Below are 72089 nucleotides of genomic sequence, written 5' to 3'. Positions count from 1 at the left end.
TCTCCTCTCGGCGGCGGTGTTGAAGGACAGCAGGAGATTCTGGGAACTTATCAAGCAGCCCCTTTTTTCGGAGGACCGCAATTCACCAATGGACTGTGTGATTACTGAGGAAAAATGGTTGTCTTTTTTCAAAAATGTATATGGGGGGGACCTAGTGGATGGGCATATTGACAGGCGCTCATCGCCCAACGGGCCTGCACATCCAATTGTTTTCAGCCCCCAAGAAGTAGAAAAGGCACTTGCAGAAACCACTAAACACAAGGCACCTGGCCCCGACGGAGTTCCGGCCGACTTTTTTATGTTTTCACCTAAAATGTGGTCGAGGGTGCTGTCCAATGTGTTTAATGCTGTCAACGATAACTCAGCTCCTGCATCATGGGCTACATCTACCATCGTCCCCATTTACAAAAATAAAGGGCAGCGGGATGATCCAGCATTCTACAGGCCTATATCCCTTTTGGACTCTACCGTAAAGATTTTGGGGAGAGTCCTCTTATCAAGACTGAGGGAGAATGTTGAGGGGTGCGGCGGTTTGTGTGATCTACAATATGGGTTCAGAGAGAGTAAAGGTACAATTGAGCAATGCATTAATCTGTATTTACTTACTTCAAAGTATACGTTGGCTAAGGAGGGCTCAGTGTACCTGGCATTCATGGACCTCTCTTCGGCCTTCGATCTTGTTAATAGGTCCAAATTATGGTCGACACTCCTGGATTTAGGTATTGATGAAGCTCTGGTTATGTTTATGGCCAAACTGCATCAGGAGCTTTTTGCATCTGTACGAGTCTCCAACAACGGTAGGCGTACCCCTTTATTTAAATCTCTGAAGGGGGTACGGCAGGGTTGCATCTTGGCACCCACGCTTTTTATCATCTATATCAACGGCCTGGGTGCTTACCTGAGAGGCTTGAGCACGGATGTCCCACGTGTAGGAGATGACCATATCCCGGCACTCCTGTACGCGGACGATGCCGTGCTGATCGCCCGCACGGGTATTGGGCTACAGGTCCTTCTTAACTCCTTTGGCTCTTTTATGGAAAATCTGGACCTTAAGGTCAATGCGTCCAAATCGCATACAATGGTCATGGGCAGAGAGCGTACGAAGAGAAGTCACAAATCTTTTCTCTGTAGTGGGATCCCGGTTTCGGAAGTAACCACATTCCCCTACCTGGGAGTTTTGTTCGACCATAAAGGCACATGGGGACCACAGATAAGTTCAAAAAGGCTGGCAGTCACTAGATCTGCTTCTGCACTCTTGGGTTTTGCCGGCAAGCTGGGTGCCAGGCCCATGGAAGCGTTGTTGAAGATCTATAAGAGCAAACCTGTTGCCATTGCCTCATATGGATCTCCTCTGTGGGGGTATGTTAATCTTGACCCCATTCAGAGGGCAGAAAATAGATTCTTAAGATCACTCCTTTCTGTGCCCCAGTCAACCCCAACCTATTCTATTCACATGGAGGTTGGCCTACCATATTTGTCGGACTTATTGAGTGTAGCACCTTTGATCATGTGGCTTAAAATGTGGTTAAATGTAGATCTTACGCTGAACCATAAAATTTTGAGGGATGTCCAATCAATGGATAACCATAGTAAAATCCCATGGTTGGCTTACATAAGTAAAACATTCAAAGACTTGGGTCGCCCAGATTTGTTCGTCTGCCCAGAGAACATTAGGGCCCAAGACATACCCTTTATAAAAAAGGCATTCAAAGAAAGGAAGGAAGCCTGCCGTGAGGTATCTGAGCTGCAGAAACCAGCAGTCAGGGCTCACTACCTACTGGTCAGCACTCCTAATTTGGCACCTTATCTTCGCTACGTATCAATCCCTTACCACAGGTTTTTATTAACTAAACTTAGGTTTAATCTTATCCATTTCCACCTAGGCTCTTTTAAGGGATGGCAGAAGCCAGAATTAGCCGCCCCGTGCAGCTGCGACAATTTCTCTGTGCAGGATACAATGCACTTCGTCATGTTTTGTAGCCTATATCACGAGCAGAGGAAAAAATATTTGCTCCCTTTATTTAAAGAAGCAGGGTTCACCCAGGTGCGCCCTGCGCTGCTCTATTTACAACTCATGACAAATCCATGCACAACGTTTAGATGAGCAAATTTTTTAGTTGCAGCCTCTAGGGCGAAAGCTGTTGGACAATCTCCGGTCTAAGAGATTTTTATCTTAATGAGTTTATGTGTATTGTTTTAAAACATAAATGTATTCTTTTAAATTGTGTAAATAGTATTTATAATGTACACTGTGTATGAAGTGTTTTAGATGTTTAGGAAACTCATCAACTATGTTTCTTATGTCATGTTTTAATTGTTTTTTGTTTCTTTGTATGACTTTGAATAAGTCGAATAAAGATATTCTGACTGACTGACAGTGAATTCTCACTTCTACATTCTCAGTCCCACCTTGAGCCCCTACACTGCCTGAACACCACTGCACTGTCCTAAAATCTGAAACAGCACTCCCAGCAAGACTCTCTTTCACTGTAGAAATCATTTTACGGAATTGCAAGGCATACTGTCATGTTTCTAAGATCACAGTGTGAGTCAGACTTCATTTCACAAAATAGTGGCAGAATTATTTGCTTAGTTGATGTGTTAAAAAATATGGCAAATCATGTAGACATGGAGTGAGTCAGGCCTTAGGACATTTAGTGCTATAAAGTCCAAAGCAGCATGGTGTCAGGCCTCTTAATTCCCAAATAGTCTCCATGCTGTGTAATAAAGATCCTGGGTGTGCTGTAGAAATTGCATACCAACTCTCTCTGTAGCATGTAGTAATCATTTCAGTGAATTCTCATTTCTACATTCTCAGTCCCACCTTGAGCCCCTACACTGCCTGAACACCCCTGCACTGTCCTAAAACCTGAAACAGCACTCCCAGCAAGACTCTCTTTCACTGTAGTAATCATTTTAGTGAATTTCATGGCATACTGTCATGTGTCTACAATCACAGTGTGAGTCAGAATTAATTTCTGAAAAATGTGGCAGAATAATTTGCTTAGTTGATTTGTTTAAAAATATGGCAATACATGTAGTCATGGAGTGAGTCAGGCCTTAGGACATTTAGTGCTATAAAGTCCTATGCAGCATGTGTGCCAGGCCTCTGAATTCCAAAATAGTCTCCATGCTGTTTAATAAAGATCCTGGGTGTGCTGTAGAAATTGCATACCAACTGTCTCTGTAGCATGTAGTAATCATTTTAGTGAATTCTCATTTCTACATTCTCAGTCTCACCTTGTCCCTCTACACTGCCTGAACACCACTGCACTGTCCTAAACCCTGAAACACCATCTGTACCAAAATCTGCTAAACTCTTTCAACACTACTGCACTGCTCTAAACCATGAAGCAACACTCCCAGCAAGACCCCCTTCCACTCTAGTAATCATTTTACTGAATTGCAATGGATACTGTCATGCATCTAAGATCACAGTGTGAGTCAGAATTCATTTCAGAAAAATGTGGCAGAATAATTTGCTTTGTTGATGTGTTTAAAAATATGGGAATACATGTACTCATGAAATTGATAAAGCTAGTTGTGTATTATCTATTAGTAAAAATAATAACATTACGTTTTTATATTTTTCTGCTAGGTACAGCAACATAATACATTTTATCAGAACAACATTGAAGTCACTTTTGAAATTTCTAACACTCTGATAGAGGACTTAAATGTACCTTTTGTGGACAGCAGCAATGAAGAACAACCTATTGGTGCAGGAGATATAACCTGTGATTTTTTGGATGAAAGTTTGGACAATGAATTCATAGAAGCATTAGATGATATTGAGTTTAATGTGACAAGTTCTGAAGTTGATGAAGATGTTAATGAAATTGATGATGACATCATGCCAGATGTTCTATTACAATATGAAATGTTACAAGAATAAATGTATGATTACAAATTAAAAATGATTTGAGAGAGTCTTCTTGTACAATTGTAATCTTTGAACTAGTAGCCAAGTTATTGTGGTATAAACTGAGTCTTACAGCATAGTTTTTATTTCCAGGTATATATTCTTTGACTTTTAGCAAAGTCTCTGTGATTGCTGATTTCCTATGGTACAGAGGTATTCAAGAGAATGTCTGTTTGTATGCACTGTGGTAAAAATGAGACTATTTGTGATCTTAGACACATGACAGTATGCCTTGCAATTCAGTAAAATGATTACTACAGTGAAAGAGAGTTATGCTGGGAGTGCTGTTTCAGGGTTTAGAAAACTACACTAGTATTCACCCAGTGTAGGTGGTATAGCAAGAGGTGTTCTTTCAGACTTTAAGACATAGCAGCAGTGCTCGGGCACTGTAGGAGATTATGCAGGTAGTGCTGTTTTAGGGTTTTAGGGTTTAGGGCAGTGCAGTGGCGTTTCAACATCATAGGGGCATTAGCTGAGGATGGTGATTCAGGATTTAAAGCAGCGCAGTAGTGTTGAAAGAGTTTAGCAGGTTTTGCTAGGGATGGTGTATCAGGGGTTAAGACAGTGCAGTGCTGTTCAGGCAGTGTAGGGGGTCAAGGTGGGACTGAGAATGTAGAAATGAAAATTCACTGAAATGATTACTACAAGCTACAGAGAGAGTTGCTATGGCATTTCTACAGTACACCCAGGATCTTTATTACATGTAGTGCTACAAAGTCCTATGCAGCATGTGTGTCAGGTCTCTTAATTCTCAAAAAGTTGTCTCCATGCTGTGTACTAAAGATCCTGGATGTGCTGTAGAAATGCCATTGCAACTCTCTCTGTAGCATGCAGTAATCATTTCAGTGAATTGCAAGGGATATTTTGATTGTCTAGAATCAGAATGTGAGTCAGTGTGTTTTTGGGAATATTGTGACAGAATCACTTGCTTGATGCATGTGTGTTCAGATATGAGAATACATGCACTCATGGAGTGAGTCAGGCTTTAGGACATGCAGTGCTTTATACTCCTAGCCTTACATGATACCATACACTGCCCAAGCACAACTGCATTGTTCTAAACTTAGAATTATCAGTCCTACCTTGAAACTCTACAGTGCTTGAACACCACTGCACTGTCCTAAACTCTGAAATACCATCCCTAGCAAAACCTGCTAATCTCTTTCAACACTACTGCACTGCTGTAAACCCTGAAACATTATTTTCAGCAAATGCCCCTATAATGTTCAGACACCACTGCACTGTCCTAAACCCTGAAACAGCACTCCCTGCATGATCTGCTACACTGCCCGTACACTGCTGCTGTGCCTTAAAATTACTTATGGAGTGAACCAGACTTTACAACATGTAGTGCTTCTAATTGCTATGCAGTATGCTAGTAGTGGTCTACAATTAATTTTAAAAAAATGTACATGTTTTTTTTTCTTCACAACAGATTGTAATTATCTACAGGAAGAAAAAACAGTATGCCGTCAAAGAGTGAGAAAAGAAAAAAATATAAACAGGCTTACTTTTCCAAGAAAAAAGAAGTACAAGATGTATCTAAACAGCAATGTGTGGAAAAAACAAAGAAAGCTCCTGGTAAGTCAACAAAGGATTTTATAAGAAAAATAACACAAAGTAAAAAAAGTGTGGAGAATCAGGAAAAAAATATCTGTAACTACAAAGAAAAACCAGACAAAAAAGAAAAATGATAGAAAAATATGTGGTAAAGATAGTGTGTATAGTAATAGACGACAAAATCAGTTTGTTGAGATTCGGAAGCGAATGTTTTATAACAGAGTTGTTTTAAATTTATTTAAAAATATAAAGAATTGTTAAAGAAAAACAGCTTTTTATAAGAAAAAAATTTGAAAGTATTGTTGAGAAGGCTTTTGAATTAAAAAAAAAATATAGATATATATTTTTTTGTCCTCATCTTTCGCCCTTGGTGATCAACTAGTAGCGTGTGGAAAATAACCTTACTGTCTCAGATAATCTGGAAGGAGCACGAGAGAGATCACCCTATTTGCTTCTAATTGCTATGCAGTATGCTAGTAGTGGTCTACAATTAATTTTAAAAAAATGTACATGTTTTTTTTTCTTCACAACAGATTGTAATTATCTACAGGAAGAAAAAACAGTATGCCGTCAAAGAGTGAGAAAAGAAAAAAATATAAACAGGCTTACTTTTCCAAGAAAAAAGAAGTACAAGATGTATCTAAACAGCAATGTGTGGAAAAAACAAAGAAAGCTCCTGGTAAGTCAACAAAGGATTTTATAAGAAAAATAACACAAAGTAAAAAAAGTGTGGAGAATCAGGAAAAAAATATCTGTAACTACAAAGAAAAACCAGACAAAAAAGAAAAATGATAGAAAAATATGTGGTAAAGATAGTGTGTATAGTAATAGACGACAAAATCAGTTTGTTGAGATTCGGAAGCGAATGTTTTATAACAGAGTTGTTTTAAATTTATTTAAAAATATAAAGAATTGTTAAAGAAAAACAGCTTTTTATAAGAAAAAAATGTGAAAGTATTGTTGAGAAGGCTTTTGAATTAAAAAAAAAATATAGATATATATTTTTTTGTCCTCATCTTTCGCCCTTGGTGATCAACTAGTAGCGTGTGGAAAATAACCTTACTGTCTCAGATAATCTGGAAGGAGCACGAGAGAGATCACCCTATTTGCCCCACAGTAAGCAATGTCACAATCCACTTAAGCCACTTTAGAACAACCGTGTGGGACATATGCTGCGTTCATATACCCGATCCTGCACCCGTTCCAACTTTGTAGGGTATAGTCACATAGAGGGTAAGATACCAAGCAGCGTAATCATTGGAACTTGGGGGAAAAAAAAAAAAAAACAAGATCAAACCAGAATGTATTACCAATTTAGTAGCCTCCAGAAGTTTCTCTTATTTTTATTTCCTGATCTTAAAAGGTCCATCTTTGATACTTGTAGCACTGATGTTTGCCAGTCCAGCAAGGTAGGAGATACGGGGTCCTTCCATCTCTTACATATTTCTCTACTTGCCAACAACATACAAAAAAAAGTAGATCTTTTGCGGGACCATGAAACTCTGGAGAAAACCAAGGAGGAAAATAGAGTTAATCGGGATCCCAAAGAAGTAGATATTAAAGTAGTAACTGAGGTCCAAAATGGTGATAGGAGTGGGCAATCAAAAAACATGTGCAAGTCCGAAGCCTCTACCAGTCCACATTTTGGACATGAAACTGGCGGACTATCCGAGAACTTCGATTAACGTTGGGGCGAGTAGTAGGCCCTGTGTAATGTAAACAAGTGGTTACGACGTAAATAAGATGGTTTTACAATACTCCACATGATCTTAAAAGAATCATACCACATATTTTCCACACTAATATCTGTCATATGTGTAGACCACAACTGCTCTGGTAGCTGGAACTCGCCCTCTACCTCATCTAGTATAAGATTATACCAGAATGAGACCTCTTTGTTAAATGGAGGCTTATCTGTTAGGAGAGACACCAGTATACTATCCCCTCCCTGCTGGAATCTGCCTTTAAGAGAAGTCTGTGAATGAGAATGTGCCCAACTTTGCATTTAAAGGTATTTAAACCTAGAGAGCCGAGACCCCACTTTTAGACTCAATACCTCCCATGGCAGTAGTGATCCCTCCAAAAAAATGTCTCCCCAAACTACCAAACCTAACTCGCGCAACGGTGCAGCGAGACTATCTAGCAGCCAGGTCGGGGAGCCAGGAGAGTTCCATAATGGAGCCTTACCTGAGTAGTAGTCTATTCTAATGGTGCCCCTCCGTTTGGCCCATGTTCTACATACGTCTCTAAGCACCTTCAGTTTTCTTTTCTTAAAAAACTTGGGGTCCCCAAACTTAAATAAAAATTCTCGATCAGCCACTTTTTCACCTCTAAGTAACGCAGCAAACATATGCCCACAACCTATATTTGTCGGAGATTTTAACAATATCCTAACATGGGACATCTGGAAGGCCCACCCGTAGAGCTGTAAATCAGGGGCCGCCAAACCTCCCTTCTCTCTATGTCGCCTGATCTACTTCCAGGCAATTCTCGGATTGCGGTTGTTCCAAATAAAAGAGCGAATATCGCTTTGAAGCTTAGCTATCATAATTGGATTGAAAAAAAGGGGAATAGTATTAAATAAAAATGTTACCTTGGGTAAGATCGTCATTTTGACTTAGTTAGATCTACCCAACGGAGATAATGGGAGTGTAGGCCATGATTTCATTAGTCTACGACATTCTTTGGCTATAAGCGAGAAATTTGCTGGAACTATCTCATCTATGTCTTTGCATATATTCAGACCCAGGTAACGGAGGACCGAGCTCATCTGGGCCCCTGCCACAGTCTCAGTGTCGTTCCAGACCATTATGTCTGTCTTGGATGCATTGACCTCGTACCCCGATATGGCTCCAAACTCTTTAGCCAACGTAATTACTGCCAGAAACGCCGACCGTAATTCTGATGTGAAAATGAGAACATCATTCGCATATAAGGCTGCCTTCCTCTCCCATCCCTCAAAGACAAAAGACTTAATGTTGTTATTATCTCTTATCTTCTGAGCAAAAGGCTCTATATAGAGATCAAATAAGAGGGGGGAAAGGGGCAGCCTTGGCGGGTACCCCGAGTGATGTTGAATGGGTCTGATAGTTCTCCGTTGACAAGTACGGATGCTGACGGGTTCATATACAGGAGTTTGACTGCATGTCTGAATTTTTTACCAAGATTAAATTTCGCTAAGACCTCCGATAGGTAAACCCAGTTCACCCTATTGAAAGCCTTGGTAGCATCCAAGGTCATTACTGCTAAAGTAAGTGATGCCATCGTTGCCATATCGATCGCGCCTATAAGGTCATAGGTCAGGTCATACAACTGGCGCCCTCTTACAAACCCTTTTTGATCTGTGTGCAAGATGTTTGTCGCTACTGCCCCCAACCTATTTGCCAGTACAGATGTGAAGATTTTGTATTCTGTGTTTAATATAGAGATTGGTCTGTAAGACCCACGGTTTGATGGTGATTTTCCTGGTTTTAAAATCAATGTAATTGATGCATTATCCCATGATTTAGGAGGGGGCATTCATTCCAGGAGAATCTTGTTGAACAACTCGGTCAAAAAAAGGAATAATAGCTAAGATCAAAACCTTATAGATTTCAGATGGCAGTCCATCGGGGCCTGATGCCCTACCTTTTTTGCTGCTGGCTATAGCTACCCTGACTTCTTCTTGTGAGATCGGATCGTCCAGCTTATTACTTTGTTCTAAAGTCAAGGAAGGAAGAGAAACGCCCGCAAGCCAATCTTTGACCTGCCTTGATTCAACGTTATTGTCCTCACAGTAAATTTCACTAAAGAAGTCGTGGAGCGTTCTCCTAATTTCGACGTCAGATGATAGTGTATTTCCTCCAGTCGTAATTGAGTTGATATTATTACGCACTAACTCAGTCTTTGTTTTCCAAGCCAGCAGTTTACTCGCTCCTTCGTCATATTCAAAATGTGCCAGTCTGCTGGCCTCCCACCTCTCTTGAACCCTGGCATTTAATACCGAGCTTAACTCTCCTTTCAAGATAGTCACCTTGTTCTGCTTCTCATGGACTATAGATGCACCAGGATCAGGGTGACTGCAAATTTCTATTTGTAGATTAGCCAATTCCGATTCTAAGGAGGTCACTGTTTCCCTGTAAATTCTGTTCTTATATATGGCCTTATTATTAATCTGACCCCTTAAAAATGCCTTAAGTGTATCCCATATAACACCTAAAGAGGCGGATCCTATATTTTCATCCAGGAAAAACTGGGTCTCTACCTTAAGGGCATCCATGATGTTAATAGATGACAATAGTGATCGATCGAATGACCAATTACTTGATCGAGTTTTTGGAAACCCATCCAGGTCTAGTAGAATTGCAGTATGATCCGAAAGATGAAATGGTAAATGGGATACTGATTTAACCAGATGGACTAAGGATTGGCTAATCAGGATAAAATCAATTCGAGACTGATGATGGAATCTATAGTTTCGAAATGTAATTCTTCTTTGTAGACCGTGCATTGTTCTCCAGATGTCGTTATATCCAAGCTGCTTCATGTTATCCTGCAGGTATGCCCTAGTTTTCGACAAAACTTTAGCTCTATTAGATGGTGATTTATCCACTAAGGGATCTAGGACTATATTAAAGTCACCCGCCAAGATAACTGGATCAGAAAATGAATATAGATGCGAGAACAGGGCCTTCAATGCAGAGGGATCGTCTTGATTAGGACCATGGTAACCTACTATGGTTATCGGGGCCCCATATATTATGGCTGACACTATTGCCCATCGCCCTCCTGGGTCTACTAATTTAGAAACTAGTCTCGCTTTGATAGATTTTCTGAATAGGATTGCCACACTTCTAATATGTGTTGTTTGTGACGTCATTATACAGGCATCGATCCATCTATTTCTCTTAACCAATATTTGCATCTCTGGCTCGGTCAAATGTGTCTCCTGGAGTACCATGATCTGCGCACTAGAGTCTCGAAGATATTGCATAATAGTATTTTTCCTAGGACTTGTTCGCAGACCATTAATATTCCAGGAGAGGATAGAGATTTTACTCATAGGAATACTGTTTTCAATTTACCCATGTAAAAATAGATTTTAACTGAGACATATTTTAACAGTAACCCCATCACACAAAAAACCAACCTAACTTGAAAGAGAGGACTCTTTTTGAGCTTTTCCCCCTGCAACCTCCCCCCCCAGTGCCCCTGTCTGACCCTCCTCCCCCCCTGGAAAACCCTTGTTTTATCTATCTGGAAAACCAAATGATTGCACTCTGTTCTGAACTCCTTTCTTGTACATTTATGGCTGGAAGACATGGACATAAAGAGAAGAAAGAAAAGATAAAGAGAGAAAAAGGCAAACTTCTTAAACTCTAGTGGGCATAAAAAAGTCAACCTATATACCTCAAGCCCCTTATCTAAATCATTTTAAGAGGGTATATGCGGTGCACTAGTTCTCTTGTGTATATTACCTGGCCTCAACCTGGCCAGGATTAAAAAAAATATTGTTTATTTTAGTAATCAATAGAATTCGAACACTAGATAAGCCAATCAATGTTATGAAGGCCAAAAGTAAGTGGAAAAGACTAATTAATAGAACTAATTTGTGTAATGTTTTTTCTGGAGAATGGAAACATAGTTCAAGTTGTGAGCCGTTTTTTAATGAAGAGAGTTACTTTCAGAGTAATGATTTGTTGCGTGCAGTTGACACCAGTGGTCAAGCTTATGAGGTTAGGAATGGATGTCCAATTGAAAAAGAGAAAATTGTTCCGAGAAATGCAGAAGAGGTGTTTTTCTGATGAAATGTTAGGGAGACGTCCTAAGGCTCCAGTGTACACTTGGAATTGTAGTAGTATTTGTAGTGCACGACCGGATTCAATTGTTTTTTATCCCAATTTCTAACCTAAGTATATTAAGAAAAGTGTTAAACAAAAGATTAAGATGTTGCAAGAATTAGACCCTTGCAGAGAGAAAGAAAAAACGGGATTACAAGGTCATTCTCTGGCTTGTCTTTCTAAAAAAATATGTCAGAGTGTTTTTCACCATTTCAGGATGTTAGCAGTGCATCATACTCAAGTGAGGAAATTAGTGAGAAGGTTGTATTATGCAAAAAGTCCAGCACTTAAGCTAAAACAGTTAAACAGTGCTCTTTTGCATGGATCTGTGTTAGATGTAATCAACATTTGTGAAGAAATTGAGGTTAGTTACTTTGGTCCTGAAGAAGACAGTGCAGAAACAGATACATTAATAGAAGGAAATGTGGATGAAAATTTACAGAATTATAGTACAGAAAATTTTGAGCAAGAAATTACAAGGTTTAAAGTCATTTCAGGTGAAAAGCCAAACTTTTCTTGTATTTGTTGTAGACAAATTCATTATAAAAATCAGACCAGGTTAGTTGATCTAAATTTAAAAAGTGTAAAGGAGAATAATAATGAATGGAAGGAATTTGCAACTTATTTGTTGGTAGAGAATTGTTTTGATTTGGGTTCTGATCAACGTATTTGTAAATATTGTTATAGTAAATTAGATGAGAATAAGATGCCTGCTAGAGCTGTACATAATAATCTTGAGTTGGTAAATATTCCTTCTGAACTGATGGATTTAAATACTTATGAGTCTATTCTTATTCAATGTGTGCATCCATTTCAGGCTACTGTTCGCATGGAGCCTAAAACAGGGAAATTGCCTCCTTCAGATTTACAGAGAGGATTAAGGGAAGAGTTGTATATTTGACTCTAAATTTAAAGAAAAATATTGAAACAATTGGTGTAGAAAATGTGGAAGAGTAACCTCTAGTTATTCTTGTTAATGGCGTTCCTACGAAGAGTAAGAAAATCTGGCAAGAATTAGTGGATGTTAGGAAAGTGAAAAAGGCAACGTTGTATTTGGTAAAAAATAATCAATACTATAAAAATAAATGTGTATGTAGGAGAAGAGGAAACAACTGTAGAAGAGGAGAGTGATTTGCCAACTGGACAAATTGAAAAAGTGGATGTGTCCAGAACTGAAGAAATGTATGAACATTATAGTGTGCATCCACTTCACTCTAAAGAAGTTATGGGAAATACTATTTAGTTATTTCAAATGAAAGAAGCAAAAGGAAGTCCCATTAGTGTATGGGAAGAAAGCTTGGAAGCGCGTTGCTTCCCTCAGTTATTTCCTACAGGCAAAGGTGGACAATATGATGAATGACCTGTGCAGATTCCTGCATCTGAATACCGGACTTCAAGATTATATGCAGAAGATCCAAGGTTTCGCCAATGTATTCCATATTTGTTTCATCTTCTGTTTGAGAGTGACTTGTCTGGACTTTCTTATGCAGTGAATCATATACTAAAAAGTGGAGTACATTTGCAAAATGTTTCGGCAAAGGACTTTATGGAGAAAGTCCAACAGAAAGATACTGTTATGGAATCTCAGCTAATTAATCTAATGGCATGTCAGCGTGGTACTAATGAGTATTGGTACCGTCGTCATGGGGAATTGAAATGTATGCTAAGAAACTTAGGAACTCCTACATGGTTCCTTACTCTAAGCTGTGCAGAGTATGCTTGAAAGGATTTACTTCAATTTCTTCGAGAGGCAAATGCTAACATAGAAAATATAGAATACAAGACACCTGGAGAACTGTGGTCTTTGGATCCAGTTAATGTATGCAGGTATTTCAATCATAGATTTGAAGCTATGGTGTGTTTTATCACAAGCAAAAAAATCCTCCTCTTGGAGAGGTTCTGGATTTCTTTTGGAGAAAGGAGAATCAAGCAAGAGGTGCTCCTCACATACATATGCTGCTATGGATCAAAGATGCCCCCAAATTTGGAACAGATTCAGATGACACAGTGACGAGTTTTATTGAATAATATTCTACATGTACTGTACCCAAAAGTACAGTAGAAAAGAATTTAAGACATCAAGTCTTACGGTTTCAAACCGATCATTGTGGAAAATACTGTAGTAGAAAGTACAAATCTAAGGATAAGTTCTACACAAAATGTCGATTTGCATTTCCACGTCCAGTATTATCAAAAGGAAGAGTGAACAATTTTATGTCATCTATGCGCCATACTGTCACAAGAAAATCACTGAGAAATACCTAAACTTAAGAAGAAATGAAGAGTCAAAATACATAAATGACTATAACTCAGTCATTTTGTCCATGTGGAATGCTAACATGGATATTCAATATGTTGCAGATAACTCCATTGCTGTGGCTCGATATGTAACGTCTTACATTACGAAGGGCCATATGTAGGTAAATTGCCAATACCGAATCCTTAATACCGATTCATACCGAATCGGTATTAAGAATGAGGTAAACGGGATGTAGGTAAAAATTTGTTAAACATTACCGAATCGTTGCAAATCGGTATTAAATACCGATTGTGAACTGATCGGTAATAAAAATACATACCGAACGGCAATTACCGAATCGGTGTTACCGAATCCACACCCAAAATCGGAATTACCGAATCTGTAATTCAAAAATAGCGTTTTGGTGAATCAGCCAATCCTGATACACCCATTTACTTCCCAAACAGGAAGTTGCCACACCCAGCCAGGTGCACAGGGCCTGGAGCTCACTGTGAGGCAGGCAGGCAGGCAGGAGAGCTGAGGAGCCAGCAGCAACACAGCCAAGAAAATAAAAAGAAAAACCACTGAACAAGCATTGAAATGGCAAGCCGGGACAAGGAGAAGGAGGCAGGTGAAAGAAAAAGAAAACTCAAGTTCAGCGACAAGGAGCTTGAGATCCTGATCGAGGATGTCACCCAAGAGTACCACAAGCTGTTTGGAGCCCAGTCCCAACAAGTGCCAGACGCACAGAAGAGGCAAATATGGAGTGGCATTCGGGACAAGATCAATGCCATAGGTGTGACCCTGCGCACCATAGAGGACATCAGAAAGAGGTGGTACGACCTCAGAAAAACAGCAAAACAGAGGATGGCAGAGAGACATAGGCTGGCAGGGAAAACTGGAGGAGGAAAAAATCGAGCCCGAGTACCAACACCACTGGAACAGATGGTAGAGTCCACCATCCAGCGGGAGAGTGTGAGTGGCATAGGAGACGCAGACAGCTCCGCCAGAGCAGCTAGAAAACAAGGTAAGAAGCATGCCCAGCATGCTGCCCTACCCCCTCCCCAACCCCAACCCCCATAGAGGTAAATGTGCTCCCACTCCACACCATGTCTTACTGCTTACCTGCAATGCATTCTGGGTGATGTAGTCAGTGTGAAATCATGATCAGGACTGTCAGGGCAGCTAACACAATAGCATGGTAATAGAATTGGATAGGTCAGGATAACCACTGTGCACTGTTGGCATGTACTTTAATGCAATGGCATTGCAGACAGAGCATTGAGAATATTTACATTTGTGTCATTTCAGGCGAGTCATCTCACAGTGCAGCTGAGGGCAGCAGAGGCAGGTCAGCCAGGCCAGAGGGGAGTGAACAGGATGAAGACAGCATGCCTGCAGGGAACACCAGCTCTGCGCCATCGCAGCCAGCCAATCCTCCACCACAGCCATCACCACAGCGCCAGGGAGGTCCGCAATCCCCTCTCACTCAGTCACCACTGCGACGTTCACCAACACCACCACCACCACCACCACCACCACCACCACTACCACAGTCAGGCAGGAGGCATGCCGTGAACACCCTCCAGCAGATGGAGGCATCGGAGGAGGAGGGCAGCCAGCGCGCACAAAGTCCTATCGTAGAGAGATCCAACAGGGAGCGGGCTGGTTCTGCATCCGAGGGTGCGAACATCTCATCACGACGCCGCAGGGCAAGGCCAGACAGTCCAGTGGCATTTGAGCAGGGTGACAGTGTGTTTGCTGGACTGGAAGGCAACATGCTGAAGGTCCAGCGCCTGCAATGGAGGGAGATGAAGTCATTACACAGGGAGGTGGCAAACATTAACAGACATATGCACAAGATGGAGAAGGGTATCAGTGCCATGGGGGAGAATATGTCTGCAGGGATGGAGAGGGTAGCAACCTCGGTGGACAACCTCTGCAGCCAGCTGGAGCAGGACCGTGTTGGCATGCGCCGGGAGAGACAGAGACTCCAGGACTGTACCAAGTCGGTGAACCGGCTGGCCACTACGACATCACTGATGTGTCGCCGGTCCATCGCCATGCAGGAGGAGATGGCGCATTGCAGCAGGGATGTGGCCAGGGGGATGGTGTCCATGACCTCAGTGCTAGAGCTCATGCAGAATGCTAAGGCCTCAAATATGGAAGGGGGGGACAGTGAGGAGGCTACCAGCCGTGGTAGCATTACACCCTCACCCACCGAGTGCAGGAGGCGTAGTGGACGTAATGTCCCAGCACAGGAACGGTCCGACTCACAAGTCTGTGTCGATGGGGAACATGCACGTGCAGCACGGGGACGCAAGAAGTGAAGGACACTGGCTGTCCACATGCATGTGATGGGTGATGTAACCCATGTCCAATTGGACAATGCTCACAATGCTGGAGGTGTGCCAAATAAACACCTCTACATGTAATTTGAAATGGCTCAGTGTCGTTACTCACTCAGAAATAGTGTGATGTAATCTCTGCCCGTCTATGTCTCCCATCATGTTCAATAGCAGCACCAGCCGCGCTGGGCTCTGGCTGAGGGTTGTCCTCGTCCTCTGACTCAGTTAGTTCCACTGCTGTTCCTTTTTTAGTGGCCAGATTGTGTAGCATTGCACACGTAGCAATGATCTTGCAACATTTGATGGGGCTGTACAGACGCGCACCTCCTGTTTTGTGGAGGCAACGGAATCTGCTTTTGAGCAAACCAAAAGTGCGCTCCACCACGTTGCGTGTGCTCCTATGTGCCACATTGTATCTCCTCTCCCTTCGGGTGGTTGGGTTCAGATATGGTGTGAGGATATACGGCCGGAGGGCATATGCGCTGTCACCTATGATGAGAAGTAAGTGGCATTGATTGGTGTGACCAACAGCTTGTGCCAGGGTGTACATCAGGGTGTGTGACATTTACTTACCAAGTATGTATCCGTCGGCAAATTCACCAGCAAGCAGACGTGTATGTATGCCACTGTTCCTGAAGATGTAAGCATCGTGGGTACTCCCGGGGTATTTTGCCACGATGTCTGTTATTATGTGTTTGGCATTGCAGATCACCTGCACATTGATTGAGTGGGTGGATTTGCGGTTCCTGTAAATGTATTCACTTGCTGCAGGTGGGCAGATGGGAATGTGGGTCCCATCGATGCAGCCGATCACGTGGGGGAAGTGGGCAAGTTGATAGAACTCCAGCTTGGTTCTCTGCAGCTCCGCCTGCGTACTGGGGAAGGATATGTAATGTTCCATTCTGTCCATCATGGCGTCTAGGAAGGTGTTGAAGAACCGGGATAGGCAGCTCTGTGATACTCCACCCACTGCTGCTATCACACCCTGGAAGCTTCCTGATGCAAGGAGGTGCAGGCAGCAGAGTACCTGGACATGGGTGGGGATTGCGTGGGCCCTTGGCGTCTGATGCTCCAGATAGGGTCTTAGGTCCCGTATTAGCTCCAGGATGGTTTGTGGGTGCCCTCTGTATCTCTCGTGTATTTCTGCGTCTGTTAACTGGAACAGAGTGATGCGTACTCTGTACACCTGCTCCTCACGTCTCCAGATCCTCATTCCTGCTGCTCTCAGGCGTAGCCGCCTTGCTATGAGATAGAGGCCTGCCATTGTGTTCACACTGATGCATTTTGGGTCTGTTTATATAGACTCCTCCTGATTACCACATGCTCCTGAAACGTGGTAATTAACGATTCGTTATTACCGATTTTGGCCAAAATCGGTATTACCGGGGTTTGCTACATAGCATATTTGGGGGTTTTACCGATTCGTTTATACCGATTCGGTATTCATTGTTTCGGTAATTCCAAGTCGGTAACTTATGGTTTTTACCGATTCGTTATTATTAACCCTGGGCGTAGTGGGGCGTAGTGGGGCTCCGCGGAGCTACGCGGAGAGGGCGAGAAGCTACGCCCACTCCCGCACTCCGCGTAGCCCCACTACGCACCTCCCTCCCGCTCTCCCCTACATACTTTATTTAAGCATTTACACGGATTAAAACAAGTTAAAAGCACTTACCTTGTCCGGGGCTCGTCCGGGTCTTCATCTTTGAATAGCGTCCTTTGCCTGGATACCAATGCGCATGCGCGGGCGGCCGCGCATGCGCATTTCTCGGGAGAAATGCGCATGCGCGGCCGCCCGCGCATGCGCATTGGTATCCAGGCAAAGGACGCTATTCAAAGATGAAGACCCGGACGAGCCCCGGACAAGGTAAGTGCTTTTAACTTGTTTTTATCCGTGCAAATGCTTAAATAAAGTATCTAGTGGAGGGCGGGAGGGAGGCGGGTGGCGGCCGACTCGGCTACGCTCCCGGAGTGGGCGTAGTGTTGCCGGCTACGCTGTCTACGCAAAATGCGTAGAAGGCAACACTACGCCTACTCCGTGGGCGTAGCCGATTCGGACGCCCACCCTTAGTTATTATCGAATCTATTCGGTATTACCTACATCTCACATGGCTAAATTTTTGTCGGTAACACCGAAAATGACCCTTTTTCGGTGTTACCGATCGGTATTTGGCCACCTACATATGGCCCTAAATCTGAAAAGACGGAACTAAAGGAAATGTGGGAAGAAATTGCTCATGAAAAGAGCCTAAGTAGGAAATTGTACAGCTACAGTTTGAAGATGTTGTCTCATCGAGAAATCGGAGCATATGAATGTTCAGATCGTTTATCATCTGCAAGTCTATACTCCAAATCTAGAACAATCATTTGGGTGAGTTTAGGTCTTGCAAGAACACGAAACCGAGTTTTGAAATCTGTACAAGAAATTGAGTATTTAGCAGAGAGAGAACCACACAGTACAGATATTTTGAGGACAAATATGTTGGATACATTCTATCCAAATAGAAGTAATCATCTTGAGAACGTTTGTCTCTATGAAGTACTGCAAAGCTATACTTTTAAGAGGAATATTACAGAAGATATCAATAAAGGAGTATATGCTGTGATTGGATCTGAAGGATGTTTAGTGAAACAAAGAAAAGGACATTTGAATAATCACCGAAACTGAGTTGCGAAACTGCTGACAAAAGGGAATTTTACTATTTAGATCTTTTGCAACTCTTTAAGCCATGGCGAACAGAACTGGAACTACTTGGAGATTTTGACAGTTATGAAGATTCATTCAACGCAACTAAAAATACTATAGAATGTCCTTCTTTGACTAATTATCTGAAAATATTGAACGACAAAATACAGCAAGAAGCTACAATTGCAGCAGAGATTGCTAGAGACAGTTCTCAAGACAGTCAAAGTTCTCCTTCGTTGAGTCGGGATCCACTAGGAGAACCAATTATTCAAAATGAAGCAGCAACGCCATGGATGAGGTGGAAACAGCAATGCAACAAGCTCAAGAGGATGTATTAAACTTAGAAGAATTGGAAAAACAACTAAATGTTGAGCAAAAACAAATATACGATCAAGTGACAGAACAGATTGAGCATGGTTTATATCATGAGAAAAAAAGAGTGTTCACGTACGTCATTTAAACCTCTCCGACTGTACGTGAGTGGAGAAGCAGGAACTGGAAAAAGTTTTCTAATTAAAGGAATTCCAACTTATCCCCCCCGCAATGCCCGGTCAGGTTGGAAACTGTTGTTTTTTAATATTTAGGCATTTTCATATCTCTAGACCCCTGGTTTCGGTATTCCAATAACTTGTTGCCTCCGCTGGTTCGGCTTAGGCGGGATGTTGACCGTTGGAAGGCGCTTCCCCTTTCCCTTCTTGGTCGGGCGGTATTGTTTAAAATGATGGCCCTCTCACGTTTTTTGTATGCGCTTCAAAACACCATGGACCCGGTTGCGCCGTCGTATTTCAAGGAGATCGAGTCTCTTCAGAGGCAGCTTCTCTGGGAGGGTAGACCACGCATAGCGTACGCTAAGTTGACATTGCCGTGGTACAACGGCGGTATTGGCTTGCCTAACCTTAGGAAATATTATTGGGCGTCACAGCTGGCGGCGATTAACCAAGGTATTTATGGGTCACCGCTTGACCACGGCTATATTATGGACCTTGGTCAGGCTCCTGGGGAGAACTCACGAGGGCTCTGTAGGCTAGGCGGGGGCGTTTTCCACTGCTGGGACCAACGGCAGTGGCTGTTGGGGTCTGGCATGAGACGGGCCACTCCCTTGGCTGGGAGGGGAAAATTACATTGGCAACTCCCCTTTGGAACTCGGAACTATTGGGCAGCCTGTGGAAATCTAAAGGATTCGACAAGTGGGACCTCATTGGGATCTCCAAGGTTGGGGATCTCTGGGGGAAGGATGGTATCCTCCCCTTCGAGACCCTGCAAGAACGATATCAGATGCACGGGAGTGAGAGGTTCCATTATTTTCAGATGCGGCATGCGCTGCTGGCTAACATTCCCCCTGGAGGGATGCCCCCGGAGGCCTCCCCGTTGGAGGATAGGGTGCTCGATGGTCACCTCCCGACGAAAGCGATTTCTTTGGTTTATAAGAAACTAGTTAATCATGCGAAGGATCCGTTGGTGGCCCTCAGAGATCAATGGATGGCCGACGGTTTGTTGCTTGACGATGAGGATTGGAGGGAGGCGGTGGCCTGTCCACGGGTTGTGGCTGTCCAGATGAGGCTTAGCCTGGTTCAACTAAAGATTCTACATTGCAGTTATGTGACGGGCCCTCGGCTAGTGCGAATGGGTTTGGCAGACAGTGGAGAGTGCAGGAGAGGGTGTGGTGAGTTGGGAACCTTTTTTCATATTTTGTGAGAGTGCGCCCACATTCAAAGGTATTGGTTGACGGTTCATGCCAAGGTGAGAGAGGTGTGGGGAGTGGGATTTGAATTGGAAGCAAGACATTGTCTTTTGAATGTTTGGGACCCGACCGACCTTAACGCTCATGGAAAGGTGTGGACAACGTTGGCTTGTAGTATAGCGAAACGCAATATAGCTCAGTTGTGGGGTGCGGCTCAGCCGCCGACGTTTGGGTAATGGATGGATGATCTGGATTGGTGCATGTTCCGTGAGCGGTGTATGTGGCAAGGGGTAGACTCAAGAAATGGGGAAAGATCTGGGGGATTTTGAATACCTATAGGGGCGACATCTGTACTCCCCCGATGTCTACGGCTGTTCCGGAAGTGTTGGAGGATCCCTGAACTCAAATGTTGTTATTATTGTTGACCATTTCATGTTTCAGGAGGATGTGCATAGATTTGTGGTGCAGTTTGGTGACTCAGTGCAAGTATTGTACGTGTAATATTTTTAAAAATAAAAAAATATTTTTTTTAAAAAGGAATAGCAACTTATCTACAGAAAAGAACTGAGTCGTCACTCTCTTGTGTTGTTACTGCTCCAACTGAGTTGGCAGCACATAACATTAAATGGATTACTTTACATCGTTTATTGATGCTGCCAGTAGAGCATGAAAATAAATTAGAATACCACAAGCTATCTGGAGAAGCTTGTTGTGAAGTTTCTAGAGTCTTGAAAAAAATGAAACTTCTCATTATTGATGAGGTAAGCATGGTATCAAATTTAATGCTTGCCTTTGTGCATTTAAGAATGCAACAAATCCTTAAAACAGAGTATGATGTGTTATTTGGAGGCAAATATGTCATGGTTTTTGGAGATCAACTACAATTAACTCCTGTGAAAGGACAGCCAGTATTTAAAACAGTTACACATGAAGACACCAGAAAGTGCCTGGGAAGCATTGGAAATGTTAATATTTGGTCATATTTCGAATATTCAGAACTCATTACAAATATGCGACAGGCAAAGGACACTGATTATAAAAGTATTCTTGAAGATATAAAAATTGGAAAGGAGAGTGAACACGGCAAAGAAGCTTTACAGGCACGATTACATACAAATTTGTTAACAAACGAAAATATTCTCCCAGAGAATATATATAGAAAAATTGCAGAAAAGAAATCAGTGATATGCTTGATGCCAACTCTGCAAGAATGTTCAATATTCAATGAAAAACTGCTAAAGTTAGAAAATCAATAAATTATGAAACTGGAAGCTATTGATAGAATAGAGCATGAAGGAGCTACTATTATTTTGTCAGAAAAGTTGAAGTCAAAATTGGATTCTTTAGAAAAATCAATATCTAAAACTGCTGGTTTAGAAAAGAATCTATATGCATGTATAAATTGTCGGATAATTTTACGTTGTAATTTACATGTGGAAAGAGGTTTAGTAAATGGAGCAATGGGTAATGTTGTTGATTTTGTGAATTACCCAAATAGAGATGACATTGAATTTTTGAAAATCAAATTTGATGAAATTGAAGAAGTTCAACAATTGAGTCGTTGTTCAGCTCGATTTTTGCTTGTAAAAGATTTATATGTCCGCCGAAAACAGTTTCCTGTTTGTTTGGCATATGCAGTGACTATTCATAAATCTCAAGGTTTAAGTGGAGATAGTGCTTTGGTGAATATTGGAAGTACTGTGTTTAAAGAGGGTACGGCATATGTTGCTTTATCTCGAGTCAGAACTTTATCTGGATTATACCTGATTGATTTTGATGACACAAAGATTAGTGCAGATATAAATTGTGTAAGAGAGTATAATAGGTTAAGAAGAGAACATGCTCCCAATTTACCTCAATATCCAGTATTTGAAAAGCGTGCGGTAAGTCGAAAAAGAAGATATGAGAAAAATTGTAGCGAGGTTGCAGAGAAAAGAAAAAAACTAGATGAACCAGTGATAGTACGCAAAAAGAAAAAGGATTCTATTGAAGAGGTTGTTGTTTTTCAGTTTGAAAACAGTTCTGGTGTCAACTGCTACGCTAATGTAGTGGTTAATGTTGTTTTTTTCTTGAAACTTTACTACAACAAATTGTTGAAAATCGGGACAAAAGATTTTGTTGTTTGTTGAATTCTGTGTTTGAGAAATGTAGTAGTGATAAAACTAAAATAGAAAGTGTTTCTGATATCCGAAATGTTTTAGACATATGTTCTGGTTTAAATCAATTTTCACAGAATATTCAGCAAGATTCTCAGGAATTTCTAATGTATATGCTTGTTGTATTGCAAGATGAAGGTATAGATATTGAAAATCTTTTTGGCCTTTCTTATGAATGGCAACATGACTGTGACAATTGTTCGTTTTCAAGTAGAACTGAAATAGACACTGAAAGATTTATATATTTGACTTTACCAGACCACAAATCAGTGTCTTTTAATAATCTAGTTAGAGAAGCAAATCAAAACATGGTCTGTACCCAATGTAACTCACAAATGTTATCAACATTATTTATACAAAGATATGGACAGTATGTTTTTTTTAATGCTGTAACGATGCAAACCTGATGGAAGAAAACTGACAACTTTAATAAAAAGAATTGTGGTTTCTCAACTATCAATATCAGGAAGAACTTTTGTAACTGTAGCAATTATTTTCCAGGATGGTCCTTCTACAACATCAGGACATTACACAGCTTATTTAAAATGTACAAAAGGCTGGACTCATTGTAATGATACTCAATTGATTTTTAAACAATGTTTGCCTTATGACTTACCAAATTCTTACCTAGTGTTTTTAAAACCCAAATTTTAGGGAAAATATTTGGCCTGGGAAAATTACTGTTGTAAGGAAAGGGTAGTCTGGTATTGAAAAGTACTTTGTGAGTGAGGGTGATCAGCTAAAAAAAAATTCTTGTAGTTGACGTAGAGGTAGTGTAAGTGTATCAGATAGTGGGAGATGTGGCTATCACAGGAGATGTTGATCATCAGTGAGGCAGAGGTGTATTACATTTTTTGTAGTTGTTGGAGATGTTGGTGATATTTTTGATTCCCTTGTAGAGGTTTCTTTTAATTGTATTCAGCTCCTTGCTAAGATAAACGATGAGCAGAGTATCATCGGCATACCAGATGATGTTAAGATTCTGATAGAATGCTAGTTGTTTAAGGTTCTAAGTACATGATAAATAGGATTGGGTGGAGGTATAACCATTATTAGATGGTACAAAAGATGTTGGTGATTTTGATTCAGAAGGTTGGGAAATGGACGCTTAAGAGTACTATTAGGTTTCTTCCAAACTAAGGATTTCAAACATACTATTTGGCCATGAGGAATGGTATTTGAAACAAAAAATGACTATTTCAGGTAAATGTTGTTAGCATATGTTTGTACATAACTTTATTTAGAGTGTATAAAAAAGAAGTAATAATGTTTTGTTATTTTGTGATTGTTGGTGATATCCCATACTTACGTAACAAATTGCTGTTCGAAAAAAACATTTGATATGTTATTTTCTATTTTTTACATTCTTAATCAAAATGTTGAATGGGTTTGATTGTCTTTTTTTTACCGCTGTTATATGATGAGTACTATTGAACTCACTGTTTTCAGTGAAATTCAATATATTCTGAGAACAGCAAAATAAATACATAATATATTATACAAATTATTTTGTATTGTGAAATATATATTATAACTCAATTTGTTCTTCTCTTCCACAGATATTATATTTATAAAAAATATTTTATTAACTTTTCATTACTTATAAGGTGAGTATGACAAACAAAAAATACTTTCTCATCACTCTCTTACTTCTCTTTCCCTTTTTCCCTTTCTTCACTCTGTCTCTTACTCCACTTCCTTTGCTCATCTTACTCCCCTTCCCTCACTCTCTTTACTCCCCTTAATTCACCTTTACACTCCTTCTCTCACCATCAGTACCCTTCCCTCACCCTCACTTACCTTCTCCTGCTCCCTCTTTCCTCTCTGTGACTCTCACTTCTCTTTTCTTTCTTCCTCTATCAGTACCCTTCTTTTGCTCTATTCCTCACTTTTTTCTCTCTGCCCCCTCACTCTCTTTCGTTCACACCATCCCTCACTCACTTTCAGTCACTCCCCTTCTCTTATTCCCCAACTTCCTTTTGCTTACTCCCCTTCCTTTATTCCCTCCCTCACTCCCCTTTTCTCCATCCGTCTCTAAGTCTCTTCCTCTGTCTCAGTCATTATAACTGCCTCAGTCCCTCACTCTTCCTCTCTTTCTCTCACTGTCTCCCTCTCTCTCCACCAATCTTTCTTTTCCTTCCTCTCTCTTTCCATAAATTCTTCTCTCTCACTCACTACTTTTTCCTCTATCTTAATATGCTTCTTTTTCCCTCACTCCCCTTCCCTTACCCTCATATTCCTTCCCTCACTCTCACTGCCCTTCACTCAATCTCACTCCTCTTCTCCTACTTCATATTCTCCTCTCTGTGCATCACTCCCATCCCCTTTCACCTGCTCCTATTCCCTCACTCCCCTCACTCTCTTTCCCTCACTCCATCCATCAGTCCCCTTCCCTTACTCCCCTTTCCTCATTCAAGTTTGCTAACTCTCATTCCTTTAGTCCCTCACTCCCCTTCACTTCATTTCTCTCTCCCTCTCTCCCTCTGTCTCACTCAGTCTAACCGCCTCACTCCCTCTCAGTCACTCGCTCTCCCTCTCCTTCTATCTCACTCTCTCTGTCTCTCCCTCACCCTTCCTGTCTTTCCCTTTCTGTTTCCTTCACTCCTACTTTATCCCTCAGTCCCCTTTCCTCTCTCTTAATCTCCTTCCCTCTCTTTCATTCCCCTTTCATCACCCTCATACCCTTTCCCTAACTGTCACTCACCATCACTCCACTTCCCCACCACACTTCCTCCTGTCTGTATCTCACACCCCTTCCCTTTTCCGCTCTCTTTCCCTCACTCCCCCTCATTCTCCTTCCCTCATTGAAATCCTGGCGCCCCTTCTCCACACTCCCCTTTCCTAACTACCTCCATCCCCTCACTCCACTTCTCTCTCCCTCACTCCCCATCTCTCACTTTCCCTTACCCCCCTTTTCTCATCCTCATACCCCTTCCCTCACTGTCACTCCACTTCTCTTACCTTCACTCCCTTTACCCTGCTCCACTTCTCCCTCTCCGTCTCTTACTTTCCTTCCCTGTTTCCGTCCCCTGCTCCCCTTTTCTCTCTCCCCCTCCCTGACTTTCCTTTCCTTACTGCCCTTCCCTTACTCTTTCACTCCCCTTACCTTACTCCCCCACTCTTAGTCCCCTTGTTTCAGTCACTCTTTCACTCCCCTTTCCTCACTCACCATACTACCTTTTCCTCACTCATTTCCTCAGTCCCTTCCTCCCCTTCACTCAGTCAGTTCAGTCATTCATTTATAAACTACACATTTATTCAAAAAAAGTATGACACAGTATATAAGAGATATAGCTCTTCTTTGATAAGTGAAGTTAGTTCTTATAAGAACTGTTTTTTTTGTCTTTTTTTGTTTTATTTTTTTTTGTTTTTTTACCAATTTTATATTTTTTGGGGTTTTTTTGTAACAAAAAAATAAACAGGTAACCAAAAACTGCTCAACAGGAACAAAAATAATTCAAGAAAAAAATTAATTGCGGGGGCATGAGTGCTGCCTAATCTTTGCCTCAATCAAGTCTACACTCTGCTCTACATAGCACAAGATCTCATTACAGAAGTTGCATCTTATGTGGACGTTCGCAAAATCCGGCCGGATGTCAAGAGCTCTTGTCGATGGAGATGCTGCTGATGTAGACGTACTGGGGACAGCAGCTCTAGGATTGTCCCTCAAATACTGAGTGGATTCCCGAGCATAGTTATTTGGGTGGACATTCTTCAAATGACGCATCATAGTGTGTATACTAAAAGAATAATGCTTCTTCGGATCACCTTTGGGCAGAACGGAGCCACAAATGTTGCACGTCACCTTTGGGGCATTCACCTTTTTTTGTCCTTCTGGAAATGAAAAAAAATTCCAAATGAAAGAGTCTTTGGTCTTCTTCTCCTTAGGTTGTTCTGGAAGATATTCGACATCAGAGTCAGAAGATTCCTGTACCTGTTGTTGTTCTTGTGGTACTGAAAATTCTGGACTCGTGTAATAAACTTTGTCGTAGCATGACGATTTTTATATCAAAAGACCGAGAATGGCTAGTACACTATGTACAAGCATTTTCGTCATATTCCAGTAACGATTTCACCTCGAAATCGTCATTTTCGTCCTCAACCCTTGGCTTCCATTTTGTGTACAGCAGCCATTTTGTGAGTTGCCCTCACATAGGCTTATAACTACAGCCAAATTCAATTCCAAAGGACACGTACACCTTAATTGACTTCTCTGTGACCTGGGCAAGCTGAAACCATTGCCCCAGGCCGAACCTGCCCGGCCAGTTCCTTTCCCAGTGGCCGAGCGAGATAGCATCAAGGCACAACATGCCATAAACCTTTTCATCGCACACACACCCTGTCTTATCTTACTCACACCTGTCTCTGCTCCCTTCTTTATGGCCTGTTTACGATGGGGATGTGCCGGGTTTTTATTATGGGTTTCTGCAGCTTGTGTAAGAAGGAATGTTGGGTTTTTGCATGTTTGCAAAAGCTAGAACTGCCCCTTTCTTTTTTGTACTGAGTCATGTAACGCTAAAAACATATAAAAGGCCTCTGTCCTCTTTGTTCCTCAGACTACCTCATCCACTTGCTACGGCTTCTGGGTGACGTGGCCTCACTATGTTAAGTTTAATAAAGATGTCTTTTCATATTTTCAGAGTCTGTGCCAAGTTCTTGTTATATTAGTAAGTATTCCCTGAGAACGAAAATTACCAAGTTCTTCATTCTGCCATTTTCACTGAAGATCCTTCTCCAAAGAAAGTAAAACAGATTATGAGGGAAGTGGGTGGGATTTTTGAAGATTTGGAAAAGAAACTACTATGAACCAATCAAAAGTGTTGCTTTCAAGTCACATGACTTTATGTGCGCACACGGTTGCGCGCACGTTGGGCGACCGTCGCATATGAATGACGTTTTACCCGATTTTCATAAATGCTTTGCAAAATGTGAAAAGGAGGCAGTGTAGAGACTCCCTGACCCCCTAGGCCTTCTCATGGGGTCCCTAAAGGACCCCGAAGGGCAAAAAACCATTTTATAAAAAAAAACAAAGTTGCACGCACCCTCGAGGCAGAATTGAGTCAAAAACAATAGTGAAGAACGTGAAAAGAGGGCAGGGTAGAGACTCCCTGACCCCCTAGGCCTTCTCAGGGGGTCCCTTAAGGGCCCCGAAGGGTAAAAAAAACATTTTAAAAAAACACGAGGTGCGCGCACGTTGCACGCACCCTCGAGGCAGAAGTGACTCAAAAACAAAAGTGGAGAACGTGAAAAGGGGGCAGGGTAGAGACTCCCTTACCCCTAGGCCTTCTCAGGGGGTCCCTGAAGGTCCTTGAAGGCCCAAAAAAAATTTGTTTTTTTTTAAATTGCGAGGTGCACGCACATTGGAAACAAATAAAAAATTAAAAAAGTTAAATAACAAATGTGAGTGTTTATATGTTGATTGAAGATGTAGACTATACTGTTCAACTTTATCCAAATCATAAAAACTAGCTGTGCCATTGCATATTACAGGATACAGTCAATGTATTACAATATACAAAGGCAGTTTGTGGGAAAATAAATATATAATAAATATAAAAATTGATACAGAAATTAGCATTTTAAAAACCTTTGAAATTCACTTAAAAAACCATAGGTTTCACACACGTTATAGTTAGGAACTAGCATTGAAAAAACCTTAGAAATTCACTGAAAAAACCATAGGTTTCACACACGTTATAGTTAGGAATTAGCATTTAAAAAAACCTTGCAAATTCACTGAAAAGACCATAGGTTTCACACATGTTATAGTTAGCTGGACATTTCACTCATACAAAACCTTTGAAATTCCCCCGTTATAGTTAGTTCAGCTAACTATAACTCGCACAACCGCAATGCACTGCTGATGACGTCACATATTATATCACTCATGACATGGTCAGTGACATCACTCATGACATCACTGATGACATCTCAAATGAGTGGCAGACCTCCTCTCACCCTAATATAACCTTTGATACACACATTCAAAAATGGAAACTACAATTTCAGAAAAATGGAGATATCAATACCAATTACAACACCCTATTAGGTAATTCCAACAGCTACATACACATCCACTCATTCACCAACAGTTCTATATAGTCACTCATACATATACTCACTCATTATATGTACTCATACACCTATATATCCTGTTACACACTAATACTCATCCATATAGTTACTCACATACATATTCACACATGCAAATAAACTATCAAAAATCCATTTACTTGATTATACTGCTATATACACACCACTACACTTACTTCTACAGAAACGTACACATATTTACTCTCTTAAACAATCAATTTTAAAAACACATACTTATTTATACAGGTACTTTTCCAAACTCTCACTCTAACATATACTCAATAATATACATCAATACTCATGTATACTATTTTAAAACATATGTAGTTACTCATGAATACACTATTGAGACAGTCATTCACTCACTAACCCACCCATACACACAGTCATCCACCCATACAGTCTTGCACACATGCTGTCTTCAAAACACATACACACAATGAGTCACTCATTCATCCATCTGTGCGCTAAGTATTATCCCCCACCGAACCATACAGACACTCATACTGATACTCAAAAAAACAACTACTAACCCATATACACACTCATGTAGCTACTCACCAACCCATGCAGCCACTTATACACAAAGGGAGACACAGATACAGATATTTAAATATTTAAACATTGCTTGCTTATTTACCCATTTATTCTTCCATCAACCTTTAGATATACATATAAAAAAATATATATTTTTCAGAAATATACACATTCACTGGATGATGTCATCAGGGATGTCATCAGTGATGTCATTTGAGATGTCATCAGTGATGTCATGAGTGATGTCACTGACCGTGTCATGAGTGATATAATACGTGACGTCATCAGCAGTGCATTGCGGTTGTGCGAGTTATAGTTAGCTGAACTAACTATAACGGGGGAATTTCAAAGATTTTGTACGAGTGAAATGTCCAGCTAACTATAAAATGTGTGAAACCTATGTTTTTTTCAGTGAATTTGCAAGGTTTTCTAAATGCTAATTCCTAACTATAACGTGTGTGAAACCTATGTTTTTTTCAGTGAATATATATATATATATATATATTCACTGAAAAAACCATAGGTTATAGACCATATATAGTTAGGAATTAGCATTTACAAAACCTTGAAAATTCACTGAAAAAACCATAGGTTATAGACCATATATAGTTAGGGATTAGCATTTACAAAACCTTATTTTACTCACACAAAACCATTGAAATTCCATATATAGTTAGATGTACTAACTATATATTGCGCACCCGCAATCCACTGCTGATCATGTCACATATTACATCATTCATGACATGGTCAGTGACATCACTGATGACATCACTGATGACATCTCAAATGACATCACTGATGACATCACTGATGACATCTCAAATGTCTTACATATTGAAGAATGAGTGGATGTATAAGTGTCTGGATGAAGGATTTAGTAGGTGTGTGACTGACTGTATGAGTGAGTGATTAAATGTGTGTCACTGAGTGCATGGGTTAGTCAGTAAACTGTCTTAATTTGTGCATCATTATGTCTGTTGTTCTGTAAACTGCTGCATGTGTTGATCAGTAAAGATATGGGTTATTGATTAGTTGCCCAAGTATTTGTATGGGAGACTGAGTGTGTGTGTGGGTGGCTGTGAGGTGTATGACTCTGTGCATAGATGTGTAAGCAGTTGATTCACTAGATATATGGATTCAAAAGTGCATGTGGAAACAGGTGTATGGGCGGTTGACTGAGTGCATTGGTTGAGTGAATGGATATCTGAGTGCTACATGTCAAAGTAAGAACATATGTAAAACACAGTACATGTGAGAGTTGACATATATAAATAACTGTGCATAAGAGTCCGTGAATGTGTGAGTGGCTGTATTGATCATTGTGAACTTGTATCAGGGATTGTAAAAGAGAGTAAATATGTGTTAGTATATGTTTGAATAAGTAAGGTATGTATAACTGTATAGTTGAGGAAATGGAGGTGTAATTGATTCTTTGCATGACTGAGTAGGTGTGTGAGTAACTCCATGGATGAGTGACAGTCTGTGAGTGTCTGTTTACACTGAGTGTATCTAAGGTTATTTTAGAGTCTGAAGAAGTTCATCGTATTATCACATGAATGATGTCATCAGTGATGTCATCAGTAATGTCAAATGAGATGTCATCAGTGATGTCATCAGTGATGTCATTTGAGATGTCATCAGTGATGTCATCAGTCATGTCATTGAGATGTCATCAGTGATGTCATCAGTGATGTCATTTGAGATGTCATCAGTGATGTCATCAGTGATGTCACTGACCATGTCATGAATGATGTAATATGTGACATGATCAGCAGTGGATTGCGGGTGCGCGATATATAGTTAGTACATCTAACTATATATGGAATTTCAATGGTTTTGTGTGAGTAAAATAAGGTTTTGTAAATGCTAATCCCTAACTATATATGGTCTATAACCTATGGTTTTTTCAGTGAATTTTCAAGGTTTTGTAAATGCTAATTCCTAACTATATATGGTCTATAACCTATGGTTTTTTCAGTGAATTTCAATGGTTTTTTAATAGCAAATATCAAAACCTTTACAATGTATTCTTCGTTAAATCGAAAAATATTTTTTACATGTTTTTAATACAATTTTTTTAAAATTATTTTTATTGTTTCGCTCCCGGTACGCGAACCGGTTAGCTTCCCGTTAGCTCAATTCGGAGCCGCGACCCGGTCCGCGAACCGGTAAACGTTCCGTTTGCGCACCTCTCGCGTTAGAAAACAACATCGTGACGCGTCGCGTCAGCATGACGTTTCGCGTTCTCGCGTGATACGTCATATTACGTGCTACGTTAGCGTACCCGGAAGCGCAGCGGTACGCGAACCGGAAGCGATCCGCGGCGCGGCGCCGACCGCGTAACGTAAACACAGCAGGTCATGTGACTCGGTAATAACACTTTTCATTGGTTCATTTCACTTTTGGTTTCCTAATGATGTAATACTAGGTCATGTGATCTAAAATGAACACTTTTCATTGGTTTAGAACTTTTGCTTTTCCCAAATGATGAAAACCCCTCCTTCTTTCCTCACTCTGACTTTCATCTTGGTGAGAGAAAGACCCTTTATTTACACTTTGACATGGCTTCATTAGTAGCTTCAGCTGGTTCTAACCCACCACCTCCACCAAATCCAAACAAGAGAGGACCACCTGCTGAAGTAATTTTGCAAGAAGAGGAAGAACAGGAAGAGGAGGAAGAGGAGGAAGAGCCAAGGTTTTTGCCAGAGGAGCCCAGGAGGTACAATCGAAAAGAGAATTACATTTGGCAATTCTATAGAATTCCTGAGGGACAAAAAAAAGTGAATGCACGCTACGTGTTTTGCCGTATATGCGGTGATAGATTGTCAAGGGGAACTGAAAAAAAATACAGTTACGGCAATCACACTATGCATCGGCATATGAGTAGGTGGCACCCAAATAATTATAGTGCTGCCCAGCTACGTGATGAGCAACAAAATCCCCTCCCAATGGCAAGAAGATCGGTTGTTCCAGAGGTGTCGGGACCAGAGGCGAGGGAGATGATCCCCAACATTCAAATGTTGTTTGGGCACGTGAAGCAAGTGTGCGTGCACTGCGGCGATTTCATCTGCTACAGGGAAAGTAGCATCATTTTGATTATGAGAGCTATTCAGAATCATGTTAATGTTTGTCCGAAATGCCCCAAAAAATAAATTCTTTTTTTTTTGTTGCTCCTGTTGAGCCCTTTACAATGGATCGTTTTTGTTTCCCCCCCCCCAAAAAAAACAAAAAAAATATAAAAACGTTCAGAAAATACAAAAAAAGTAAAAAAATGTTCAAAAAATACTAAAAAAAATATAAAACAACAAAAACATAAAAAAAAAAGTTATTTTCAGAACTACCTCCCCGTTATAAAAAAATTGGTAGAATATTTGGAACTCTGCCAACCTCTATTTCTCTTAGTTCGCTCCCCGGAGCGCTACCCGGTACGCGTACCGGAAGCTAACCAAAAAAAATATTTAAAAAAAAAAGAACAGTAAGTATAAGGTAAGCAAACAGACAGTTATGTGAAAAGAAAGACAGCTCTAGGGAGTAAACAAGAGATACTGTTACCTACAATCCACTGCTGATGATGTCACATATTACATCATTCATGACATGGTCAGTAACATCATCAGCAGTGGATTGCGGGTAACAGTATCCTTAGTTTACTCCCTATAGCTGTCTTTCTTTTAACATAACTGTCTGTTTCCTTCCCTTATAGTTACTGTTCTTTTTTTTAAAAAATGTTTTTGATCAGTCATAAACAGTGACATTAATAGAAACAGAGAGAGTGAACAAGAGTGAAGAACTATGGTCCTCCTCAGCCACCCTCAGAAAACCAAGGGGGTCAAGATACATCTACCGTGCCCCCTTCTACCCATTCTGAACATTATTTGCCCTCCATCTTGTATCTTGATTCGACCGAAACACAAAATGGTGGACTCCCGTAACGCTGCTGGTTTGCAAACCGGGCCACTTCCCGGGAAGCGGTCCAAAAAAAAAGGTGGGAAAGTAATTCACAGACACTAAGAGTAATAGAGACGGAGTGAGTGAACAAGACTGAGGAACTATGAGAACAGAGGGACTGAGAAAAAGAGTGGAAGGAGTTGAGTAAGTAGGTAATAGAGAAAGGAATGAGGAAAGTAGCAAAGGCAGGAAACTGAGGGTTAAAGAAGTGAAGCAGTGGATCTAATAGTAGGTGAATGTGATAGAAATGTAACGAAAAGAGTACAACTATTTACCTTATAATTGCCGTTAAATTAATCACTTTTTATTTTTATACTTTCAATCTGTGAAAGAGAGAACCAACATTCGAAAAATATTAAAACATGTATTTAAAAATTACAAAAGACAAGGGAAAAGATTGAAGGACAAATAGTTTTTCAACAACTTTGACACTGACAGAAGCTTCTGCTTCTCCAGGTCCCCTACACAGTCCTAAAGATATACATTTTAAACTAACAGTATCTTGATACAGATGAAGTGAGGCCTATCTTAAAACATGGTGCATCTTTTGCATTGCTCTTGTTCCAGAAAAGTGTCGCTTCAGGATGCCAATAACATGTCTCCTATCCAGAGGTTTGTTTGAGGTGAGGCCTACTCAGAGTTCAAGATGAGATTTACACTTGTTGAAGTGTACAGAGGAGATAATATCTGTGAAAGTCTACCAATGAAGTGAGTCATGTCCACTGCACTCTTCAACAAAGTAGAAACCTCCTATGTTTCCCTGGACAGCCCTAAACTTGATCTGCACAATGTGATTCATAATGATAGGAAACACAGGTGATGTAATTGAAATATGTGCAATTTATTTTGCTCATTTCACAATCACATCACTTGTGTTTCCTTTGCTTAGGTATCTCATTGTGCAGATGTAGTCCAGCATATGAAAGAATACGCAGAAGTGCAGCACTGCATGCAACAACTTTGACACTTACAGAAGCCTCACCTTCTCCATGCCTCCTACACAGTTCTACATATACATCATAAATGCAAACAGTACAGAATTAATTATACATGTTAAATGGTTTATTTTTGCTGTTCTCAGAATGTATCAAAATTCACTAAAAACAGTGACTTGAAGGTATTCATCATGTAACAGCGGGGAAAAAAAAACACAATCAAAATGATTGTGTTTAAAAAACCCATACAACATCAGAAATCAAAATTCAGATCTCCTTAAAGTTAACTTACTTTCCATGACGTCCATGGATGTCCTATGAACAGCTTACACTCTTTTGTGCTGTTATTACTTTCAGCCCGCCACTTTCTGAAAGAAAACCTCCATCGTTTTTAAAAACACGTTACATGCAATAAATGACTTCTTGCTCTCTACCACAATTTTCCACAAGGCCAAATCTAGTCAGAGCCATTTATAACTCTTGGATTTCTTGTAAGCCAATCCCGTCATTTGGCATTTCCGCAACTTTCAGAATTAAAATGTTGAAGATCATTTTCACAATCCTGGAATAGTAATATCTTCCCCTTCTTGCTCAGTCATGTTCTACATTTCCTATGACACTGATACTGCTTACTATGAAGCAGACTTACACTACCTCTATGACTACTACAATTATTTAATTCTCTACATCACTTTTAATCACAAAGCAATGTAAAACAGTAGACAGCATTGCAGACTTACATTCCCTCTACTCCATGTTTTGATTGGCTGCTTCAATTAGCTTATAAAAAGAAACAGTTTTTCTGAACTCATTCAAAGTGCACATATATCTCCATGATGTCCAGTCCTATGGTTAGAAGTTATGTCTCTGAACTACACTTATCCTCAAGGCCAAATTGTGTAGGAGCCATTAGAACTTCTTGAAATTCCACAGAGCACATCCCGAGATTATTTCCCTAAAATTTTGATTTTAAAAACACCAGGTAAGAGTTTTTAAGGTCATACGGCAATTTTTTTTTGAAAATTAAAACAGAATCATTGCAGAATGACCAGCCATTTCTAGACTTTAAATAAGCTGTGTAATGTCCTGATGTTATTGAAGGGCCGTCATGATATATAATTGCTGTAGTTACAAAAGTCCTTCCTGATATTGACAACTGCGAAGCTACAAATTTTTTTATTAAAGTTGTCAATTTTGTTCCATCAGGCCTACATCGTTGGAACATTAAAATGACGTACTGGCCATATGTTCGTATAAATAATGTGGACATCATTTCAGATTTACATTGGCTACACTCCATGTTGTGATCAGCTGCTTTTACTAGCTTATTAAAGGAGACTGATTTACTGTCTGGCAAAGTTAAATATATAAATCTTTCTGAGTCTACACTAGTAGTACTTGATACCATACAGTTCTCGCAGTCATGCTGCCATTGATAAGAAAGCCCAAACAGCTGATCTACATCTACACCTTCAGCATGTAATACATCAAGCATATACATTAAAAACTCCTGACAATCTTGCTGAATATTTTGAGAGAATTGTGTTTGGCCTGAACATCTGTCTAACAGATTTCGAATTTCAGACACACTTTCTATGTTTCTTCTATCAGTGGTACATTTCTCTAACACAGAATTTAACAAACTGCAAAATCTTTGATCAGAATTGACCACAATCTCTTCTTTTACATTTTTTAGAGAAAACACAACATTAATCACTACATTAGCATAGCAGTTGACACCAGAACTGTTTTCAAACTGAAAACCAACAACATCTTCAACAGAATCCTTTTTGTTTCTGCTTGTAATTTTAGGTTCATTGACTTTTTGTCTTTTTGCTACAACCTCCCCAGTATTGTTCTCATTTCTTCGTTTCCGGCCTACCACACGTTTCTCAAACAAAGGAAACTGAGGCAAATGTGGCGCATACTCTCTTCTTAACCTATTGTATTCCTTAACACAATCTAGATCTGCACAAATGTTTGTGACATCACACTCAATCAAGTACAATCCTGATAAAGTTCTAACTCGTGACAATGCCACATATGCCATACCCTCCTTGAACACAGAACTGCCAATATTCACCAATGCACTGTCTACACTTAAACCTTGCGATTTATGGATTGTCACCGCATATGCCAAGCAAACAGGAAACTGCTTACGGCGAACATATAAGTCTTTTACAAGCAAAAATCTAGCAGAACAACGAGCAATTAGCTGTACTTCCTCAATGCCATCAAATTTAATTTTTAAAAATTCAATTCCATCACTATTTCTGTATTTCACAAAATCAACAACATTACCCATTGATCCATTTACCAGACCTCTTTCAACATGTAAATTCCTTCTTAAAATTATACGGCAGTTCAAGCACACATTCAGAGTCTTTTCAAAACCTGCAGTTTTAGATATACTCTTCTCTAATGAATCCAATTTTGTTTTCAGATTCTCAGACAAAATAATTGTTGATCCCATATGCTCTACTCTATCAATAGCTTCCAGTTTCACAATCTCTTGCTTTTCTAAATGCAACATTTTGTTGTTAAATTTGGCACATTCTGCAAGAGTTGGCATCAAACATATTCCAGATTTCTTCTCAGTAATTTTCTGAAAAATATTCTCAGGCACAACATCTTGTTCTGGATATAAATTTGACAGTAATCGTGCATGTAAAACTTCTTTCCCATGCTCGGTCACTTTTCCAATTCTAACATCTTGTAGAATAGTCTTGTAAACTTCATCCTTCGCCTGACGCATATTTTCATGCAGTTCAGCATAATTGAAGTTTAACCATATATTGACGTTGCCAATGCTGCCTAGGCACTTCCTGGTATCTTCATGCGTGAGCATTTTGAACACAGGTTGCCCTTTCACTGGTGTCAGCTGCAGAAGATCTCCGAAAACAATGATGTGTTTGCCACCAAATAACACATCATACTCTGTTTTGAGAACTTCTTGCATCCTCAAATGCACAAAGGCAAGCATGACATTGGAAACCATGCTTACTTCGTCAATGATAAGAAGTTTCATTTTCCTCAAGATTCTTGAAACTTCAAAACAAGCATCTCCAGATAGCTTGTGATATTCTAATTTGTTGTCATGCTCCACTGGCAGCATCAGTAAACGATGTAAAGTAATCCCTTTAATATTATGTGCTGCCAGTCCAGTTGGAGCAGTGACAACACAAGACAGCGATGACTCTGTCCTTTCCTGCAAATAGCATGAAATTGCTTTAATGAGGAAACTTTTTCCAGTTCCCGCTTCTCCACTCACGTACAGTCGGACAGGCTTCAACGACGTACATGAGCACTCTTTCTTATCATGACTTAATCCATGATCAATTTGCATGGTAACTTCGTCATATAATTTCCTCTGCTCAACGTTGAGTTGTCTTTCCAACTCTTCTAAGTTAACCGCATCCTCTTGAGCATGTGCCATGGCTCTTTCCACTTCATTCATAGCAGTGGCAGCTTCATTTTCAATAACAGGTCCTCCTAGTGGATCCTGACTCAATGAAGCAGAACTCTGACTGTCCTGAGAACTGTCTCTGGCAATCTCGGCTGCAATCGTTGCTTCCTGCTCAATTTTCGCATTCAACATTTCTACATATTTGGGAAAAGCAGGACATTCTATGGTCTCCTTGGCGGCATTGAAAGAGTCTTCGTAACAGAGAAAATCTCCAAGCAGTTCCTCTTCTGCACGCCAAGGCTTGAAAAGTTGCAAAAGTGCTAAATAGAAAAACTCCTTTTTTTCAGGAGATTCGCCACTCAATTTTCGATGGTTTACCAAGTGGCATTTTCTTTGCTTGACCAGACATCCCTCACTTCCTATTACAGCATACACTCCTTTCTCAGTATCTTCTTTGATGTTCCTCTTGAATATGTAATTTTGCAGAACCTCATACAGACAAACATTCTCGAGGTGACTGCTTCGATTTGGATAATATGTATCCAACATGTTTGTCTTCAAAATGTCGGTACTGTTTGGCTCCTTTTCCGCCAAATACTCAATTTCCCGCACAGGTTTGAGAACTCGATTACGCGTTGCAGCAAGACCAAGACTCGCCCAAACGATACTCCTGGACTTGGCATAGAGACTTGCTGAAGACAACCGGTCAGAACATTCGTACGCTCCGATTTCTCGATGCGACAACATCTTCAGACTGAAACTGTACAACTTCTTGCTGAGGCTCTTTTCATGGGAAATGTCCTCCCACATATCCTTCAATTCTGTCTTCTCTTTTTTGGTGATGTAAGACGTCACATACCGAGCCACAGCCATACAGTTATCAGCCACAAACTGTATATCCATGTTAGCATTCCACATGGACAAAATCACCGGGTTGTAGTCGTTGATGTACTTGGACTCTTCGTTCCTCTTCAAATTGTAAGTGTTTTTAGGTGATTTCTTCATGACATTGTGTCGCAACGAAGACATCAAACTGTTTACTCTTCCTTTAGAAATCACCGGTCGTGGAAAGCCGAAACGACATTTAGTGTAGAACTTGTCCTTGTTTCGGAATTTACGACAGCAGTACTTTCCACATCGATGGCTTTGGAAACGCAGAACTTTTTCTCTTAGGCTTTTCTTCTCCTTTGCGTTTGGAACAGCACACGTAGAATACTGTTGGATGAAACTCATCACTGAGTCTTCTGGATCCGTTCCAAATTTAGGTGCATCCTTGATCCACAGCAACATATGTATATGAGGAGCACCTCTTGCTTGGTACTCCTTTCTCCAGAAGAAATCCAACACCTCTCCAAGAGGTGGATTCTTCTTATTCATGATGAAAGACATCATAGCTTCAAATCTATGATTGAAGTACCTACATACATTGACTGGATCCAAAGAGCACAGTTCTCCAGGTGTCTTGAATTCGATGTTATCTACGTTAGCATTTGCCTCTCGTAGAAATTCAAGTAAGTCTTCCCAGCCATACTCGGCACAGCTCATAGTGAGGAACCATGTGGGAGTACCTAAGTTCCTCAGCATACATTTTAAATCACCATGACGACGGTACCAGTACTCATTAGTACCACGCTGACACGCCATGAGATTAATCAGGTGAGAATCCAAAATACTATCTTGGACATTGACTTTATCCATAAAGTCACTTGCCGAGATGTTTTGCATGTGTATACCACTTTTCAAGATGTGGTTCACTGCATATGACAGTCCAGACAGATCGCTTTCAAACAGGAGATGAAACAAATAAGGAATGCATTGTCGAAACCTAGCATCTCCTGCATACAATCGCAAAGTCCGGTATTCAGAAGCAGGAATTTGATGAGGTCGCTCATCATATCTTCCTCCCTGACCTGTTGGAAAAAGCTGTGGGAAACACCGAGCTTCCAAACTTTCCTCCCAAACACTAATGGGACTCCCTTTGGCTTGTTTCATTTGAAACAACTCAATAGCATTCCCCATGACTTCCTTGGAATGCAAAGGATGAACACTATAATGTTCATATATTTCTTCACTAGTAGAGGGTTCTACTTTCTCAATTTGACCAGCACACAAATCGCTATCCTCTTCCTCACTTACTTCCTCTTCTGCAACATATACATTCTTATAGTATTTATTATTTTTTTTCAAATACAATGTTGCCTTTTTAACTTTCCTAACATCTACTAAATCTTGCCATATTTTCTTATTCTTTGTCGGAACCCCATTAACTAAGATAACCAGAGGTTCCTCTTCCACTTTTTCTACTCCAATTGTGTTAATGTTTTTCTTCAAATCTAGAGGCAAATAAACAACTCTTCCCTTTAATCCTCTCTGTAAATCTGATGGAGGCAATTTCCCTATCTTTGGCTCCATTCTTACAATAGCCTGAAAGGGATGGATACTTTGAATCAAAATAGATTCATAAGTATTTAAGTCCTTCAATTCAGAAGGAATCTCAACCAATTCCAGATTATTATGAACTGCTCTAGCAGGCATCTGGTTTTGATTTAATTTGTTACAACAATAAGTACACACACGTTGATCCAATCCCAAATCAAAACAATTTTCTACCATCAAGTATGTTGCAAAATCCTTCCATTCACTATTATTTTCCCTGTCACTTTTTGCATATAAATCCACTAACTTAGTCTGATTCTTATAATAAGTGCGTCGACAACACACACAAGTGAAATTAGGCCTCTCACTTGATTTCATCTCAAACGTCGCAATTTCCCTCTGGAAATTATCTGTACTGGAAACCTGTACACTATCTTCCACATGACCCTCTTCTTCTTGCTCAATTTCAACATTCTCCTCTTTACTTCCAAAGTAACAAAACTCAATTTCTTCACATATATTCTTCACATCTATTTCAGAACCATGCAAAAGAGCAGCGCATAATTGTTTCAGCATAATTGCTGGACTCTTAGCATAATACAACAAACTTCCTCACTTTGTTATGATGCACTGCTAGCATCCTGAAATGATGAAAAACACTCTGGCATACTCTCCTGGAAAGACAAGCCAGTGAATGACCATGCAAACCTGTCACTTCTCTTACTCTGCAAGGATCTAATTCTTGCAACAACATCATTTTCTGCTTCAAACTTTTTTTATTAAATGACCGTACAAAATCACAAAGCAAATTGATGGAATCCTGTCGCACACTGCAAATACTACTACACTTCCAGGTGTACACAGGACCCTTAGCACGTCTTCCTAAAACCTCATTACCTAACACCTCTTCTGCCTCTGTTGTCACAAGTTTTTCTTTTTCAACTGGACAACCATCTTTCACTTCATAAGCACGACCACTGGTGTCAACTGCATGCACCAAATCATTATCCTGGAAATAACTCTCCTCATTAAAAAATGCCTCACAGCTTGAACTATGCATCCATTCTCCAGAAAAAACTTCACAAAAATTACTACGATTAACTATTCTCTTCCATCTACTATTTCTTTTGAAATCAAAAATTGCCTTGTTTAGCTTCCTAATTCTATTGATTATCAAAATAAATAACTTACGTTTAATTTCAAATGCCTGATCAATAACTTTCTCAACTTTTTTTTTTCTCTTATAAAAAACTAGTTTCTGTTGACCTTTCTTAATATTTTTTAACAAATTGCCAATTATCCTGTTCCGGAACATTCGTTTACGAATCTCCCTAAACTGTTGTTTCCTTCTACTATCATGCACAGATTTATCTCTTGCTCTAGCAGTAACATTTTTCATTGTCCTTTCCTTTCCATTTGATTTCCTTCTCGTTTTATGGACTGAAACATTTTCTGTAGTAATATTTTTTTTACTACAAATATTTCTTATGAAATATTTAGAGCTCTTACCCGGTGCTTTCTTCGTGGCTTGAGAAATCTTTTTGTTAGAGGACTGCTGCGTTTTTTTTTTCACCTGCTGTCTTTGACGTTTTGCAGCCTTTATCTGTCTTTCTATTGTAGGCATGGTGAAATCTTGAAATGATCTGCAGTTGAATCTGTGGAAAAATATAATAAAAAATGTTATTAACCATTATTACCAAACAGTAAATCAGTAACAGTGATCAAAAACTTAACACACTACTTGACATTTTAATTTGAAGATTTTTTAGTCGTTGGCAATTTTACAATACAGAAATACCAGAAAAGAAATGACATTTATATTTATGTTACCTATGCTATTTTATATGTGAATCTGATCTAATTTTATGAGCATATTTTAATATTTTATTGAAGACACTACACATAACCTGTTTTTGAAGGTGTCTTTATTTTTAAATTAAACGGTTTACCTTTTTACTTTTTATTAATTATAAATTTTAAAAATAAATGTTTATATTTCCAAAGGCTCAAGCAGGTCAGCTTCCCATCCTATATCATATAATTCGGACAAATCTGCATCCTCATCACGCTCTTCTTCATCCTCAGGATTTAAATCATCCAAAGGATCAACATCCACTGATGTTTCAATTACAAGTTCAATGATGAGGTCAAAATCAACTGATTGCAGATTGTCGCTCATGTTGAGGTTGTCTTTATCTTTAAAGAAAGATAACAACAATGAGATGTTGCAGAGTAAGAGACAAATCTCAGAGATTATAATAGTAAAATTGTTTAACAAGATTAACATTTTGCAGCTATTATTTAGCCATGTCCAACAATGCTGACCAGGTGAAGCCTATGTCTAATTTTTCACTGAACAGGACTCATCTCTTCTTAACCTTGGATAAGCCTCACCGACTCTGTGTCCCCTGCACATACTTAAATGTAAAGGGGCAGATTTATGTTAAATGGCACATCCCCAGGCATGCACCAGTTAACGTGCACCACTGCTCTGCCACCCATGGTGTGCCGCATTTACAATCAGATAGGAGAAAGCTGCGTCAAAACCCTGCGCCTGCTTGAAGCTGGCATAGGTCTTGACGCAGCATTGTGGAGATGGGGCACCCCTGAGCCTTGCTGGAGCTGCATCGCACTTGCGATACAACTCCAGCAATGCGCCACCTTTACGGCACAGATGCGTCACGCATCTGTGCCGTTTTTGCCCCATGCTGCGCCGCATTGTAAATGCAGCACACCATGGGTGGCGGAACAACGGCGCAGGATGACTGTCACATCCCTGGTGATGCGCCAGTCATCATAAATCTATCCCTAAGCTTCTTATCTTGTTACAGATGAACTGCCATATGTATCATCAAAATATTTTACATTTTCTAAATAGCGAATTTTAAGGAATAAATAGCGATTCTTTACCATTCCTAATTTGCGATGAGCAAATTGCTAATTGCAAGTTACCCATTCATTTCCATGGGCTAGGAGGCTCATAGGAATGAAGGTTTAATTTGCGATTAGCAATTTCCTCATCACAAATTAGGAATTTTTCCAAGGGTGCAGGGGTGTCTCAAGAACACCCTGCTGCACCCATGAAAAAGAAATTTGGGGGCATATGGCACACATACATGCCCTAAGGGCATGTGTTGGCGTCATATGGCACCTTTTGTTTTTTTGAAAAAAAGCTTTTTGAAAAGAATTCACAAATTACCACCAATTTACCACAATAGTTTCCAAATCCTTAATGTCATTTTTTACATAGTTTTTGTTTGATACATTGCATTTAAGTAGTCACAAAATTTGCAAATCCTTCAGTGCAATTGCAAAATAAGGAATAGCAAATTTTGCTACTCCTTATTTTGCATCAAACTTGTTTGATACATACCATTTGTCTAATTAACATTCGCAAAGGCCGAAATTCGTAGAATTTTGATCTTTGCAAATGCTAATTAGCTTGATACATATGGCCCCAAGTGAGGCCTGTCTTGCGACATGGTGCATCTTTTGCATCACCGCTGCATCGGTTTCATGTGGTACATTTTTTTTACACCATGACATATCTGCCTAAATGCATCAATTTGTAATGTTGTCGCCTCATAGCAAATCTTTTGCACCACCACTGCATCATAAAAGTGACGCACAGTGGCACAAAAGAGGCATACACCTATCATAAATCTGTCCCTAGCATTTTAAATGAGTAATCCAGGATGACAATAAAGTGTGTCCTATCCAGAGCTTTGTTTAGGTGAGGCCTACTCAGGATTGCAGATTAAAGTTACGCTTGATGAAGAATACAGAGGAGATAATACATGTAAAGGCCTACCAATGAAGTAAGTAATGTGCACTTTATTGCGCCAGTCATCATAAATGTATCCCTAAGCTTCTTATCTTGTTACAGATGAACCACCATATGTACCATCAAACTATTTTGCATTTCCTAAATAGCAAATTTTAAGGAATAAATAGCAATTCTTTACTATTCCTAATTTTCAATGAGCAAATTGCTAATTGCAAATTACCCATTCATTTCCATGGGCTAGGAGGCTCATAGGAATGAAGGTTGCAATTTGTGATTAGCAATTAGCTCATCATAAAATAGGATTTTTTTCAAGCGTGCAGGGGTATCTCAAGAACACCCTGCTGCACCCCTGAAAAAGAAATTTGGGAGCATATGGCACACCTACATGCCCTAAGGGCATGTATGGGCGTCATATGGGACCTTTTGTTTTTTAGAAAAAAATGCTTTTTGAAAAGAATTCGCAAATTACCACAAACTAGAAGTTGGTGGTAGTTTCCAAATCCTTAATATCATTTTTTACATATTTTTTGTTTGATACATTGCATGTAAGGAATCGCAAATTTTGAATTATTGACATTTTAAGTCATTTCCACATGTGCAGTGTTTTCAAAATATGATTTGAAAATCGTTTTTGGGGAAAAGTAATGGTTTGCAAATTTATGACAAGGACATAATGGTGTATGCTTCTCTATAAGGCATTTCAGTGTCTCTGATGTCATTTTTCCCATATTACATTATAAGACCTTTCCCCATGGAGCACATTCCTTGTAAATATGCTCCCACCTGTGCATTGCGAATTTAGATTTTGACTGTTTGAGTCACATAGCCATGTTAAAACTGACCCAAAAAAATTGCAAACGTTTTAAAATAACACATTCATGTGTCTTAAGGACATTTTAAATCATTTCCCCATGGACAATGTTTTCTAAGTGGCGCAAAAGAGGCATACACCTATCATAAATCTGTCCCTAGCATTTTAAATGATTAATTCAGGATAACAATAAGATGTAGCCTATCCAGAGGTTTGTTTAAAGTGAGGCCTACTCAGGATTGCAGATTAAAGTTATGCTTGATGAAGAATACAGAGGAGATAATACATGTAAAGCTCTACCAATGAAGTAAGTGATGTCTACTTCATTGCGCCAGTCAGCATAAATGAATCCCTAAGCTTCTTATCTTGTTAGACATCAACCGCCATATGTATCATATAACTATTTTGCATTTCCAAAAAAGTGAATTTTAAGGAATAAATAGCGATTCTTTACCATTCCAAATTTGCGATGAGAAAATTGCTAATTGCTATTTTACCCATTCATTTCCATGGGCTAGGAGGCTCATATAAATGAAGGTGCAATTTGCGATTAACAATTTGCTCATCACAAATTAGGAATTTATTCCAAAGGTGCAGGGGTGTCTCAAGAACACCCTGCTGCACCCTTAAAAAAGAAATTTGGGGGCATATGGCGCACATAAATTTTAACAACATTCCTTTACCTCAACAACGATTTTCAAATCATAACTTCAAAACACTACACATGGGAAAATTACTTAAAATGTCCTTAAGACACATAAAAGCGTTTTTTGATTGGCTTTCCTGCATGGTAGGGTCACTTTTAACATGGCTATGTAACACAAACATTCAAAATCTAAATTTTCCATGCACATGTGGGAGCATATTTACAAGCAATTTGCGCCACAGAGAAATGTCTTACACTAAAATGAGAAAAATAACATCAGGGACAGTCAATTGCCTTATAAAGAACCATACACCATTATGTCCTTGTCATGAATTTAAAAACAATTCCTTTTCCCCAAAAACGATTTTCAAATCATAATTTCAAAACACTGCACATGGGAAAATGACTTAAAATATCATTAAAACACATGAAAGCGTTTTTTGATTGCCTTTCCAGCATGGTTGGGTCACTTTTAACATGGCTATGTAACACAAACATTCAAAATCAAAATTTTCCATGCACATGTGGGAGCATATTTACAAGCAATTTGCGCCACAGAGAAAGGTCTTACACTAAAATTAGAAAAATAACATCAGGGACAGTCAATTGCCTTATAAAGAAGCATACACCATTATGTCCTTGTCATGAATTTAAAAACAATTCCTTTTCCCCAAAAACGATTTTCAAATCATAATTTCAAAACACTGCACATGGGAAAATGACTTAAAATGTCATTAAAACACATGAAAGCATTTTTTGATTGCCTTTCCAGCATGGTTGGGTCACTTTTAACATGGCTATGTAACACAAACATTCAAAATCAAAATTTTCCATACACATGTGAGAGCATATTTACAAGCAATTTGCGCCACATAATTCATAATTTTCTCCTTAAAGCACACTATTCTCTATCTAAATTAAAGAAATATTTTCTCACCTTAGCAAATACTTTGAGTTTGAAAACAGTCTCAGAAACACACCAATTTGTCTTCAGCAGAGCAAAAGGTATGCACTCCAGAGTCTGCAGCTATCAAAAGCACAGAAATGCTGTAATTCTTCACACATATTTCTCATGTCACCCAATCAAAACTCTTCCCTCACTTTTTTTCAAATGAAAACCCTTCCCCCCTCTGCCCTTTCTGCCTATTTTCCATAGCAACCACCTCTTGGAAGACCTCTGGTGTTTGCAAGTTCACACAACAATGTTGCAATTGAACTCTGAACTCTCAGTGCACCTGCATATCCAGTGCATTCTTTCATTTAATGATTTTTTATTGACCACTCAAAATACATCTTTCAAAGAACACATCTGTGCACCCTAACTTTCTGTTTTCATCAATCAAAATCCACCAATCACTGTTACTGCTTCATGAACACAGAAACTCCACAGTTTTTTTTTTCATTTTACACTCTCATTTTTTCAACTGCCATTTCATTGCCACACTTCATCTGACTGCAGGAGAACCTTCTCTCACCATGTTTTCTGTCTGGATTGTTGGACATAGTTATATTCACTGGGCTCAAAGGTACGTTGAAAGCAGGAATTTACCTAACCTCAATTTACAAGATGTGGAAATTAAGTGGTTTGGCCACAGAGGATTAAAATGTCACCAATTGATACCATTGGTGAAAACCTTTATGCATTTGCCAAAACCTGACCTGTTAATTGTGCACTGTGGAGGTAATGACTTGGGCACTTTGACTGGTGTAGGTCTGGAAATGCTTTTAAAGGACACCTTTCAGCAATTAATGGCACTTTTTCCTCAGACTGCCTTGGTATATTCAAATATATGCCAAAGACAGAAATGGAGGTGGTCAAACCAATTTTGTCCACAAATTGAGAAGTCGAGGAAGCATGTAAACAAATCTGTTTCAGCTTACATGAGAGACCATGGAATGGGCTCCCTGTACAACAATAACTTGCGTTACTACATGCAAGATATCTACAGAGGAGATGGAGTTCACTTCTCAGATGAGGGCAACAGAATTTTCACTCTGAATTTAAAAATGTGCATTGGTACCTACTTATAAGTACCTAAATGTACCATAAACCCAAAAGCTCTTCTCAGAGCTACCCTACATCTAATCACTCACAATTATTATTTTACTCTAACATTTTTCACTAATTTTCAACAAAGTACGCTCCCTGGGGCGCTACCCGGTACGCGTACCGGGAGCTAACCTCGCGAAATTTTTAAAAAAAAATGTTTTTTTTTCGCACATATAAGCCTCCTCAGCCACCCTCAGAAAACCTAGGGGGTCAAGATAACTCTACCGTGCCCCCTTCTACCCATTCTGAACATTATTTGCCCTCCATCTTGTATCTTAATTCGACCGAAACACAAAATGGTGGACTTCCGGAACGCTTAAGGTCCGCGAACCGAGGCGCTCAACGGTTCGCGTACCGGGTCGCTCCCTGGGAAGCGCACCATCAAAAAAGGTGGGAAAGTAGTTCACAGAAAAGCCACTGGAGACAATTTCACCAAATATAGATTAGCTCATACTACATACCAATCCCTACCATTTTCTCAAATTTGATTGGAATTCCATTTAGTCATTTAGCCTGTAGACCTCTCTAAATACCCTGAGGTAAATTACTTCACAAAACACATCTGAAGTGTTGGAATTGACAACCAATGAAAATTTTACTTTCATTTTCTACTTTTTTTACCTGACATTTCATTGGTTATATACCTCAATATATATAAAGGAAGAGAAGAAAACACAGCCATTTTGACTACTACTTCTTGGTGTACATTTCAATAGTATTTTCACTAATTCCTTCAACTTCTTCCTAAAGGTAAGTTTTTATTTTTAAAACTGAAGTATATTGTGCACTATAAGTTAATATGGTAAACTTTTTCTGATAGTTATATACTATCCCTCTGTAGTAGTTATAGATTTGCCCAAAGATAAAATCAATGATAAAAACTGCCTATCTAAAATTAATCCCAACAGTGCCCTATCTCTACTAATATATATTTTTTTAATCTAAATTTCAGGCAAAATGGAAGGCGAACAGAAAGTTGAATTTCAAATTGTCCTGCAAGAGAGCAGCCAAGAAATCATTGATGAAAATGATATTGAATTTTTAGATGAAACTTGGGACAATGAACTACTGCAATGTGTACAAGCAGTAGATAACCTCCTTGCAAATGAGGACATTTTACACCCTCAGAGACTACAATGTATATTCCATGATAATTATGAAATTTCTGACAATGAAATGTTAGAAAGTTTAATAAATTATGAAACACAATCACAATAAAAAAAAATGCTTAAAAAAATAAAGAAAATAAAAAATAATCAACAAAACCAACAATCAATTAACATACAGCATTTGAAAAGTCTATCATTCATTTTTCATTGTAGTACGCTCCCCAGAACGCTTCCCGGTTCGCGGACCGGGCGCTCCCCACGCAAAAAAACAAAATTTTTTTTTTTATTTTTTTTGCCCCGCGGGGCCCTTTTAAAGCCTCCACATTAAACCTAGGGGGTCAGCGAGGATCTACTATGCCCCCTTATGGTTATTTGCCCCTTTGTTTTGGCCTCCTCTTGTCTCTCGATCCTACCGAGAGACAAGATGGCGGCCGCTCCGGACTGTTTAGAATGTTGACAGACACCGGAGAACCAATCAGCTTCGCTACGCGAAGTTCCGATACGCGCCCCAGTCCGCGAACCGGGGCGCTGCCTGGTCCGCGCTTACAGATATATATCTTTTTTTAAACGTTAATTTCTCAAAATCCACTGCAGCACATATATTGAGACCTACAAAAGGCACATCGGGCTACCAGTCCCTACAATTTTGCCAAGTTTCGTGCAAATCCATTCAGCCGTTCGGGCTAAAAGTGAGGCTAACCGCCCTATGGAAAACTCAATGCTAAAAACACGTTTTGGGACCCCCCTTTTTTCTCGGCCCCCCCTGGACGAACCCCCCCCAAATTTCCAGGGGCTGCTCAGAAACAAAATGTTCCATTTTCCAGAAAATTTCATCCAATTCCGTCCACAAACGCCAAAGTTATTAGACATAGAATTTTCAAAAATCCCATAGGGAAAAAATCCTAACTATATATACCTACTGGCGACCGCCAGTAGGTAATATAAATATATATATATATATATATTCACTGAAAAAACCATAGGTTATAGACCATATATAGTTAGGAATTAGCATTTACAAAACCTTGAAAATTCACTGAAAAAACCATAGGTTATAGACCATATATAGTTAGGAATTAGCATTTATAAAACCTTATTTTACTCACACACAACGATTGAAATTCGCATATATAGTTAGTTGCACTAACTATATATTTCGCGCACCCGCAATCCACTGCTGATGACGTCACCTATTACATCATTCATGACATGGTCAGTGACATCACTGATAACATCACTGATGACATCTCAAATGACATCACTGATGACATCACTGATGACATCTCATTTGACATGACTGATCACATCACTGATGACATCATTCATGTGATAATACGATGAACTTCTTCAGACTCTAATATAACCTTATATACACTCAGTGTAAACAGACACTCACAGACTGTCACTCATCCATGGAGTTACTCACACACCTAGTCAGTCATGCAAAGAATCAATCACACCTCCATTTCCTCAACTATACAGTTATACACACCTTACTTATTCAAACAGGTACTAACACATATTTACTCTCTTATACAATCCCTGATACAATTTCATAATGATCCATACAGCCACTCACACATTCACTGGCTCTTATGCACAGTTATTTATATATGTCAACTCTCACATATACTGTGTTTTACATATGTCTTTACTTTGACATGTAGCACTGAGATATCCATTCACTCACCAATACACTCATGCACACAGTCAACCACCCATACAGCTGTTTCCACATGCACTTTTGAACCCATACATCTAGTGAATCAACTGCTCACACATCTATGCACAGAGTCATACACCTCTCAACCACCAACACACACACTCAGTCTCCCATACAAATACTTGGGCAACCAATCAATAACCCATATAGTTACTCATATAGCTACTGATCAACACATGCAGCAGTTTACAGAACAACAGACATAATGATGCACAAATTAAGACAGTTTAGTCACTAACCCATGCACTCAGTGAGACATATTTAATCACTCACTCATTCAGTCAGTCATGCACCTACTAAATCCTTCATCCACACACTTCTACATCCACTCATTCTTCAATATGTAAAGCATATTTAAACTTTACAGAAACATAAAATCACTGGATGTTGTTTTCAGTGATGTCATCAGTGATGTCATTTGAGATGTCATCAGTGATATCATCAGTGATGTCATTTGAGATGTCATCAGTGATGTCATCAGTGATGTCACTGACCATGTCATGAATGATGTAATATGTGACGTCATCAGCAGTGGATTGCGGGTGCGCGAAATATATAGTTAGTGCAACTAACTATATATGCGAATTTCAATGGTTTGTGTGAGTAAAATAAGGTTTTATAAATGCTAATTCCTAACTATATATGGTCTATAACCTATGGTTTTTTCAGTGAATTTTCAAGGTTTTGTAAATGCCAATTCCTAACTATATATGGTCTATAACCTATGTTTTTTTCAGTAAATTTCAATGGTTTTTTAATAGCAAATATTAAAAGCTGTTAAAGGTATTCTTCTTTTAAAGGAAAAATATATTTTATATGTATTTAATATAATTTTTTTATGTATATATATATATTTTTTTTTTTTTGTTTCGCTACCGGTCCGCGCACCGGGTAGCTTCCCGTTAGCTCATTTTTATGCCGCGACCCGGTCCGCGTACCGGGAAACGTACCGTTTGCACAACTGCCACGTTCGAGAACAACATCGTGACGCGTCGCGTAAGCGCGACGTATCGCGTTGCCGCATAATGCGTCTTATGAAGCGCCGCGTTCGCGCATTCGGAAGTGCTCCGGTGCGCGAACGAGGCGCAAAGCGCAGCACACCGGAAGCGCTCCGGGCACGGAGCGGGACGCGTAACGTAAGCGTAACAGGTCATGTGACCTGTATAGAACACTTTTCATTGGTTTAGAACTTTTTTTTTCCCAAATGATGAAAACCCCTCCTTCTTTCCTCACTCTGACTTTCATCTTTGTGAGAGGAAGACCTTAGTTATGGCATCTGTAGTAGCTGCAGCTGGTGGACCCCCACCACCACCACAACCACCTAGGAAGGAAGGACCACCTCCACAGTTCCTTCCCAACCCAGAGGAAGAGGAAGAAGAAGAGGAAGAAGACGTAGAGCCGAGGCAGTTCTTACGTGAAGAGCCCCGGAAATCCTACCACAAAGAAAGTTTTATTTGGCAATTTTATTCATACCCTCAAGGCCAAAAAAAGGTCAATGCCCGACATGTGACTTGCCTCATTTGTAAATCTGTTTTGTCTAGAGGTACAGACAAAAAGTATAGTTATGGTAACTATACTATGCACCGCCATATGCAGAGGTGGCATCCACTCAATTACAGCGTTGCAGAGATGCGTCACCTCCAAGATAACCCACCAACTCCTGTGGCCAGTACATCGGCACATGTAACTCTATCGGGACCAGAGGCGAGGGAGACGGTCCCAAATATACAACAGAATTTTGTGCACATGAAGATAGTGTGCCTTTATTGTGGTGACCTAATTTCATGTGCGAATATGAGTATCATTTTGATTAATAGAGCATTTGAAAACCACAAGTGCTCAAAACGCCCAAAGAAATAATTTATTTTTTTGCTCCTGTTGAGCCCTTTCTAATGCCTGTTTTTTGTTGTTGCCCCCCAAAAAAAACAAAAAAACATAAAATTGTTCAAAAAATACAAAAAATAAATGTGCAGAAAAATAAAAAAAATATAAAACAACAAAAACATTAAAAAAAAGTTCTTTTCAGAACTACCTCCCATTTTTAAAAAATTACTAAAATTTTTAGCACTCTTGACTTCATTTTTCTCATGGGTGCGCTTCCCGGTACGCGCACCGGTGAGCGCCCCGTTAGCGCAACACAAAAAAAAGAAAAAAAAAACAAGAGAATGAGAGCATAAGAGAAAGAGAAAGAGAGAGTAATGTTAAGAGACAGACAGCAAGAGAGAGCAACACAGATGCACTGTGTATTACATAGTAAAACAGTGTAAAAGATATAACAAAGTGTAAGAGAGAAAATGAAAAAAATATAAGGCTGTGAAACAAAGAAAGAGAGAAGAAGAATACTAAAGCAGAGGCACATGAAGAATGTGAGTGGCTGTAAAGAGTAAAAGGAAAGAGAAAAAATGATGTACAAATAAAAGGTAATAACGGAACCAGATTTAAATAACACTGGTAAGGGAGGGAGAGAAAAAAGTAGTGTGCATAACTAAAGAGGGATGAAATAAGATGGATAACATCGAATAAAGTTAAAACATGTGGATTGACAGAGAGAAAAAACTAAAAGAAGAAAAGAAGAAGTAACAGAAAGGGAATAATTGAAGCAGCAAAGAAATGTAAATAACGTAGTGTGCTTGAACTTCAGGGAGAAAGCATAATGAACAAGTAGTGAAAGAGTGAAGAGACAGAGACAATTACAGTAAGATAGACGGACTGAGTGAACGGGAATGAAGAACTGTGAGAACAGAGGTACTGAGAAAAGGAGTGGAAGGAGTGCAGTAAGTAAATCACCCACACAACACAACAGCTACCCTACCTCAAAGCACTCTAAAATATTATTTTACTGTTTCTCTTTGTTTTCCCCTTGTTACGCTCCCCGGTGCGCTACCCATAGTAAAAGTAAAGAGGGGTGATAGAGGGAGAAATATTGAATTAGGATAGCACATGGTGAGTGACAAAGAGAGAGGACAAAGAGAGTAAAGGGAACAGTACCTGAATGGGCTTGAGTACAACAGCAAAAAAAGATAAGTAATGCAGTGTGTGTGACTTACAGGGAGTTAGTGGGTGTAGGTCAAAGTGTGGGTGTGTAAGGTGTGTCTGTGGGTGTGGTTGTGTGGAGTGTTTTGGTGTGGGTAGAGATGAGGGTGTATGAAATATGTGTGAGAAGTGTATGAGTGTGGGGTGTATATGTGTTCGATGTATGTGTGTGTATGGAATGTGTGTGTGTTTTTGAGGAGTGTGTGTGGGAGTTTTTTTTGTGTGTATGAGGTGTATGTGTGGTGTGTGTGTGGGGTGTATGTTACAGGTGTGTGTATGTGTTGGGAGGGGGATGAGGTATATGTGTAGGAGTAAGGTAAAAAATTAAGAGAATGAGTAAAGAAGCAAAGGAAGGGAACAGAGGGTAAGTGAAGTAAAGAATAGGGATCAAAAGAAGTTGAATATGAGAGGGTAAATAATGAAAGGGGAGAAAACATGGAGAATAAGAATAAGTGAGAGAAGCAGAGTAAAAACACAGGAGTGAGGTAGATTGAGAAAATGTTAGTGACCTTAAAGCAAAGGGTGATAACAAACTACATTTTTTTAGTCATACTTACCATATAATAAATGTAACTATAATTTTTTTTAATACAGTTGGTATCTGTGAAAGAGAGAAAAAAAATAAGTTATAATTAGTAAAATATGTATTTTAAATTAAAAGATACAAATGAAGAGCTAAAAACATCATAACACTCTATTTAGAAATAAAATTAGAGTGAAGAACACAGAAAGGGAAATAAACTAAGGTAGAAGGACAAAAAGAGGGAAAAAGAAATAGAAGGAGAACAAATTACAAAGAGTAAGGCATATAGATTCACTAAGAAAAAGAGAGAGAAGAACAGAGGAATGAACTGAAGGTAAGAAAGATATTAAAACAATGTGAGTTAGCAAAACTAAATCAGGAAACACAAGTAAGTAAAAAGATAATGACTGAGACAGAAAACAGTCTAATTAAGGATGCATTTAGAAGAATGAGGAATAGAAGATAACTGAGAGTAAGTGAAGAACAGTCATAGAGTGAAAGGATGAAGGGAGACAGAATAATATACAACAATTGAATTAAATGGACTGAGGAAGTTATAAGGTAGACACACTAAGAGAAAAACGGAGTGAGGTGGAGTACAATGAGTGAGAAAAGAAAAAAAGTAAGTGAGCAAAAAAAAGGAAAGAGAGGAAAACATGACTAAAACAGTGCTACTGAGAGAAAATAATTTGGTGAATAAAGTAAAGAGAAGGACATTGAAAGAAAGGAAATGATGGATAGTAACGGAACCGGAGTAAAAGAAATGGGATGAAGAACGACGAGAGAGGAGCAGTGAAGTTGTTGTAAAACAAGTGATAGAAGGTAGATAAACACAAGTGAAAATAACACAAGTAGAGTGAGGCACTGAGCACAGAGAAGTAGTGAACGAAAAATAGAGAGAAGAGGTCAAAAGTAAGGAGCAAACAAAGATAAGCGAGGGAGAGTGGATGTCAGAGAATGGGAATACAATTTAATTTACACAATCCAAAGTATAGAATAACTTCTACAACATGTTACATAGTTTATTTTTGCTGTTCTCAGAATATATTGAATTTCAATTAAAGCAGTGAGTTCAAATTACTCATCATATGACAGCGGGAAAAAAAAACACAATCTAAAAGATTGTGTTTTAAAAAAAACCTTACATACTGACAAATGACAAATGTACGCTAATCTTTGATTGACTTACTTTTCCTTGAGGCCAAATAGTATATCATGGAGGTCCTTTTCTCGTTGCATAGTATTTTCCTGTTCACTTAGAAATCCATTTCATCGACCTTCTACAAGAAAAGCTCCAAGAACATCTGAAATATTTTCAAAATTTTAATATACTCCTTTTTTTCAGTCATGACTCTTTACTCATTCTTGCACCTTTCCATTTGGCCAAATAGTGTCAGATGTATGAGTATATATGAGTACTCCTCCCGTCTTCATAGGCCAATTACCTTTACCTAAATTTTGGCTGTAAAAACACTAGATATGAATTTATAAAGCCAAAAGGCAAACGTTGTTTGAAAGTCAAATGATTGTCGTTACATTGGGTCCAACCTTTAGAAGTTTTTAAATAGCATGTGTAATGCCCTGATGTTGTAGAAGGACCGTCATGAAAAATAATAGCTACAGTTTCAAAGGTTCTTCCTGATATCGATAACTGAGAAGCCACGAAATTTTTAATAGAAGTTGTCAATTTAGTTCCATCAGGTCTACATCGTTGGAACATTAAAATAACATAGTGACCATAATTTTGTAGAAATAATGTGAACAGCATTGCAGACTTACATTGGGTACACACCATATTGTGATCCGCTGCTTTAACTAGATTATTGAAAGACACTGATTTCCAGTCTGGTAAAGTTAAATATATAAATCTTTCAGAGTCTATTCTTGTAGTACTTCATGAAGCACAGTTATCACAGTAATGTTGCCATTGATAAGAAAGGCCAAATAGATTATTTATATCTACTCCTTCATCTTGTAATACATCAAACATATACATTAAAAATTCCTGACAATCCTGCTGAATATTCTGTGAAAATCGATTTTGACCTGAACATATATCTAGGAGATTTCTAATTTCTGAAACACTTTCTATTTTTGCTCTATCACTACTACATTTGTCTAACACAGAATTCAATAAACAGCACAATGTTTGTTCCCGATTTTCAACAATCTGTCTTTGTAAATTTTAAAGAAAAAAAACAACATTAACTACTACATTAGCATAGCAGTTGACACCAGAACTGTTTTCAAACTGAAATCCAACAACATCTTCAACAAAATCCTTTTTGTTTCTCTTTACAATTACACTTTTATCTACTTTATGCCTTTTTGCTGATACCTCACTGCAATTACTCTCATTTCTTCTTTTTCGGCCTACCACACGTTTTTCAATCAGAGGATATTGTGGCAAATGTGGAGCATACTCTCTTCTTAACCTATTGTATTCTTTTACACAATCTAAATCTGCACAAATCTTTGTTTCATCACACTCAATCAAGTACAATCCAGATAAAGTTCTGACTTGTGATAATGCCACATATGCCATATCCTCTTTAAACACAGAACTTCCAATGTTCACCAAAGCGCTATCTACACTTAAACCTTGAGACTTATGAATTGTCACCGCATATGCCAAACAAATAGGAAACTGTTTTCGGCGAACATATAAGTCTTTCACGAGCAAAAATCTAGCTGAACAACGACAAATTTGTTCTATTTCATCAATGTCATCAAATTTAATTTTTAAAATTTCAATTCCATCTCTATTTTTGTAATTCACAAAACCAACAACATAACCCATTGCTCCATTTACCAGACCTCTTTCAACATTTAAATTGCTTCTTAAAATTACACGACAATTCAAACACACATTCAGAGTCTTTTCAAAACCAGCAGTTTTAGATATAGTCTTCTCTAATGAATCCAATTTTGATTTCAAATTTTCAGACAAAATAATTGTTGCTCCGATATGCTCTATTTTATCAATAGCTTCCAGTTTCACTATCTCTTCATTTTCTAACTGTAACATTTTGTTGTTGAACATGGAACATTCTTTCAGAGTTGGCAACAAACATATGCCAGATTTCTTCTCGTTAATTTTCTTAAATATGTTCTCTCGAAGAATGTTTTCATTTGGGTACAAATTTGAAATTAATCGTGAATGTAAAGCTTCTTTCCCTTGCTGCCTTATTTTTCCGATCCTTACATCTTGTAGAATATTTTTATAATCTTCATCCTTTGCCTGCCGCATATTTTGAAGCAGTTCTGCATATTTAAAGTTTAACCATATATTAACGTTTCCGATGCTCCCTAAGCACTTCCTGGTATCTTCATGAGTGAGTATTTTGAACACAGGTTGTCCTTTTACTGGAGTCAACTGCAGAAGATCTCCAAAAACAATAATATGTTTTCCGCCAAATAAGACATCATAGTCTGTTCTAAGAATTTCTTGCATCCTCAAATGCACAAAAGCAAGCATTATATTTGACGCCATGCTTACTTCATCAATGATAAGAAGTTTCATTTTCTTCAGGACTCTTGAAACTTCGAAACACGCATCTCCTGATAGCTTGTGATTCTCCAATTTGTTATCATGCTCCACTGGCAGCATCAGTAAACGATGTAAAGTAATCCCTTTAATGTTATGTGCTGCCAGCCCAGTTGGAGCGGTAACAACACAAGACAGCGGTGATTCAGTCCTTTTCTGCAGATAAGCTGCAATGGCTTTAATCAGAAAACTTTTTCCAGTTCCCGCTTCTCCACTCACGTACAGTTGGACAGGCTTAAATGATGTACATGGGCACTCTTTTTTCTCATGACTGAATCCATGTTCAATCTGTTCTGTGACTTCGTCATATATCTGTTTCTGCTCAAGGTTTAGTTGTTTCACCAAATCTTCTAAGTTAACTTCATCATCTTGAGCTTGTTCCATAGCTCTTTCCACCTCATCCATGGCAGTAGCAGCTTCATTTTGGATAATTGGTCCTCCTAGTGGATCCTGACTCAATGAAGTAGAACTCTGACTGCCTTGAGAACTGTCCCTCGCAATCTCTGCAGCAATTGTTGCTTCTTGCTCTATTTCTTCATTCAACATTTGCAGATAATTTGGAAAAACAGGACATTCTATGGTATCCTTCGTTGCATTAAAGGAGTCTTCATAACAGAGAAAATCTCCAAGAAGTTCCTCTTCTTCACGCCATGGTTTAAACAGTTGCAAAAGAGCCATATAATAAAACTCTCTATTATCTGGATTATCACAACTCAATTTGCGATGATTAATCAAATGACCTTTTTTCTGTTTCACTAGACAGCCTTCACATCCAATGACTCCATATATTCCATTATTGATATCTTCTCTGATGTTCCTCTTATAAATATATATTTGCAGAACTTCATAGAGACAAGCGTTCTCAAGGTGATGACTTCTATTTGGATAGTATGTATCCAACATGTTTGTCTTCAAAATATCTGTACTTTCTGGTTCTTTCTCCGCCAAACACTCTATCTCTTGTACAGATTTCAAAACTCGATTTCGTGTTGCAGCAAGACCTAGACTTATCCAAATGATGGTTCTAGATTTGGCATAGAGACTTGCTGACGACAATCGATCAGAACATTCATACGCTCCAATTTCTCGATGCGACAACATCTTCAGACTATAACTGTATAATTTCTTGCTTAGACTCTTTTCATGTGAAATGTCCTCCCACATTTCCTTTAGTTCTGTCTTTTCTTTTTTTGTGATGTAAGACGTCACATATCGAGCCACAGCAATAGAGTTGTCAGCAACGAATTGAATATCCATGTTAGCATTCCACATGGACAAAATCACTGGGTTGTAGTCGTTGATGTACTTGGACTCTTCGTCTCTTTTTAAATTGTATGTATTTTTTGGTGATTTCCTCGTCACAGTATGTCGCAGAGAAGACATCAAATTATTTACTCTTCCTTTAGAAATCACTGGTCGTGAAAAGCCGAAACAACATTTTGCGTAGAACTTGTCCTTGTTTCTGAATTTTCGACGACAGTACTTTCCACAATGATGGGATTGAAAACGTAAAACTTGTTGCCTTAAACTGTTTTCTTCCGTAGTTTTCGGAACAGCACATGTTGAATACTCTTCAATGGAGCTCATCACTGTCTCATCCGAATCTGTTCCAAATTTTGGTGCATCTTTAATCCACAACAACATATGTATATGAAGAGCACCTCTCGCTTAAACACCTGCGATTGACTTGCAACAAGAGCAGATCAGCGAGGGATCAGCAACCAAAAAACTAGTAGCAACGATATCATAACAGAGAAATATCCTAGTTCGCAAACCGGTAAGGCGGTGGCTGAGTCTAATCCATCTACAATTCTCACCAAGCAACTAACTCTATCTGTGCTTGTGGTCAGTGAGAAACTGGGCGTCAATGGAGAAAACACACAGTGTCGCGGTCAGGGGGAATCTGGAGAGGTATTTCCTTCACCAGCTACATTGCAAGGAGACCGTGTGGGTGGAAACAAGCCAGGCGAAACTATTGATTCATGTAAGGTCATAAGCTGGAACGTAGCAGGACTAAACTCTAAAAATCAGGACCCAGTCTGGCGGAGCTTCATCGTTGAACATCATATTATCGCTCTGCAAGAAACCTGGGTCACATCTAGTAATATCTGGTGGGACGGGTTTACTAGTTTCATACAACCTGCAGTTTCAGGCAGATCGGGCAGGGCTAAAGGGGGCCTGGCGCTCTTTTTTGCTCTGAACTTAAAAGGAAGCTTTAGGCAGATCACCACTGATTCCGACAATATCTTAATAGTAGAAAGGGTGATCAGCAAAACCTGCAGGACCTTATATGTCAATTTTTACAATTCTGGGAATAGCGATTACGCCGGCCGTAATATTGCCAGTCTGGACAGTATTTTAAACAGAGTCTTACAGAATATCGTATCCGCTTCTGAGTTTATTTTAGTAGGTGATTTTAACATTCATTTGTGCAACCTTGATTGTAAGGGATTGGAAGTTGATGAAACGGAAGATGTGGTACCATTAGGTCCTCACTTTGTACATACCACAGAGGGTCAGGAGCTTGAAGACCTACTTGCCACCTATAATCTATTTGAACCCGACTTTGGTTTGAGAACTCCAACTTTTGTGGGTGGCAATCATGGAACGGTGATAGATTACATTTTCGTCTCAATGGGTATTCTTAACCGAACTATTGCTTATCGCACCGTAGAAACCCACTATAGCGATCACAACCCAGTATTATTGGAAGTGGCATGGGGAGCCGAGATGGGCGTCTCACCATCATTTGTAAAAGCTTCACATCCCCTGAGGACCACTGACCAAGATAGAAGGCTGAAGTGGGCAAAAGTGATCCCGGACAATTTCTACAAAAAATGTTTCCCTAAGATAAAAGAACAGGTGGAGCTCTGTCAGAATCCGGATGCCCAGGGGAAACAGATTGTAGAGGCCTTTGAGGAAATATGTGTCCAGGTCTCTAGGGACTTGTTAGCTAAACCGATTCAAGGACCCAAAGGACACAAGCGCTGGTTCGACACAGCATGTTCGAAGGCCCACAGAGACCTGATGGTGGCACTAAAAATCGTACCGAGGGCAACAGATAAAATCGCGAGGCTAAGGAAAGTTTATAAGTCAGCAATAAAAAATCGTAAAGACTCCATCAAACAGGAAACATGGGAAAACCTCCAGTCAGCGGCAGTATTGAAGGATAGTAGGAGGTTCTGGGAGATTATCAAGCAGCCTTTATTCTCCGAGGATAAAAATTAACCCATGGACTGTGTGATTGCTGATGATAAATGGCTGTCTTTCTTTAAAAGTGTATATGAGGCTGACGAGGGGGATGTGGGCAACAAGGGCTTATTGCACAATGGACCCGCTCACTCTATCATCTTCACCCCACAAGAAGTTGAAAATGCACTTAAGGAAACTACAAAACATAAGGCACCCGGTCCGGATGGAGTCCCGGCTGACTTCTTTATGTATTCACCTAAACTATGGTCGACCGTTTTGTGTAATGTGTTCAATGCTGTCACTGATAACTTAGCACCCGCATCATGGGCAATATCTACCATCGTCCCTATTTATAAAAACAAAGGCCAGCGGGACGATCCAGCATTCTATAGACCTATTTCACTCTTGGACTCAACTGTAAAAATTCTGGGAAGAGTCCTTTTGCATAGATTAAGGGAGAATGTGGAGGGCTGTGGTGGGCTCTCAGAGCTACAATATGGTTTCAGAGAAAAAAAAGGCACAATCGAGCAATGCATTAATTTGCACTTACTCATTTCAAAGTATACAGTGGCCAAGGAGGGGTCCGTGTATTTAGCTTTTATGGACCTCTCCTCGGCTTTTGACCTTGTCAATAGGTCCAAATTATGGTTGATCCTACTGGAACTAGGCATAGACAAAGCTTTGGTCACATTTATGGCCACTTTGCACCAGGAACTTTTTGCAGCTGTCCGAGTGTCTAACAACGGAAGGTGTACCCCTTTATTTAAATCTTTAAAGGGGGTCCGGCAAGGCTGCATTTTGGCCCCCACGCTTTTTACGATCTATATTAACGGCCTGGGGGCATACCTGCGAGGCAGGGGCACGGACGTACCACGTGCAGGAGATACCCAAATCCCGGCACTCCTGTATGCGGACGATGCCGTGCTGATTGCCCGCACCGGTATCGGTCTTCAGGTTCTCCTGAATGCCTTTGGTTCCTTCATGGAGAAATTGGACCTTAAGATCAACATGTCTAAATCGCACACTATGGTCATGGGTCGGGATTGTGTAAAAAAGAGCCATAAATCCTTTTTTTGCAGTGGGGCTCAAGTCTCCAAGGTCACCACATTTCCCTATCTGGGCGTCTTGTTTGACCACAAAGGGACGTGGGGTCCACAGATAAGCGCTAAACGCTTGGCGGTTACTAGATCAGCCTCAGCTCTCTTAGGTTTCGCAAGTAAGTTGGGAGCAAGACCCATGGAAGCCTTGTTAAAAATCTACAAGTGCAAACCTGTGGCCATTGCCTTATACGGCTCCCCTTTGTGGGGACATGTAAATCTTGATCCCATTCAGAGAGCTGAGAACAGATTCATTAGATCACTTTTATCTGTACCTCAGTCAACTCCAACCTATTCTATCCACAAGGAGGTGGGTTTAACGTACTTATCAGACCTACTGAGTTTAGCGCCCCTGACCATGTGGATGAAAATGTGGTTAAACGAAGATCTTTCATTGAACCATAGTATCTTGAAGGATATTTTATCTTTAGACAAATACAGGAAAATCCCATGGCTGGAGTATTTGATTAAATCCTTCACGAACTTGGGTCGCCCAGAACTTTTCTTTTGCCCAGATAAAATCAGGGCTCAAGACATAGGTCTGATTAAGACGCTATTTTATGAACGGAAGGAAGCCTGCCGTGAGGTAGTTGAACTGAAGAAGCCAGCAGTCAGAGCACACTACCTTTTGGTTAGCGAACTCCATCTCGCACCGTATCTCAGCTACGTCACAATCCCTTACCATAGGTTTTTATTAATTAAATTTAGGTTTAACCTTTTACATTTTCACCTTGGTTCTTTTAACGGCTGGCAGAAGCCGGAACAAGCCGCTCCTTGCAGCTGCGACAACTTTTCGGTGCAGGACACAATGCATTTTGTCATGTTTTGTAGTCTGTTTCACGAGCAGAGGAAAAAATACTTGCTCCCCATCTTGAAAGAAGCAGGGTTCACACAGGTGCGCCCTGCTCTGCTCTTTTTACAGCTTTTGACAAATCCTAGCACTACCTTTAGCGTCGCAAAATTTTTAGTGGCAGCTGCAAGGGCTAAAGCTAAAGCCATTGGCAACTCTTCTTCTTAAAAATGCCCCCATTCAGGGGAAACAATAATGCATCTTCTTATACAAAATGAATTCTTAAATTTGTATATAGTATTTAATATGTGTTTGTTTTTTAAGCAGATGCTTTTTAGGAATATTGTATGTTTAAGTATGTTTCTTATGTAATTATCATATGATACTTTCGTCTGAATGTGTTTTTCCTTTGCGTCTCTTTGTATGACTTGGAATAAGTCGAATAAAGATATTCTGACTGACTGACTACTCCTTTCTCCAAAAGAAATCCAAAACCTCTCCAAGGGGAGGATTTTTTTTGTTGGTAATAAAAGACATCATAGCTTCAAATCTATGATTGAAATATCTGCATACATTCACTGGATCCAAAGAACACAGTTCTCCAGGTGTTTTGAATTCTATATTTTGTATGTTAGCATTGGCCTCTTGTAGAAATTGAAGTAAGTCCTCCCATGCATACTCGGCACAGCTAAGAGTGAGGAACCATGTAGGGGTTCCTAAGTTTCTCAGCATACATTTCAATTCCCCATGGCGACGGTACCAATACTCATTTGTACCACGCTGACATGTCATGAGATTGATTAGATGAGATTCCAAAATATTATCTTGCAGATTCACTTTCTCCATAAAGTCCCTCGTCGAAACATTTTGCAAATGTGCTCCACTTTTCAGTATATGATTTACTGCATAAGAAAGAGCAGACAAGTCACTTTCATACAGTAGATGAAACAAATAGGGAATGCATTGTCGAAATCTTGGATCTTCAGCATATAATCTTACAGTTCGATATTCAGATGCTGGAATTTGAAGTGGTCGATCGTCATATCGTCCACCTCGACCTGTTGGAAATAGCTGTGAAAAACAACGAGCTTCCAAACTTTTTTCCCATACACTAATGGGACTTCCTTTTGCTGCTTTCATTTGAAACAATTCAATTGCATTCCCCATTACTTCCTTGGAATGCAAAGGATGAACAGTATAATGTTCATATATCTCTTCACTTCTAGACACATCAACTTTTTCAATTTGGCCGCCTGAACAATCACTGTGTTCATCTGCAGCTTTTTCCTCTGCTGCAACACATACATCTTTGTAGTACTTATTGTTTTTGACTAAATACAACGTTGCCTTTTTGACTTTCCTAACATCCACAAAATCTTGCCAGATTTTTTTACTCTTTGTTGGAACCCCATTAACTAGAATAACTAAAGGTTCCTCTTCTACTTTTTCTATACCAATTGTATCAATATTTTTTTTTAAATCTAGGGGCAAATAAACAACTCTACCCTTTAATCCTCTCTGCAAATCTGTAGGAGGCAATTTCCCTATCTTAGGCTCCATGCGAACAATTGCCTGAAAAGGATGGACACATTGAATCAAAATAGACTCATATGTATTTAAATCCATCAATTCACGGGGAATGTCTACCAACTCCAGATTATTATGAACAGCTCTAGCAGGCATTCTGTTTTGATTTAATTTATCATAACAATATTTACACATACGCTGATCAGAACTCAAATCAAAACAATTCTCCACCCACAAATAAGTTGCTAAATCTTTCCACTCATAATTATCCATCTTTTCACTTTTTGCATATAAATCAACTAACCTAGTCTGAATCTTATAATGAGTCCGTCGACAACACACACAAGTAAAATTCGGCCTTTCACTTGATTTCACTTTAAACCTGGTAATTTCCTGCTCAAACTTTTCTGTATATGAAATCTGTACATTGTCTTCCACATTACCTTGAATTGCTGTCTCAATTTCTACACTGTCCTCTTGCTCACGAAAATAACAAATCTCAATTTCTTCACAAATCTTCTTCACATCTAAATCTGTTCCATGCAAAAGAGCACTGTTTAATTGTTTAAGCTTAAGTGCTGGACTTTTTGCATAATACAACATTCTCACTAATTTCCTCATTTTGGTATGATGCACTGCTAACATCCTAAAATGATGAAAAACACTCTACTCTGACAGACTTTTCTAGAAAGACAAGCCAGTGAATGGCCTGGCAAACCTGTGATTCCTCTCACTCTGCAAGGATCTAAGTCTTGCAACAACTTCACTTTCTGCTTTATACTTTTTTTTACTATATGTACGTAAGAAATTACAAAACAAATCAATTGATTCCTGTCGCACACTACAAATACGACTACACTTACAAGTGTACACTGGACCCTTAGTACGTCTCCCTAAAACTTCATCAATTAACACCTCTTCTGGTTCTCTAGGCACAAGTTTCTCTTTTTCAATCGGACAACCGTCTTTCACTTCATACGCTCGACCACTGGTGTCAACTGCATGCACTAAATCATTCTCCTGGAAGGAACTCTCCTCATTAAAAAATGGCTCACAACTTGAACTGTGCATCCATTCTCCAGAAAAAACTTTACAAAAATTAGTCCGATTAATTACTCTTTTCCATCTACTGTTTGATTTGAAAACATCAATTGTCTTGTTAAGTGTCCTAATTCTATTAATTACTAAAATAAATAATTTTTTCTTAACTTCAAAAGCCTGATCAACCATCTTCTCTACACTTTTCTTTTTCTTATAGAAAGCAGCTCTCTGTTTACCTTTCCTAATGTTTTTTAACAAATTTAAAACCACTCTATTGCGAAACATTCGTCTACGAATGTCTCTAAACTGATTCTGCCTTCTATTCCTATACATATTATTCTCTCCTGCTCCAGTTTTAGGATTCTTTGAAGTTCTCTCCTTCCTTTTCAATTTTACTCTCTCATTTTCTTTTTGTACATGGTGTCCATCATTTTTTCTGGATGTACATATTTTGCGTAAAAAAGACTTAGTTGTCTTACCAGGAGCTTTGTTCCTGTTTTTTGAAGTATCTGTTGTGGAAGAATGCTGTAATTCCGTTGCTGTTTTTTATTTTTCCCGGTTACGTTGTTTAATTGACCTTTCCCTCGTGGGCATCTTTCCATATTCTTGAAATAAAGATTTCAATCTGTGTTAAAGAAAAAAATAGCACATTATAGACCACTATTACCAAACAATAAAGCAATGACAAAAAGCAAACAATCTATTCAAAATTACAGATCAGGTGAGGATTCTCCAGGAGTGCACAAAAGGTGAGGCCTGTATTGAAGAGTATAGTGGAAGACATCTCTGTCCACAAGTACAAAGAAGATGAGACCTATGTCTAAGTCCACTGCACTCTTATACACAGGCTTCACCACCTATGCTTCCCGAGAAAGGCCTCTCTCCCACTACAGTCTTGATCATAAACCTCACCTCCTCTATCCCTCTGGACATGTCTCACCTCATCTGCACAATCTACTTCCTAATCTCAGGTAACGCAGATGACATAATTGATCCTCATTTATAAATCCATGCGTCAGTTTTGCGCTACTGAAGGTTTAAATGTGAAGATTTATTTTTTATTTTGTATTTAATTAATTAATAAATTATTAATAAATAATGTATATATATATATATATATATATATATAAATAATAAATAAATAAAAAATAATTTAAAAAATAAATTAATTTTTTTTTACATTTTTGAGTATAATGTGGCGCAGATGTTTAAAAAGTGACGCATCCAATTACATGTGTCTCTTTTTAAATATGGTGCAAAAAGGTACATGTTTGGGCTTTCCTGGGGAGCGCAGGTGGTGAGGCTTGTGTCTAAGGGTGCAGTGGGCTAGGCTTCATGAAGCCTATCCCTGACTGCACTGTTAGACACAGGTGTGAATTTGACTCTTTACAATGATGTTACATGTGTTAACTCAGTGTAGGAAGCATATTGAGTTTGTTTGCATAGAGGAATTGTAATTTGTAAAATTGTGAAGCTTCATGTGAAAGCTTGTGCCTTAGTCTTATCCCTGCTGTGAGGCAGATGGTTGTACATAGGATCTGTGCTGTGTTTCCTAAATGTGATTTCAAAATCGATTTTGGGGAAATGAATGTTTTTTACATATTTGAGTATATTGTGGCGCAGAGGTTAAAACGTGACGCATCTAATTACATGTGTCTCTTTTTAAATATGGTGTAAAAAAGTACATGTTTGGGCTTTCTTGGGGAGCATAGGTGGTGAGGCTTGTGTCTAAGAGTGCAGTGGACTAGGCTTCATGAAGCCTATCCCTGACTGCACTGTTAGACACAGGTGTGAATTTGACTCTTTACAATGTTGTTACATGTGTTAAGTCAGTGTAGGAAGCATATTGAGTTTGATAGCATAGAGGAATTGTAATTTGTAAAATTGTGAAGCTTCATGTGAAAGCTTTTGTCTTAGTCTTATCCCTGCTGTGAGGCATATGGTTGTAATTAGGATCTGTGCTGTTTTTCCTAAATGTGATGTCAAAAACGATTTTGGGGAAATAAATGTTTTTTACATATTTGAGTATATTGTGGCGCAGAGGTTTAAAACGTGACGTATCTAATTACATGTGTCTCTTTTTAAATATGGTGCAAAAAGGTACATGTTTGGGCTTTCCTGGGGAGCGTAGGTGGTGAGACTTGTGTCTAAGAGTGCAGTGGACTAGGCTTCATGAAGCCTATCCCTGTCTGCACTGTTAGACACAGGTGTGAATTTGACTCTTTACAATGCTGTTGCATGTGTTAACTAAGTGTAGGAAGCATATTCAGTTTGTTTGCATAGAGGAATTGTCATTTGTAAAATTGTGAAGCTTCATGTGAAAGCTTTTGCCTTAGTCTTATCCCTGCTGTGAGGCAGATGGTTGTACATAGGATCTGTGCTGTGTTTCCTAAATGTGATGTCAAAAACGATTTTGGGGAAATTAATGTTTTTTACATATTTGAGTATATTGTGGCGCAGAGGTTTAAAAAGTGACGCATCTAATTACATGTGTCACTTTTTAAATATGGTGCAAAAAGGTACATGTTTGGGCTTTCCTGGGGAGCGTAGGTGGTGAGGCTTGTGTCTAAGAGTGCAGTGGACTAGGCTTCATGAAGCCTATCCCTGACTGCACTGTTAGACACAGGTGTGAATTTGACTCTTTACAATGATGTTACCTGTGTTACCTCAGTGTAGGAAACATATTGAGTTTGTTTGCATAAAGGAATTGTAATTTGTAAAATTGTGAAGCTTCATGTGAAAGCTTTTGCCTTAGTCTTATCCCTGCTGTGAGGCAGATGGTTGTACATAGGATCTGTGCTGTGTTTCCTAAATGTGATGTTAAAAACGATTTTGGGGGGGGGAGGAGCCAAGCTCGCGTCTGAGATGGCCGCGCTTTAGCTCGGCTCCGTCTACTTTTCCTGTTCGAAACATAAATCCTGCTTTTATCCTGTCCCGGGAAGACAATTTCTGCTACGCTGTGGCTCTACGGCGATTTATAGACACTTACCGTCTGTTCCGGTTGTCTCTGGGTGCCGTGGTTCCGGAGCTGTGTCTTCGCTCGCTTCGGGGCCTCCGGAGCGGACTGGCCTGAGTCTCCTCGGCGGCGCCCGGACGGGGCGCTACGCTGTGGCCGAACCTTGATGGCGCAGTGGGCTCGGCCGGCGAGGTGGTTGTGCGGAGAGGCCGGTCGCGGCTTTCTGGCCTGATCCGACGGTCCCGCGGCCTGGGGTGGAGGCGCTGCCTTCTGTTGACGGGGCTGACCGTAAATGTGGCTTGTCCCCCCCTTTTGTTCTCCGGTCCGGCCATTTTGAGTGCCTCCGCCCGGACTCGGAGAACGGGACCGGTGGCAATTGGGGGCCGGCGATCCGTCTTCTTCTGGTGGCCCCCCTTCCTGCTCTGGACGTACCTCTGCTGGTGGTTGACTGAATTCCGTTTACCTGGCTGCAGCCCGTTCGGGGGTCGAGGATCGCTAAGACCCCGCCGGGCTTCCAAGATGGCGGCCGACCCTGTATATTTCAGCCGGGCCGAGATGGGCGGCGGTGGTCCACGATGTGGCACAGAAGCCGGATACTGTAAAGGTGTTCCTACACTTGTTGACATCCTCGCCGCCCTGCGCTCCTGGGATACCCCTGTGGCCGCACCCGCTGTTACCCTGGAGGAGGCTCGTTTCGCTGGGCCGCTTGAGCCCCCCCTGGAGTGTGCGGCTACGTCGCTGCTGGGTGCAGCTGTAACTATCCTGGAAATTTTGGACCCGGTGGCGGCCGTCTCTGCGGACCTGCGGAGTTCCGCTGCCCTCCATCGTGACGTGTCCTCTCCTGTGCTGTGGGTCGGTGGGCCGGGTCCTGTCCGGGCCGGTCTTGGTGGTTCTTCCTATTCCTCATCTCCTCGAATGGCCGAACGTAGATCCTGTGCTGACTCCGCTGGGTCGGCTTTCCTCAGATCATCTTCGGAACTTTGCCTGCATTGTGTACAATGGTTTCTGACTGTCCCTGTTCATCTGAGTTATGCACGACACATCTTATGCGGATTGAAGTTTGAACTCCCTGTTCTCTGCCTCCTGTTCCTCTTGGTCTGGTTCTTCGTGAGGCGGACTGCTACAGGTTTGGGAAAACAAGGACAGGGATGAGACGATCTTCCCTTTGTGGACTGTTGTCTTGTGATGGTTGGATGATCGGTTAGTACGGTATGACCATGTCGAATTTTTGTCGTTTTCCTGGACTGTATCCTTGGACTCTTTTGTCTTCCCATGTACTCGGATGTTTCGGACGGGAGGATGGGAGCCTATGATTCTGTTTTATGGCCCTCTCCCATGTTCTTTCCTCCTTTCTTCCTTCTTTTCCCCCCCTTTTTTGTCTTTCTACCCTATCTGGCCTTAGTTCTTCTATATTTCGGGTTCTGATTAGGGCGACAGGCATGCTGCTGGGGGGTAGGCCATAGCCTTCTGCAGGGGTGCAGGGTGGGCTTGTGGGGTGGGAGGGGGGTCTGTCATTTCTTTGGGGTTTTTCCCCTCCTTTTTCTCACTTTTTTGGTTCTATGGCTCTTGTGTGTCCTCTTTTTCGGGACGCGGTCTCTGCATGTGTCCCCCTGGGTGAATTATTTTGATGCACTAGCCGTTTGGTCCTACTGTGACTTTGGCTCACCACGTACTTTTGCTCCGGTCACTACTGGTTCTGTATACCGATTTGTGGTTTCCGGCCTCATTTGCCGTGGGGCGCGTGCTTGAGGTAGCGTTCTTCCTTTCGCCTTTTCTCCCCTTTTCCCTCTTTCTCTTTTTCCCTTCCTCCCCCCTCTCGTGGGGGGGTTTTTCCCTTATTCCTGGGGTTGTGTGACGGAGGGCTTTATTTGATAAGCTTTTTTCGACTCTGTTTGATATGATACGTTATTGTTGTGGTGGGTGGGCGCTGAACGGCGGTTGCCACTGTTTTTCTGGCGAAGATTTTATTCTGCCTTTACCGATATGTGTTTGTCATTATTGAGTTGTCCTGTATCTTTTACCGCGGCTTGTTCGCGGCCCACCACGGCCCTCTGAGACTTCCTACTTGTTGTTATCCTGTCATACCCGTTTCTATATTAGAAAATTAACCTTCTCGTATCCTGTCCCTGCTGGTTGCTATATGGCTTTTAGCCCTTATTTCCTGTATGATTTGTGGTGTTATTCTGTATGTTTTTCTGTATTGTTGATTATGTACCTTATTTGTGGTGGCCGGCCCGCTGGGTTGTAGGCCCGTATTTGTGAGCCTTCTCTGTACAATAAAGGTTTAAAAAAAAAAAAAAAAAACGATTTTGGGGAAATGAATGTTTTTTACATATTTGAGTATATTGTGGCACAGAGGTTTAAAAAGTGACGCATCTAATTACGTGTGTCTCTTTTTAAATATGGTGCAAAAAGGTACATGTTTGGGCTTTCCTGGGGAGCGTAGGTAGTGAGGCTTGTGTCTAAAAGTGCAGTGGACTAGGCTTCATGAAGCCTATCCCTGACTGCACTGTTAGACACAGGTGTCAATTTGACTCTTTACAATGATGTTACATGTGTTAACTCAGTGTAGGAAGAATATTGAGTTTGTTTGCATAGAGGAATTGTAATTTGTAAAATTGTGAAGCTTCATGTGAAAGCTTTTGCCTTAGTCTTATCCCTGCTGTGAGGCACATGAAGCTTCACAATTTTACAAATTACAATTCCTCTATGCAAACAAACTCAATATGTTTCCTACACTGAGGTAACACAGGTAACATCATTGTAAAGAGTCAAATTCACACCTGTGTCTAACAGTGCAGTCAGGATAGGCTTCATGAAGCCTAGTCCACTGCACTCTTAGACACAAGCCTCACCACCTACGCTCCCCAGGAAAGCCCAAACATGTACCTTTTTGCACCATATTTAAAAAGAGACACATGTAATTAGATGCATCACGTTTTAAACCTCTGTGCCACAATATACTCAAATATGTAAAAAAACATTCATTTCCCCAAAATCGTTTTCGACATCACATTTAGGAAAGACAGCACAGATCCTATGTACAACCATCTGCCTCACAGCAAGGATAAGACTAAGGCAAAAGCTTTCACATGAAGCTTCACAATTTTACAAATTACAATTCCTCTATGCAAACAAACTCAATATGCTTCCTACACTGAGTTAACACATGTAACATCATTGTAAAGAGTCAAATTCACACCTGTGTCTAACAGTGCAGTCAGGGATAGGCTTCATGAAGCCTAGTCCACTGCACTCTTAGACACAAGCCTCACCACCTACGCTCCCCAGGAAAGCCCAAACATGTACCTTTTTGCACCATATTTAAAAAGAGACACATGTAATTAGATGCGTCACGTTTTAAACCTCTGCGCCACAATATACTCAAATATGTAAAAAGCATTCATTTCCCCAAAATCGTTTTTGAAATCACATTTAGGAAACACAGCACAGATCCTATGTACAACCATCTGCCTCACAGCAGGGATAAGACTAAGGCAAAAGCTTTCACATGAAGCTTCACAATTTTACAAATTACAATTCCTCTATGCAAACAAACTCAATATGCTTCCTACACTGAGTTAACACATGTAACATCATTGTAAAGAGTCAAATTCACACCTGTGTCTAACAGTGCAGTCAGGGATAGGCTTCATGAGCCTAGTCCACTGCACTCTTAGACACAAGCCTCACCACCTACGCTCCCCAAGAAAGCCCAAACATGTACTTTTTTGCACCATATTTAAAAAGAGACACATGTAATTAGATGTGTCACGTTTTAAACCTCTGCGCCACAATATACTCAAATATGTAAAAAAACATTCATTTCCCCAAAATCGTTTTTGAAATCACATTTAGGAAACACAGCACAGATCCTATGTACAACCATCAGCCTCACAGCAGGGATAAGACTAAGGCAAAAGCTTTCACATGCAGCTTCACAATTTTACAAATTACAATTCCTCTATGCAAACAAACTCAATATGGTTCCTACACTGACTTAACACATGTAACATCATTGTAAAGAGTCAAATTCACACCTGTGTCTAACAGTGCAGTCAGGGATAGGCTTCATGAAGCCTAGTCCACTGCACTCTTAGACACAAGCCTCACCACCTACGCTCCCCAGGAAAGCCCAAACATGTACCTTTTTGCACCATATTTAAAAAGAGACACATGTAATTAGATGCGTCACTTTTTAAACCTCTGTGCCACATTATACTCAAAAATGTAAAAACCAGTGATAAGACTGAGGCAAAAGCTTTCACATGGAGCTTCACAATTTTACAAAATACAATTACTCTATGCAAACAAACTCAATATGCTTCCTACACTGAGTTAAAACACAGGTAACATCATTGTAAAGAGTCAAATATATTTCTTTAAACATGCACACATTCTTTATTCCTTTTAAAAAATGTAAAATCCATTTTCTTTTTCCCAAAATCGTTTTTGACATCACATTTAAAAAACATAACACAGGTCCCATGTAGAAGCATTCCATGTCACTACTAAAACTTCACAATTTTACAGAATACAATTACTCTATGC

Source organism: Lissotriton helveticus, chromosome 1_1, assembly GCF_964261635.1.
Source record: "Lissotriton helveticus chromosome 1_1, aLisHel1.1, whole genome shotgun sequence".
In the NCBI taxonomy this organism is placed as follows: domain Eukaryota; kingdom Metazoa; phylum Chordata; class Amphibia; order Caudata; family Salamandridae; genus Lissotriton; species Lissotriton helveticus.
This window is presented reverse-complemented; position numbering follows the sequence as displayed.